Consider the following 60,910-nt stretch of genomic DNA (forward strand, 5'->3'; position numbering starts at 1 on the left):
CATAAAGGACAGTATTTTCTTGAAACCTTTGCTCACTTCTAAGCCAACTGGTGTGTTTAAAGCACACAGAGATCGAACTCTTTTCCTGCCCTGGGCATCATCCTCTTTAGGTTTAAGGGGACAGTTTTTGATATGCTTCCAAAGGCTATGCTTGTTGTAAAGCCCTTGGCAGTAAATGCAGTGAATAAATTCTTTGGCTCTTTGTCTATTTTTTGGACGGTAGCAGGCAATCATCTCCCCATGTCCTTGTCTCACCACATCTGTGTTGTGGGCAAAGTTGCCCCTTTTTCTAAGGAGGTTTAACTGGACTTGTCTTTCTTTGGAATGTTTTGGAAATGCTATTGCCTTTACAACCCCCACTTCGTTGCGATGGACAAATTCAAGGTGTCTTGCCATTTTTGAATATGGCTTAGAGCAATAAAGGCAATACTGCTTCTTGTTGTACGCCTTGCGTTCCTGCTTTGGTGATGGCATTGACTGAATAAAAGTCTTTTCACCAGACAAAGTGTTTGTCTCTTTAGATTGGCATTTCATCTTTTTTGGTGATGGTGCGGTCATAAATTGATCAGATGAACTACCTGCCTCGTTGGGAGATGTTGGATGTATCAAAGCACTTTTGACCATGTCATGTCCAGAAGAACTACCATCCGATTCATCGGAGCTGATTTTTGGTATGTAGTCAACATCGCTGTAGTCTGTGACATCGCTGTAGTCTGTGTCACAGACGGAACTTCCGGAATACTGAATGAGAGAATTTAACACTTACTCAAGGCAGTGGTTGCTGTAACATTACGTTTCATCATATTGCGGATACTATTATGCAAGCCAATTCATAATTATGCAAAAAAAAATTGCATATAAAGTATCACATGGCAAGTCACATACCTGTCTTTTTCTTGATGGCCTTAAAGAGGATATCTGGAAGAGGATGAATACAAACCAATATAAATGATATATAATTTCATATAATCTATTGTTAGTTCTACCAGTGCAATACACCCCGACCATCCCAATAATTCAGCAAATGAATCTACCCACCTCCCATGAGAGTGTCTCAGACACCTGTGATGAGTGAACCACTGGTGTTGACACAGCACAAGGTGAAGATAAGGGTGGAGCAGGCGAGGATGAGGATGATGAATGCTGCGCATAAGGCGATGAGGGCTTCACAGGCGAGGATGATGAAGGCTGCACAGGCGAGGCTGATGAAGGCTGCACAGGCGAGGCTGATGAAGGCTGCACAGGCGAGGCTGATGAAGGCTGCACAGGCCAGGCTGATGAAGGCTGCCCAGGCGAGGCTGATGAAGGCTGCCCAGGCGAGGCTGATGAAGGCTGCCCAGGTGAGGATGATGAAGGCTGCACAGGCGAGGATGATGAAGGCTGCCCAGGCCAGGCTGATGAAGGCTGCCCAGGCCAGGCTGATGAAGGCTGCCCAGGCGAGGATGATGAAGGCTGCCCAGGCGAGGCTGATGAAGGCTGCACAGGCGAGGATGATGAAGGCTGCCCAGGCGAGGATGATGAAGGCTGCCCAGGCGAGGATGATGAAGGCTGCCCAGGCGAGGATGATGAAGGCTGCCCAGGCGAGGATGATGAAGGCTGCACAGACGAGGCTGATGAAGGCTGCCCAGGCGAGGCTGATGAAGGCTGCCCAGGCGAGGATGATGAAGGCTGCCCAGGCGAGGCTGATGAAGGCTGCACAGGCGAGGCTGATGAAGGCTGCACAGGCGAGGCTGATGAAGGCTGCCCAGGCCAGGCTGATGAAGGCTGCCCAGGCGAGGCTGATGAAGGCTGCCCAGGCGAGGCTGATGAAGGCTGCCCAGGCGAGGCTGATGAAGGCTGCACAGACGAGGCTGATGAAGGCTGCACAGGCGAGGATGATGAAGGCTGCCCAGGCGAGGCTGATGAAGGCTGCACAGGCGAGGCTGATGAAGGCTGCACAGGCGAGGCTGATGAAGGCTGCCCAGGCGAGGCTGATGAAGGCTGCACAGACGAGGCTGATGAAGGCTGCCCAGGCGAGGATGATGAAGGCTGCCCAGGCGAGGCTGATGAAGGCTGCACAGGCGAGGATGATGAAGGCTGCCCAGGCGAGGCTGATGAAGGCTGCCCAGGCGAGGCTGATGAAGGCTGCCCAGGCGAGGCTGATGAAGGCTGCACAGGCGAGGATGATGAAGGCTGCCCAGGCGAGGCTGATGAAGGCTGCCCAGGCGAGGCTGATGAAGGCTGCCCAGGCGAGGCTGATGAAGGCTGCCCAGGTGAGGCTGATGAAGGCTGCACAGGCGAGGCTGATGAAGGCTGCCTAGGCGAGGATGATGAAGGCTGCCCAGGCGAGGCTGATGAAGGCTGCACAGACGAGGCTGATGAAGGCTTCACAGGCGAGGATGATGAAGGCTGCCCAGGCGAGGCTGATGAAGGCTGCACAGGCGAGGATGATGAAGGCTGCACAGGCGAGGCTGATGAAGGCTGCCCAGGCGAGGATGATGAAGGCTGCCCAGGCCAGGCTGATGAAGGCTGCCCAGGCGAGGCTGATGAAGGCTGCACAGGCGAGGATGATGAAGGCTGCCCAGGCGAGGCTGATGAAGGCTGCCCAGGCGAGGCTGATGAAGGCTGCCCAGGCGAGGCTGATGAAGGCTGCCCAGGCGAGGATGATGAAGGCTGCCCAGGCGAGGCTGATGAAGGCTGCCCAGGCGAGGCTGATGAAGGCTGCCCAGGCGAGGATGATGAAGGCTGCCCAGGCAAGGCTGATGAAGGCTGCCCAGGCGAGGCTGATGAAGGCTGCACAGGCGAGGATGATGAAGGCTGCCCAGGCGAGGCTGATGAAGGCTGCCCAGGCGAGGATGATGAAGGCTGCACAGGCGAGGATGATGAAGGCTGCACAGGCGAGGATGATGAAGGCTGCACAGGCGAGGATGATGAAGGCTGCACAGGCGAGGATGATGAAGGCTGCACAGGCGAGGATGATGAAGGTGACGTGGGAGGTGTTGATGTTGATGAGGACAGGGCAGGAGGGCATGAGGTTGATGAGGCCATTATAGAGGTGGACACAGCACAGGGTGCTGATGAAGAGGGTGCACCAGATATGGATGCGACTGAGGATGACTGTAACAGTCTTGATTGAAACCGCTTCTGCAGATATATAAAGAGATATTTAGCTTAAACAAGAATAAAATGACATTAAAAATATTGAAAACTGTGGCACCCATATAAAACAAAACAAACACACTGTAGGGGTAAACAAAAAATAAAGAAACGTGTTTTGCACACTTCAAAGCAAAGATCATTAATAAAATAAAAAACAACAAAATTGTGACAATAGTCAAATTAATAGTTACACTGGTTCAGACATTAAAACTCTGAACCAATAACTACTTAAATGATTAGTTCACTTCAGAATTAAAATTTCCTGATAATTTACTCGCCATCATCACACCATCTAAGATGTTCATGTCTTTCTTTCTTCAGTGTAAAAGAAATGAAGGTTTTTGAGGAACACACTCCAGGTGTTTCTCCATATAGTGACTTCAATGGGGTCCAACGGGGGGGCTTGTTTGTGTGATAGACATTTTGAACAATCTTTAATGACTCGTGACTACTGAGTTGTCTCAGAGAGTGATTCTTTAATTTTGTGTTGACTGCGCACACACAACATCCTATAGGTTCTGTACTGGAAACAGAAATGATTAGTTAAATCACTCGAGTCTTTGGGTCCTTCGTTCTTCCCATCAGTCCCATTGAGGCTATGCTGTCAGTACTGGAAAGATAAATGATTAGTTCACCTCTCAAGTCCTCGAAGACTCAAAATATGAACTAATCAATTCTGCATCCAGTATTGACTGCATAGCTCAATGGGGCTGCCACGTGATGAACGAATGACTTGAACCCGAAGTCGATAGACTCGAAACGTGTACGTATCCGGTACTACAGACTGCATAGCTCAATGGGGCTGCCACGTGATGAACGAATGACTTGAACCCGAAGTCGATAGACTCGAAACGTGTACGTATCCGGTACTACAGACTGCAAAGTTAAGTTTATGAGGATGTCACAGGATGAACGAACGGCTTAGATCGGGAGGTGAGGTAACTAACAGACTGCATAGCCTGAAGACCCAAATAAATTAATGAATCATTTCCGTCTCTCATAATTTGGCCTTTTCCTTGCATCGCACTTTTTTTCTTATTCTAAATGCGATCAACATTTGATGTGTTTGGGGAATTTGGCTACCATTTTAAATACATTCTACTGAAATGAACAAAAGGTTTTCGAAAAAAGATTTGTTAATTTTGATGAACGAGATTCAAAGATCCAAGTCAGTAAAATGATCCGAACGTGCCACAACTATTACACACGTGTGCTGGATGAAGTGGATATGCACCTGTAGTCAACTGGTTGCCTGTGTTGTTCATTATTTTGGGGGCGGAGCAATGAAGGGAGGTGTGTGTTTGTTTGGCTGTCGATTTTAAATATCAACAGTGTTTATCAGAAATCACTGACTGCACTTTTAACTAGCTGGCAGTAAACATCAGTAGATCGCTGCTGCATGTATGAGATGGTTACCGTTTTATTCCTTGATGTTCTTGCTTTGCCTGACAGCTTATGTGGACCCTTGCTGTTCACCTTGTCCAATTCAGGAAAGGGAAGAGAAGCTGCACAATGGGGCTAAGAAAGCAGGAAATATTTGTGAAGGACAGAAAAACTTGTTTATGTTCATTTCTCTAGCTGTCCTACACTTTAACTATCATTTCTTTCACACACATCTCTAAGCTGAAATAGTCAATAATATAATGATACAGATGTTTTAAAGTGGACCTACCGATTTCTGCGGGCCCAAACTGCTGGCTGGCTTTTTATCAGTGGATTCTGCTGATGCTTGATTTAAAGGCTTCAGAAATATGAGACCACAATCACATGGTAACTAATCAGAATGACAGTAAAAGATTATCATGAATTACTGATCAATCTCTTTAGCATTTTCTTGATAGTACCTTGACTCGCCATGGCCAATCTGAGTCTCCATAATTGTAAGTGATTTCTTCTCCTGGTAGAATGTCTCGTACAGCAAAGAGACACAGGTGAGGTTTTCTGCTCACTTCAACGGTTCTCATTTTGCAAGTAGGATTTCTGGTCTGATCGTTTACAAGTCTTCCCAAGGACAACCCGTCTTCTTTAGATGCATCCATGCTATAAAGACATCCAATTATCACTCAATACTTGTAATCTTAGTATACATGATAGAAATGTACAGTTATTTTCTATAAGTGGTTCTGAACCCCAGTCCTGGGAACCCACCGCTCTGCATATGCTGTATGTCTCGTGTTTTAATCCAGCTGATTCAGATGAGGAGTTTATCATCAGAACACGGCTCTATGAACTCAACTGAGTGTGTCTGGTGAAGGAGACATACAGAATCTGCAGAGAGGGTCTGAAAACCACTGATATATATGATAGTGTACTGCAACATCCTCTCAGCTCTCAGATAAAGCCATCTCAAATTAAAGGGATACTTCACCTCTGCGAAGATGAATATGTATTTAAAATGGGTCATTTATGTAGAAGAAATGTGAAATTATTTTTGAATTTGGAGCTTTCTACTGTAGACTGAGAAAAGCCAGAAAATGTATTTTTGGCTTATGTGGATGAAAGACAACAACTCCCAGAATGCACTTGCTTCGCTGCCCTAGGAGGCCACGCCTACCGGTAACAGAGCGCAGTAGTTAAACAACAAGTATAGGCTACTAGTGAGTTCGAAAATGTGTTTTGAGATCGCCCAAAATGTTCGGGATTCGGCTTTTGCGTTCTACAGTCACCATTCATTATGTTTACTGTGGCGAGCAGGACGAGTGAGAGCCGCGGGAGAACGACGCGAGTCATGTTTACTGTGGCGAGCAGGACGAGTGAGGGCCGCGGGAGAACGACACGAGTCATGTTTACTGTGGCGAGCAGGACGAGTGAGGGCCGCGGGAGAACGCGCGAGTCATGTTTACTGTGGCGAGCAGGACGAGTGAGGGCCGCGGGAGAACGGCACGAGTCATGTTTACTGTGGCGAGCAGGACGAGTGAGGGCCGCGGGAGAACGGCACGAGTCATGTTTACTGTGGCGAGCAGGACGAGTGAGGGCCGCGGGAGAACGGCACGAGTCATGTTTACTGTGGCGATCAGGACGAGTGAGGGCCGCGGGAGAACGGCACGAGTCATGTTTACTGTGGCGAGCAGGACGAGTGAGGGCCGCGGGAGAACGGCACGAGTCATGTTTACTGTGGCGATCAGGACGAGTGAGGGCCGCGGGAGAACGGCGCGAGTCATGTTTACTGTGGCAAGCAGGACGAGTGAGGGCCGCGGGAGAACGGCGCGAGTCATGTTTACTGTGGCGAGCAGGACGAGTGAGAGCCGCGGGAGAACGACGCGAGTCATGTTTACTGTGGCGAGCAGGACGAGTGAGGGCCGCGGGAGAACGGCGCGAGTCATGTTTACTGTGGCGAGCAGGACGAGTGAGGGCCGCGGGAGAACGACGCGAGTCATGTTTACTGTGGCGAGCAGGACGAGTGAGGGCCGCGGGAGAACGACACGAGTCATGTTTACTGTGGCGAGCAGGACGAGTGAGGGCCGGCGGGAGAACGCGCGAGTCATGTTTACTGTGGCGAGCAGGACGAGTGAGGGCCGCGGGAGAACGGCACGAGTCATGTTTACTGTGGCGAGCAGGACGAGTGAGGGCCGCGGGAGAACGACGCGAGTCATGTTTACTGTGGCGAGCAGGACGAGTGAGGGCCGCGGGAGAACGACACGAGTCATGTTTACTGTGGCGAGCAGGACGAGTGAGGGCCGCGGGAGAACGCGCGAGTCATGTTTACTGTGGCGAGCAGGACGAGTGAGGGCCGCGGGAGAACGGCACGAGTCATGTTTACTGTGGCGAGCAGGACGAGTGAGGGCCGCGGGAGAACGCACGAGTCATGTTTACTGTGGCGAGCAGGACGAGTGAGGGCCGCGGGAGAACGGCACGAGTCATGTTTACTGTGGCGAGCAGGACGAGTGAGGGCCGCGGGAGAACGGCACGAGTCATGTTTACTGTGGCGAGCAGGACGAGTGAGGGCCGCGGGAGAACGGCGCGAGTCATGTTTACTGTGGCGAGCAGGACGAGTGAGGGCCGCGGGAGAACGGCACGAGTCATGTTTACTGTGGCGAGCAGGACGAGTGAGGGCCGCGGGAGAACGGCACGAGTCATGTTTACTGTGGCGATCAGGACGAGTGAGGGCCGCGGGAGAACGGCACGAGTCATGTTTACTGTGGCGAGCAGGACGAGTGAGGGCCGCGGGAGAACGCGCGAGTCATGTTTACTGTGGCGAGCAGGACGAGTGAGGGCCGCGGGAGAACGGCACGAGTCATGTTTACTGTGGCGATCAGGACGAGTGAGGGCCGCGGGAGAACGGCGCGAGTCATGTTTACTGTGGCGAGCAGGACGAGTGAGGGCCGCGGGAGAACGACGCGAGTCATGTTTAATGTGGCGAGCAGGACGAGTGAGGGCCGCGGGAGAACGGCGCGAGTCATGTTTACTGTGGCGAGCAGGACAAGTGAGGGCCGCGGGAGAACGGCACGAGTCATGTTTACTGTGGCGAGCAGGACGAGTGAGGGCAGAGGGAGAACGGCTCGAGTCATGTTTACTGTGGCGAGCAGGACGAGTGAGGGCCGCGGGAGAACGACACGAGTCATGTTTACTGTGGCGAGCAGGACGAGTGAGGGCCGCGGGAGAACGACACGAGTCATGTTTACTGTGGCGAGCAGGACGAGTGAGGGCAGCGGGAGAACGGTGTGAGTCATGTTTACTGTGGCGAGCAGGACGAGTGAGGGCCGCGGGAGAACGACACGAGTCATGTTTACTGTGGCGAGCAGGACGAGTGAGGGCCGCGGGAGAACGACACGAGTCATGTTTACTGTGGCGAGCAGGACGAGTGAGGGCCGCGGGAGAACGACACGAGTCATGTTTACTGTGGCGAGCAGGACGAGTGAGGGCCGCGGGAGAACGACACGAGTCATGTTTACTGTGGCGAGCAGGACGAGTGAGGGCCGCGGGAGAACGACACGAGTCATGTTTACTGTGGCGAGCAGGACGAGTGAGGGCCGCGGGAGAACGGCGCGAGGCCGGTGGCGTGATTACTGATGAGCGACACCTGTGAGACGAAATTTTCTTAGCAATGTTAAAATGCACATCAACCGATCACTTGTTTAGCTTTCATGTAAACACTACATTCAGATTCACCAATCGGAATGAATTCAGTTAGATTGAAACAAAAGGTGTGCATGTAAACAATGAATGGCGACTGCAGAAAGCAAAAGCTGAATCCCGGACATCGACGGCCGGACATGTCCGGGAAAAAGAGGATGGTAACCCCTACTACTCAGCTTTCGCCACAGAACAAGAACCTGCTAGCTTAGCTTCCAGAAAAAGATGTCTGACACTATGTGTACATTGTGTGAGTGAGATCCCACCCTCTATGGGCGGGTTGAGAACATGCGGGACAGCCCCTACTACTGGCTGTAGTCTTTAGCCTCTGGCCAAAAAATCCTCCGATGACGCAAAATGACGAATTTTGCTTCATCGGAGGATTTTTTCCAGACAAAAAATACATAAATCTCTCGTCTCAGGGGGATATGAGGGTGGAAAGCATGGTAATTCGAAAATACTACAGGTTTTCTACTAATACAAAGCTTAATGCTAAATCCTGAACTATCCCTTTAACCATTTTGTTCTCTTTAGGGAATACAGAGAAAAACTCTGGTGCGGTTTGAATGAAATATGAGCATAACATGGACCAGAGACATATAAACGAACCAAAAACAGGAAGATGTGACCCTAAAAAGGACAAACTGGTCAAGCATAACAGGTTTGACGATAGAAATGCCAATCTGAACACTAAGCAGACCCGGACCAAACGAACCAAGCGAACAGAACTACAGGCATGAACACACCCTGAGTATTTTACAGTTCCAGATATTTTATCATCACTACTACATCAATCCAACAGTTCTTTACTCACCACCAATTTCTGCCATGCCACTGAAAATCAAACAGGAACGTGTTCTCAGCTTCAGTGTAGTGTTCAGTTCGAGCAAGACTCTCCTCTGAACTCAGAAGTTCACCTCTGTATTCAAGAACAAAATCCCCTCTGAAGAAAGCTCCAGTGGTGAAAACTCCACGCCCTGAAGAGGAGAAATTCATTAGCAGCAGTTTCTTTAATGTCAACTATTATTTTGATTATTACTAAAAGTTCTTAACCATATGATGTACATTATATGATGTAAAAGGGAAATTACTGTAGGAAAATAGTCAATAGCCAGGCTAATCTCAAAGTATGCTTTGCTTTTTATACTTTACATTATACTTTTAAAGGGGTCATGACATGAGACCAAATTTGCCTTGATCTTTTGGTATATAAGAGATCTATGTATTATTAAAACTTCCTGCAAGTTTAATAGCTTAAGATGCCCCCCCCCCCCCCATTATAAACGAAGCATTTATTTAATCAAGCTCTAAATACAGCTCGTTGTGGATCCATGGTACGAGGTGACGTCACGGTACGAAGTGACGTACCAGTCGTTTGCATATGACCGCCTCCAGCACAAGACAACTATGCCTCATTTCGCATCATCGCATGCGTTGTCATGCAGCGAGTGGGTCTGTTTACAAGAAGATTGCGATGCCACGCAGACGTGCTGTTCCTGGCTGCGGACAAACAACATGTTTGAATACGCCACCGAACGATCCAGGCGTCAGGGAAAGCAGTTGGATGCAGTTTATTTGCCCCGCCAAACAGGGGTGATTCTAGGATTTTATAAATGGGGGGGCCACAGGGTGGACCAAGGACCAGTCAGGGGGGCCCATGGGAAATCAGCTAGAAAATTCAACTAGAAATAAATACTTGTTTAGAAAATATTAAACACGAATTAAAAAATCTTTGCAATGCCCAGTGCCCTAATATAGATGGTATTAAATGTGGCACTGAACAAGAGCCTGAAAATCATTTTGTATTTAACATGGATTGGACCACACAGTTTTGTTCTTATAAATAAAAAAAACATCACCTAGGCATTAATTAGTCATCTAACATGCATTATTCTCAACACAAACATTGAATGTGTGTGTGAGTGTCGGTGAACGTTCTCTGCATGAAATCGGTCTCTAAAATGATTTCTTAAAGAAATCTTGGATGTCCTGTTGCGGTGTATAAATAAACAAAAACCCATTAAGTATCTAAATTACACAGTTGCATGTAGCTATGGTGTTAGTTAACATTCTCACATTTTAATGTTCACCACGGCACGACTTTTTTGGAAAAAGATTATTGTGCCTTTAGTATTTAAAACAACAGATAGAGTAATCTATTAAAAATCTATAAAAATTATCTATTTTATATTTATGTGGTCGTGCGCTGCCACGGAATCTCTATTCAGTCTGCCGAAATTACGTTAGCTGATCTAACGGTACTGGCTTGATCAGTCACACATGAAAGTAATCAGACTAACATACGGTGCAATATTTACAATGACGTGTCGAGGTATCTCTCTCTCTCTCTCCTACTGTTTTAAAAACGCGGACCTGTGATTTCGCTTTGCGAATCGCAAATCAAGCAGTGATTGACAGCGCTCTGATCCAATGGCGTTGGGCATTGTCAGGTTGACAGTAAATCTAGCCCAATGATGTTGGGGGGGCACCAGGGGGGGGTCAATCATATTCCAGGGGGGCCAGTGCCACCCCGTGCCCCCCTTCTAGACACGCCCCTGCCGCCAAAGCCTTATTTGATCGGTGAGTGATGTAGATGAGTGTGACAGGGCGCATGTTACTGAAAGAACGAGCAGAGCCCCGGCCGCGCGCGCGCCTTCAAACTGTCTTGCTCTCTCTCTCCCTCCCTCGCGCATATGCAGGGATGCAAACACATGTATGGTCCAAAAAGAGAGAGGTAATCGAAGCCCTCGCCCCGCAAATTTTCTTATAGAAAATATCCAGAAACTTACATTGCCACCAACCCCTGCCATCCCCGGCCCACCCCTATAGGCACATATAGTAAAATTAAATTCGAATAAAGTTGACAAAAAAGGTTTTATAAAAAGATAAACCTCATTCTTTTTATAAAAATGATTTAAAGGCTGAAATATACGAGTAAAAAAAGACAAATTACTTGACATGTACATTAACACTAGAACTCCCAAGGCAGTCATTTTGACTGTTTTAAAATTTTGCAATGTAATAACTTTGTTGAAATAAAACCCATGTAACTATAGGACCCTGACTTTTCCTAAATGTGTCTATATTTTATTCTATCATTGTTATTTTATTAAAATTACAAGACACAAAAGACTGAGTTTTGAGTATTTCTACCTTGAATGGTCATAACAGTCATACTGACCGTATGCATTACAGACCGTGTGTCGGTTGCTCCTTTTTCCTGCTCTTGAAGATGCATCACCGTTGACTAGCAACAATTTCTCTTGTTGTTTGTTTAGTCTATTGCAAAGCTGAAATCTAGCTTTAGCTTCGAGCTAAAACCAAATTGAAATATTGAAAAGAGAATATCAGAACAATGTCAGCAAGAAGAATGACTGCCACAGAGGCTTTAGCCATGCTTCAGAGCCTTGATGAGGCTGAGTGGTTGTTGGTTAACTAATACAATTTTACATACATCATAATTAAAATGTAGTGTTCTGATGTTTATTATTACCTATCCTAACATAACAGATCCATTTATTCTTAGATTTGATATAGCTTTTTGAAATGATATGCAAATAATGTATGAGCAGTCAGAATGACTGCTATGGCCATTATAGTAGTTATAGAATTCTGGGAGTCCTAGTGTTAATGCATATTAGCTTATATTTTATTATTAATAGTAAAATAACAGTCTGATTTTCCCGTGGCGTCTGTTGTTGCTATGCAACCATGCACTGCACTCTCCACAATGACAAAGAAGTTTTAGTAGGATTTTGACTGTACCACTTCTGCATGAGATGAGAACACTTTTTGAGAACACTTTTTAAGATGTTCTTGGGTCAAGAAAACGCTCGCTCTGTCTGGATGTGCTTAAATCCACAATAAGGACACTTTCCAGTCACACATGCTCACTTCAATAAGCCACAGAACGCAGGTTAATGTGTTTACATGCTGGGCAAATCTGGAATAAGGGGCAAAAATCTAGCGGTGTCGATTGGTTTATGCTTATGCCGTTTATGATGACCTTAGTCTGCGTTTACATGACCACACGCACTATGGGCTTATTGTGCATAATTGGGCTAAGAATGCGCAAATAAACACTGACTTTGGGTTGATGGAACCAGAAATGCAAAAATGCAACTGTTTTTGTTTTCGGGCTAATGCCTGCAGAACTCTATTCAGAAATCTTGACTGCACAATAAAAATAAATTATATATTAAATTATCAGTTTTGTAGAGTAACGTTATTACTGCTTATTCATAAATACTTGCCTTTATATTTGCTGATGAACTGCTCTTGAAGCTCAGGCTTGTCGGTTTCACAGGTAATGTGATGCTCAGCGTCCTGCAGAGGTTTCTTACGTCTTTTATTTCCCAGCATGGCGACTTACTTTCTTGAAATGACTGGGAAAAAAAAAAAAATATATATATATATATATATATATATAATGTGAATGAAATAAACAAGCATATTTAAAAAATCTTGTTGATCTTACTGGAATTGTTCACCCAAAAACATACGTAATTAACATACAATTATGTTAAGTGTTCCAATTGAACCTCATGTTGTTCCAAACACGTGTGTTTTTTCTGTTCAACACTTAAGTATATATTTATATTATATCACAGAGCTCTATTCAATGACAGCACGTGTGACCAGTCTACAACAGGAATTTAGATTAAAAAAAGGCAATGTCAATGATGCCAAAAAACATTGGTTCTTGTGTGTCTTGTGACCACAATTGACATGAATCTACTATATTGATTAGCTACAGCATACAGGATATTTTCAGTCAATAACCAGCTAGATTTATATGGACTATTTCTAATGTGCTTTTTGTCTGCTTTGGACATTGAAACACACAATAAAAATACTATAAAGTGTCTATGTACCATCATTGGGCAAAAAAAGATAAAAAAGATAAATAATAAATCTAGAAAAAAACATTCCACTGAAAAAAAGATTTTTGGGCAAATATTGTATTACATAAAATTAAAAATATATCAAATAATAATGATATAAAAATATATAATTAATATTTTAAATCACAGTTGCAATTTGACAACACTTGAGAAAAACAATGATATAGTAGGCTATCACTGACTCGTTTTTTTTTTAATTTGTAGAATCTAAAGTACTATTATATAAGAAATAACAAAATTATATTTACTGGTCAATGCCTACAGTAGGCAATATACTTTTTTCCTTATTGCAACAAATTATCAAATGAGAAACAAATAAAATACAATCGAGAAGTAAATAAAACCCTAAGCAAAAAATAATTAAACCACTAAAATAAACATACATCTTACTAACTTTCATATTTCACAATGTATTTAGTTATCATGCATTTTCAGGACAAGACTTCATCTCACCTTTCCTGCGTGGTGGAGGGTGGAGGGCTGTCGTCTGACTGTTTCGCGTCCCATTGTCACGTGTCTGCATTTCCCGGGAAAATACATCCACTGTCGCAGACGTGCGTAAATGACGTAGTTACGTATTTGGATTTCACGTTGCAATTGTGACTATTTATTTGACCGAATAGAAAACTCTCTGATGACAAGAATCTTTTTTTTTTTAATCGCAGTAGTGTTTCTTCTTCTTCTTCAAAAAAAAAAAAACTGTCGTGGATCAAGTCTTTCTAGTGGACAGAGCACATGATCACTTGTAAACGAACTCACCCGACTCGAACTAGGAACCAGTGCGCATGTCCGAACAAGCACAGGTTTAAAAGAGCAAAAAATGCAAAATGAGCAACCTAGATATCTTGAACAGACATCTTATTTTCTACTAATAGCATTTATTAATCAAAATAGTAAACTGATGTATGCAAATACACAGCAGGGCTGATATTCAAGCTGGTATAATATGTCTCTACTTTTGGAGTCTGTGTTGTTGTCAATTTATTCGAGTTAAGATGGGGGATGGGTGTGGATTATTTCGAGGCTCTAAATTAAACTTTAACAAGTACTTTAACAGCATTATCTTCTTTGTATTTCTTTCATAAATTAATGGTATTTTACATTACAGGGCGGAGAAGCTAATAGACCTTGTAAAAGTGCTTTAAAAACGCATAGCCACGACAGTTTGTGATCTTTTGAGCAGCACTTCTGCTTAGCTATCTACCTGTAACTGTCAGTCTGTTAGTTCAGCCAGAGACAAGTTCAACTCTCTGTCACTCCAGTCAGTCTCAGTGCTGTGGGGGAAGGGCGCGCGCGCGATCAGTCTCTCTCAGTGCTGTGGGGGAAGGGCGCGCGCGCGATCAGTCTCAGTGCTGTGGGGGAAGGGCGGCTGATCACAGTGTGAGCAGATCTCAGTCAGACTGACAGTCACAGGCAGAGCTAGGGTTAGGGTTAGGGTTAGTGCAGATCCAATGGCTTTTAAAATCAAATTAAGTACAAAATAATTATGTAAACAAACATTTAAACGTGTCAGCTTGATTCATGATTCTTTTAAACACTTTTTTTCTTTTGTATGACTATATGTAACTGCTCTGCCCCCCCCCCCCCCCTCTCTCTCTCTCTCTCTCTCTCTCTCTCTCTCTCTCTATCTATCTATCTATCGATTATATATATATATATATATATATATATATATATATATATATATATATATAGGCTATATATATATATATTGAGAGATAGATAGATAGAGAGAGAGAGAGTGAATGTATGCTGTAACTGCTCTCCTCTATAAACAGTTCTTATCAGTCGCTTTGGTACATTTCTTGAATCATCCTTAAGATTTGCAAACAAGGAAAGTGCATTTCGTACAAACAGCAGAACACAATAGGATTACATGACAGCATTTTGACATTCTTGTTTGTGACACAAGGCACTGATATGTTCATTGATATATATTGTACTAAGGATTTTTAACAAGTTACAGGCTTTTGATGGTTGTCAATATAACTGTATCAGTATTTTGAGAAGTAAACACTGGCTACGATTTTGATGACAATGAAAAGACTGCACATTATCTGTATGACACATAAACACATGTACCCATTATGAGACTGGACTCACAGATACACTGTTGGTCTGTTAAAAAATGACAATGCCATTGCGATGAACAGACTATTCAAACACATACTGTATATGTGTGTGTGTTACATTATGTCTCTATCAAGTATATTTATATAGCGCTTTTCACAATATAGATTGCATCAAAGCAGCTTCACAGTATCAATCAAAACATAATAACAATGTTCGTTTCTTAGTGGAAAAACATCCACGTTTGGTAGAGCTGATCAATGGTATTAATGATTGGTTAATTAATTTGAATATCCCCAACTGAGCAAGCCAAAGGCAACAGTGGCAAGGAACCGAAAAACTCCATCAAGTGACCCGATGGTGTCCTAAAACTCCATCAGGGACCCAATGGAGAAGAAAAAAACCTTGGGAGAACCCAGGCTCAGTGGGGGCCAGTTCTCCTCTGGCGTTTATGAACTAGAGGCCGGATTTACAGTAACTGCAAGGTAAAAATGTATATGAATGTCTCTAAACAGACTTTAAACGTGAACCTGTGATTAACGCTGATGGCGTTCACATGCGCATTAAGAATTGATTCTATAGTTATGTGCGTTTGAATATATGTGCGTAGGTTTGTATTTCCCTAGAAAACCATGCCTGAACAAATTACTTGTCTATAAATTTGATACATAATTTTGTTTTATTTTATCACTTCGGGGTAGGTACGCGAAACTAGATTCACAACGCTTTATCTGTAGAGTTTATTGTTTATTGTTTATTATTTAGATCCCCATTAGCTACTCCATTAAGCAGCAGCTATTCTTCCTGGGGTCTTAACAATTTTTCAACAAAATATTAACATCAAGGCTGTACAACAATGAAGACAAATACAGAAGTGCACACAACATCATTTAAGATATCTAATTAGTGGGAAAGGGATCTCTATCACGTATTTTTACTGTCTCATGTAAAATGCAAGTAGACTCCACTGTAATACAGTAAGTCTACAGCTTATGGTGAACAGTACAGTATAGTGAACACTGTCTGATTACACGCATGTTCTGTCTATAAAGACTTGAATGTTTGAGGACACACACGGTTGTTCTCCCAACATTCAGCTCAGCTTTCAACCCGCCTCGGCCATGAGGTCATGAACATGATCTACAATATTGGCCCCTATTTCTTCAGAAACCTACAATCTCTCTGTTTTACCTCTGTATCCTTCCACCACACATCCTTACTCCTCCTCTTCTTCTTCTCGGCTGTTACCCTGTTGTTCTTCCATTCTCAGAGTGTGTATGTGTTGTGCTCTGTCTATATGGCTTCCAGAGGAAGCTTCATGAGATGCACTCTGAGCGATTATAGAGAACTGGTGATCATTGATTGATCTAATGCTTTACATTCCCCTTCATTAGTGAAATTCAAAATTCACATCTGCAATTCAGGACAAAAAAAGTATAATAGAATTGTATAGAAAATATGTTTGACAGTTTATGACAACTAGTAATTTAATGCCTATATGTTTTGAGGGGTAAGACTATTCAACAGAGAACCAGTATAATACATTTTGATCAACATGACATAAGCAATTGATAATGTAAGAAACAGCAGACACTTACATTTATTGCATGAATGTACCAAAGCATTTGCAATTTGTTCAAAAGAATGATAAACTGCTTTCATGATGTGCACAAGTGACTAGATGATGTGGAGGTTGAACAAGAATTTTAGTTGTGATTTGAGAAATGCACCAAAGCGCCTTAAAAAAACGTATGTAATTAGTGTAAACATTTAATTAATATAATAATATAATATGAGAATGTTTCATGCAGCTGCTCTCCTCTATATAATATAATATAAAATAATATAATATATACTACAAAGAGAATGTTTGCTGTAACTGCTCTCCTCTTTATATAATATAAAATAATACAATGCAATATAATATAATAAGAATAATGTTTGCTGTAACTGCTCTCCTCAATATAATATAATATAATATAATATAATATAATATATAAAGAAAAAAGTTAGCTTGTTTGCTGTAGTGAATGTGTTGCTGTGGTAACTGGTAACGGAGTCCTGTCCTGCTCGTGCGGGGGGTGGGGGAGGGGCGGTGGCCACTCAGGGAAATCACTGATATTATGAGAGGAAACGGCAGAACGCAAAGTAGGAGAAAACACTTCAAACAAATAAAATCACTCATAAAAGCAAGCGATTTAGCATGTTTTCACATCTTTTGGTGGCTTGTGTGTTTTTATTAAACAAACTTGGATGAATAAATCATCACATCCATATTGACAGATTTAAACAGCTGTTCCTCCGCTTTTGGAAGAAAATATGTACTTTGTAAATTCACATGACGTAATGTCTCTGTCTCTTCCCCGCTTCAAACTCGTTCCTACATGATTAATAAACTCCTATGTAAGTTACTGTACAGCTGTATAGTCTCGGTGACGCGCAGCAGCGCGATCTTCACACACACATAACGTTACACAGAGCAGACTCCGATGCGAGAGCAAAACTGCGAGGATTAAAGTTTAATAACATGCCCATATACATCGTGAGAGCTCCTGCTGCTCAGGGTAAATTAGTCTATTTTTATTTAAATAATAATTATTGCGAATTTATCTATTATTGAATGTGGATTATCTGTCAATTCATTCATAATAATGATATCGCCTCCGCTCCGCCATTTTTGTTGATGACGTGATGGCCTCAGATTGGTCAGATCATTAAGTCCCGCTCTCATAGTGGCTTCCTGCGCTCTGATTGGTCAGAATCCCCGAAGTGTGTATCTTTTCCGGAAGTGCAGTACTCCTAGAGGGCGCTGTGTTATACACACTTTAGTGGGGGGGCATACACACTTCACATACACAAATCACTTAAAACTGATTTTTTGGGACAAGTGAGATTTTAAGTCTGGACACCATTTTAGAGTATGCTGAATGCCATTATATAGTCAAACAAATGAGGACATACAAAATGTCCTCAATTTTTGAGGTGGTCCTCAGTTTACTGGTGTGTATCCTGGTGAATGTACCCAAAAGGGACATAAACAAACACACACACACACACACACACACACACACACACACACACACACACACACACACACACACACTTTTTGCTCTATTTGGGGTTCTGTTGTTTTTTCCTAGAGAGTGATGTCAATTATTGCCACATAAAACATGGCTGTATAGCTCCAAGAACATCTGGAGCTGAGCAAAGCACTTTTAATTTTTTAACCAAAGACGTTCTTCTTGCAGAACATTTTAGAATGTGAACTTATGAATTCCAGCTCCAAAACCAAGGCAAAATGTGCCTTAGATATATAGTACTGTAGTACTATAACAAGATGGCAGATGACATGAGAGTGTCTCAGTTGTTGTAAGCAGCCCTTACACTCAGAGTTTGAGGAAGTCTCCGATATAACTTTTGTAATGATTTAATTCTCCCTGAAAACTCAAGAAAGGAAGTTGTTTTTTTGACTGTCTACCAGGGGGAAGAGGATGCTTCATTCCCAAACGTTTAGTTGTCATTTTTCAGTGGACTTTTTTTTATTTGTTCGTACATCAGTCTCATGGAAAATGTGTCAACAATTGTCTAATTTGTTTCTATCAGAAACATCACTGAAAGTCTTTGGTCAAAACTATGAAAATGTATCTAACCTGTCTTTTTTTTCCCTTTTTTTAACTATGCAGGATATTGAGCTTCATGACTTGTTCCTTAATAGAATTGTTTTGTAGGGAGTTTAATAAATATATTAAAGCTCTTCACAAATTTAACTTGATTATTTTTGACTCTTATTAAATGATCCAAATACTGTTTATACTCTTGCAGTTGAGTGCATAGCTGAGAGGGAGTGATGGGAAAACCGTTTAGCAGGAAGTACATCCAATTTTCTTGTTTCCTGTTCTCATCCACACATTTAAGACGGATTTGGTTTGTTTGGTTTAGAGATCATAGTCTTAGTTTAGTGGATTTAGGTAATATCTGTTGTATATGAGGGTCTGGTTGCCCTCCACTATGGAATGATCCATTAGCTGTTGCATTTGTTTTATTCACTCATTCTGTGATATTTGTTATTACAGAGTGAGCAGGAAAACATACACATGTGCTGCACATGTGCAGTCTATGTAATTTAGAGCTGGCGGGAGTGGTGTGTGTGGCTGTCTGTGTCTATATGAGAGGGAGACACTGAGTGAGAATGCATATTCCAGAGCAGGACACTTTCTTACATGAATTTCCTGTTTACTGCTGTTGGCCTTCATCAGCAGCTTTCAATCAACCCCCTGTCTGTTTTGTAGGCCACTCTACAGTGCAGTGACACTGGGTTTGGTTATGTACAAGTGCGTTTTTAAAGCAGGACTCACAGTTTTGTTAAATGTTATTTACGTACTAGACAGATTTGCACACAAAGTCAATGCCAAGCCATACTGCACCATGTAATTTTGTGTAAACTCTAGTTTTATGATGTTTATACTATATACACATTAACCATGTTTCAGTGAAGGATGCATACGTTTATGGTTCTGTTAAGATAGATGATTATTTCTCGAATAAACTCTCTACTTTGGTTCTTGAAGTCACTGTAAAAAAATGTTTAGGGATGCACTGATATTAAAATGATGTCAGATTCAAATAAGCTGATATAGTTATATTTATTCTATTTAGTTTATAGTCGATAATCACTGTGGTCAAGAAAAACAAGCTTAGAAGTCATTATCAACCCAACATTGCTCATAAACAAATGAGAGAGAACCCGTTATAGGGACTAAAACTAAAACAATTTGCCCTTGAGAACTATGATTTTAAGAGTCGAACATGGCATTTCCAGTATTTCTCACCCATTTCTTCTGGACACATAGTCTTATAAGCATAATTTGCTTTCTCAGAAGGAAATGTCAAAGAGACTTCAACTAAACCCTGTGTAACATCATAGCACATTCTGTGCATAATAAGCCACAGAGGATGACCATAATTCAAAATATAGGCAACGGTTCATACAGTACGTGCTAAATATATGTATCCCATGTTACACTTCACATCCTTTGAATCGCAACTGGCCATTCTGTAAAAGGATTTGAATCATTTACAGTTTCTCCACGGGCCATTACAGCCACAGGGTAGAACATTCCCCATATGATGATAAATCTATACAAGCAAAACCAATGTTTAACACAATTTCGATCTGCTCCATAGACAACAAACACAATTTTCCACAAAAACGAATACAGATGTGTCAGACGCAGCAGTAGCTCTTTATAATAAGTTTTGCCGCTAAACATCACACTATTACACCATATGTTAATGACAAAGGGACATAGTTGATAAGGAAATTAATGTTTCAGAGCTCATCTGATTAGTTAAAGCACTTCGTGAGGGAGATTTTGAGCTGCACGTGACAGAGAGATCCAAATCACCACCACATGTGTCCTGGTTTCATGAGCGAAGACTCATTCGTCATGACAATGAGGCAGAGCTGCTGTGTCCCTCTCTCTGTCTTCAGGATCTTGTCAGCTAGACTTGGAACTGACTCGTGTGTTGAGTACCAGGAAATTGAGATTAAAGCCATTGCTGTTTTCTTTTGAATCCCAGTACCATTACATTTTCCTTGCAATTAGAGGTTATTTTGCAAGTAAAGCCATGCAAACTCAATGCTGGGTTCAACGCGGGGCTGAAAATATTCATTACACAAAGTATGAACAACTACCCCAGTTGACCTGCAGGATCACATCACAATTTCTAGTGCTGACAGGTTTACTTGATCTATGAATGGTCTCTTAGTATTTTTGTCGGTGCCCCAGTGAGTTTTTAATGTGTTGACGCCGGCTCTGTTTGACATTCACAGATTCCAGCACATGGTTGGTCAATTCCACAATTCCATATGTGTCTCCCATGCCTTCCGAAACTGTGGGAAACTATGAAAAAAACACTAGGGATGTGTATCTGAACATGATTGGATGCGTTTCTTAAGGCCGGGATACACCAAGCTGATGGTTGGCCAACATCGGACTGTAGTTGAGTGTCTCTCAGCTTAGTTTTTGCACTAGAACAAATCTCATTTGTTTTTTTGTGTGTGAAGTGCTGCACAAAAACCAATGAGATTTGTGAAGGGTAAAGCATACACGTAATGCACGCACAAGCTTCCGTGTTTACCTTGTGTGATTATACAGTATGTAAATAAAAGCCTAAATTAAATCTGATCATCATATAAAGAGATGATCCTTTATGCGACTAAATCTTCACTCTGGGCGACTAAAAAATATCTATCATTAGCCATTGGCTAATAAATTGGCTAACAATATCTTAAGCACCATCAGTGCTAAGTTCAGTAGAAATGACAAAAATGCATTCATACATGGTTACCAATATATATATATATATATATATATATATAAAAATAAACAAAAAAAATTACTAGCCAATGGTGATTCTATTGCCAAGGTGTGCGTAGAGGGTTGGAGGACTTGGATTGGACCGCTGGATTGCATTTTTACGATGCCTTATTTGGGATCTTTTAAGTTTTGGTTACCTGGACTTTCAATAGAAGGACAGAAACCTCTCAAGTTTCATTAAAAATATTTTAATTTGTGTTTCGAAGATTTACCAAAGTCTTATGGGTTTGGAATGAGTGAGGGTGAGTAAATGATGACAGAATTTTCATTTTAAAGGGTTAGTTTACCCAAAAATGAAAATTATGTCATTAATGACTCACCCTCATGTCGTTCCAAGCCCGTAAGACCTCCGTTCATCTTCAGAACACAGTTTAAGATATTTTAGATTTAGTCCGAGAGCTTTCTGTCCCTCCTTTGGAAATGTATGTACGGTATACTGTCCTTGTCCAGAAAGGAAATAAAGACATCATCAAAGTAGTCCATGTGACACCAGTGGGTTAGTTAGAATGTTTTGAAGCATCGAAAATACATTTTGGTCCAAAAATAACAAAAACTACAACTTTATTCAGCATTGTATTCTCTTCCGGTTCTGTTGTCAATCCGCGTTCAGTGATGCTGATGACGTAAGACGCTGCTGACGTGTTATCTGGTGTGTCTGTGTATTCGGGTTCAAATAAATATGGCTGGGCAAAAAAATGCAAGTCTTCCTCTGTCGAAATCCTTAGACATGTTTGCGAAGATTGTTTTGTTTACAGCGTGCGTCTCCCTCAGACTGTAAACGAAGCTCGGGCGCACTGATAACAAGTCAGCAGCGTCTTACGTCATCAGCGTCACTGAACACGACTCGACAACAGAACCGGAAGACAATACAATGCTAAATAAAGTCGTAGTTTTTGTTATTTTTGGACCAAAATGTATTTTCGATGCTTCAAAACATTCTAACTAACCCGCTGATGTCGCATGGACTACTTTGATGATGTCTTTATTTCCTTTCTGGACAAGGACAGTATACCGTACATACATTTTCAATGGAGGGACAGAAAGCTCTCGGACTAAATCTAAAATATCTTAAACTGTGTTCTGAAGATGAACGGAGGTCTTACGGGCTTGGAACGACATGAGGGTGAGTCATTAATGACATAATTTTCATTTTTGGGTGAACTAACCCTTTAATAGTGAATGAATAATTTAACAATACTGTTAAATGTAATCTTTAACAAATTTCAAAATGAATATCCATTTTTATACATTAGAAGTTGTGATGCCTAAATTCACTTGTAGCTTTTAGCAGTTAATGATTTTAGTTAGTGTTTATTTTACTTTATTTAGACAAAATAATCATTTAAGATATTAAAGATATTTATGATGTAACCTTAATAGGCCTTTGGGTAAATTGTCATTGTGTCTTTGAAAAAAGCATTTGAGGAAGTGTTGCTCCGTGTGTGGCAGTGTATTGTAACTTGTGCATATGTTGGCCATAGGGAGATGTATTTAAAGATACATTTAAAGCCACACCCTCCCTTTTACTGTCAGTAGACTTGCTGAAATGGAAATACCCCCGTGTTAAAAACGCAACCAGGTTACTGTTTGTGTCTTGTTGCTTAGGAAAGTAAAGACCTTCCTGCTCCTTCTGCCACCATATGTTGTGTTTTTGTCTCGCTACTGATTTTCTCTTTACCATGTGGTTAATGGATGTCACAATCCTGTTTTGTAGCAGCCCTGGTAAAAGTGACTATGAGTCTATGGGGATGGATCTGTTTCATACAGACAAGGAAACTTACAACAGTTGGCAGTCAGTTTACTCGACAGCTCACTCAAATCCCATGGTCATTTCCTTCGGGTATTACTTAGTAAGCCATGTGTATGTCCATAAGTACACTAGCATGTGTGTCGGCCATTTGTGTTAATATCATTTGAGGCTCCTGTCAGAGTGCATTAGGGTTTCATACACTGTAGTTTTTGGTATTAACCTTGAGTTGCACCTGTGCTTATTAAATACTGTCTTACTGATGAAATAATTTTATTTTTGTTTTCTGCCTATGTGTTAGCCATAGATGTTTGTGCATCAGAGGCCAAAGGTCACGTTCAAGTGTTCCATTTTTAACAGGCTTTTCCTGGTTCATCCCAGGTGTTCAAATGTGCTTGGCCAACCCCAGAAAAGTGTGCTGTGTGGGAGGCAGTGATGAGAAAAGCACATGAAGATATTTGTATTTTATGACTTGCTACAAATGTTGCTATTCTGCACAGTCATAAACACAACAAAGTTTGCTTTAGAGCAAATCTTCAGAAAATCTCTGAATGGGATCTTCCTTCAGAGGTTTTTATTAGAAGTTTTATTCCTTTGGAAGTTTTACAGACAAAAGAGTTTCAAGCTACAGTTCAATGCTGTATTCACAGAGGTTCGCCACAGTTTTTCTTTTGAATGGCACCTCTGGGCACCACTTCAAGTGCGACTCAAGCAAAAACTTTAGGTTGTCATTTGTCACCATAAACCATTTTAGAAGTCTATAGCAATTCCAGTAAAATTTCACATGGTTGCATTTTCACTTCATGTGTTTAGTGTTTCTAAAGCATAGCGTTTGCATAGCCACTGTCATGATTTTGATTACCAGTGAATGTATGAATTGATAACGTGTCATTTAAGATTTTAGCTACTTTCAAATACTGTATGTCCAGCATTAGTTATCATACATAAAAACACAAAACCACTAAACCAATAAGTTACTTGGACGTTTTTGATATTCCTGGACTACACTTAAGCACATCCTAAAGTCCCTGAATAGTGGTCTAGTTGGTGATGGTGATTTCATGTGGCTTGTTTTGTAGGCAAATATGGGAAAGCGTGCACACTGTAAAAAATTGTATGATTAATAAGTTATGACCACATATATTTTTTACGTTTACTTTAACTCATCAAAATAAGTTGAGCAGTTTTCAGCTGTTTTTTAAAGTCAGTTTAATGTAATTTAAGTTGAAATGATTTAAACATCCAAGTTGATTGTACTTAATAATAATTTAAGGCAGCAACTTTTTTTACACTGCAGGTCAGTATGTGGCCATAGCGATGCACACTTCCTATAAGGCAAGGCCAAGGCCTGAGCAGGTGAGCAGAGGTGTACAGTATAGCCGATCCACAGGAAATAACATGCATGAAAACCAGATGGTCTTTCTGTTACCCTTACTGAATTGATTTTTCATTATTAATCTGAGAAATGTAAGCTATCTTGAGCAGCCATTTTCTTTCTGGTTCTACTTTTTTTTTTTTTCATATTTTTGGGTTTTGTATTTTCCGTAAAAGCAAACAGAGTAAATGTAACAACATGTACTTGTATAAGATCTTTTTCTTTATTATATAACATTTCCTTTTGAACTAGTTCTGATTCTGATTTACTCTGGCTTAGCTTCTTAACTTCTCTCCTTTACCTCCTCTCATGACCGTGGGTTACAGAAAAGACACATGCATATTATAATTGATCCAAATAATGTGTATTTTCAGTGCAACAGTCATCATTTTTAAATATAAACACACACACACACACACCCCATTTACAAGTTTGGGGTTGGTAAGATTTGTTTGTTTTTTAAAGATGCCTCTTATATTCACCAAAGCTGCATTTATTTAAACAGGAGAGGAAACAGTAAAAAAGTAACATTGTGAAATATTATTACAATTTAAAATGACTGTTTGTTTTTTTATTTTAATATACTTAGTTTTTATATTTTTGTGATGGCAAAGCTGAATTTTCAGCATCATTACTCCAGTCTTCAGTGTCACATGATCCTTCAGAAATCATTATAATATTCTGATTTGGTGCTCAAAAAATGTCTTATAATTCTCAATGTTAAAAACAGTTGTGCTGCTTAATATTTTTGTGGAAACAGTGATACAGTTTTTTCCGGATTCTTTGATGAATAGGAATTTCAAAAGAACAGCATTTGAAATATTACATTGTAAATGAATCTTACCGATAGTAGGTATATGCCATTGTAGATGGTACTCCTAACTCATAATCAGCATGACTTAAGTGCAATGCATTATGAAGATCCCCTGCTCAGTGTGTGGGGACTACTGAACACTACATAGAGAAATTATGTATGGCATAAGTGTGGTGTTCCTTTGAATCAAAACCTCACAAATGAAGGACTTGAACCAGTCATGCCCATGCTAACATTAGACACAAGCCACCTTATAAATCCTGACACAGCTTTCTAGGCTCCTTCAAGAACTTGGACCTCACTAGGTGATGGTTCCTAAAACAACAAAACATAGCAATTATTTATAAAAAAGGAAAGCAGATGTCCATCAACTCTACCACACTTGGCAGGTGGTAACAGGCTGAGACCTATAGAATAACAGTCCTGGGTGGAGATTCTTAAACCACCCACTGTTATTAGACTGATGGGTTAATGTTGGGACACTCCTACATACTAAATGAAAGAGTTGAGTGAAGTCTGACCACATACAGCTATGAGTACGTGTGTCACCAAGCAGAGTAAGAAACCTGCACACTGCTTTATGCTGTAGGGGGAAACTGCATATGATGGCGTCTGAAATATAGAAATAAGTCTCTGATGTTATTTTAAACAGGGTGTGTTTAACCAGACTGATGTCATTATTTCAGGACCCTCTTACCCTCAGCCATATGTTCTTGTCTCAGCCATGCTACACACCAGCAGGAGTGTGAGAGTGCATAAGTGTGCTGTCAGCCTGTCTGTCACACACCCTCTAAAGCACTTACTTCACTGACTGCAGTGCAGGTGTAAGACAGTGGGATCAATTGAAACTTTTGTAAGGTTGAAGTTTAAGTATGTTCTTGAGGATTGAAGCAAATAAACCACCTGAAACAATCACCTGGAGCTAATTTGAGATAAAAACCGTTGTCTCGTTAATAATCACTACGACAACTTTTTGTTTATATTATTTGTAGCGCTGGGCAACGATTAATTAACCTGGCCCTAGCCAGATGAATTTCGCTCCACCTAGCTTCACTCACATCCATCTGGAACCTCTTCCATTGAGAGTGATTTCTCCAACCAACTTTATGGTTTAGCCAATCAGGACGCAGGGCGGGAGTTTCATAGATGTGACGTAGTGGAGAAGCGACCGTGAGACTGTTTTGATTCAGACAACAATTGCGGCTCGCATCGAGGAAACAAGCGTTAACATTGATGCTGCTATTTCATCCGTGTTGTCCAATCTACCTAATATTGTTTCATTAAAAGAACATCAGAGAACGGCTCTTAAGGCTTTTGTTGGTGGAAACGATGTTATATAGATCAGTGCCTTCTCCCGACCGGATTCTTCAGCGTCACGGGTTGGCTTCGGTGTGAGTGGTTGAAATAGCACGTCGATAAAGATGACAGACAAGTGGCTTATCCAATCATATGCAAGGATTTTTGATAAGGCCCAGCCTTCTGAAACGCCATTTCAATGGATCGGTTCCAGATGGATGAGTGAAGCTAGGCGGAGCGAAATTCATCTGGCTAGGGCCAGGTTAACGATTAATCGCATCCAAAATAAAAGTTTGTGTTTACATAATATATACGTATGTGTGTGTGTACTGTGCATAATTATTTTGTATATATTTAACAAATATGTGCATGTATATATATTTATACGTAATTTATATTATATATAAATATAAACATTTTATATATAAATAACAATTTTTTCTTAAACATGTATGTGTGTGTATTTATATATTCAAAATAATACACTGTACACACACATACAGTATATTATGTAAACACAAACTTTTATTTTGGATGCGATTAATTGTTGCCCTGCACTAATGATTTTGCATTTGGTTTTCTTAATGATTGACAGGACTTGACATTAACTTTTTTTGCTCACCAGCCACAGTGGCTTGTGTTTTTTCCAAAGTTACTAGCCACTCAACATTTTCACTGGCCACAATTGACATCGATACCATCTGTAAAAAAACTGCCATTAATTTTTTTTAGATATACACTCACCGGCCACTTTATTAGGTACACCTGTCCAACTGCTCGTTAACACTTAATTTCTAAGCAGCCAATCACATGGCGGCAACTCAGTGCATTTAGGCATGTAGACATGGTCAAGACAATCTCCTGCAGTTCAAACCGAGCATCAGTATGGGGAAGAAAGTTGATTTGAGTGACTTTGAACGTGGCATGATTGTTGGTGCCAGAAGGGCTGGTCTGAGTATTTCAGAAACTGCTAATCTACTGGGATTTTCACGCACAACCATCTCTAGGGTTTACAGAGAATGGTCCGAAAAAGAAAAAACATCCAGTGAGCGGCAGTTCTGTGGGCGGAAATGCCTTGTTGATGCCAGAGGTCAGAGGAGAATGGCCAGACTGGTTCGAGCTGATAGAAGGGCAACAGTGACTGAAATAACCACTCGTTACAACCGAGGTATGCAGCAAAGCATTTGTGAAGCCACAACACGCACAACCTTGAGGCGGATGGGCTACAACAGCAGAAGACTCCACCGGGTACCACTCATCTCCACTACAAATAGGAAAAAGAGGCTACAATTTGCAAGAGCTCACCAAAATTGAACAGTTGAAGACTGGAAAAATGTTGCCTGGTCTGATGAGTCTCGATTTCTGTTGAGACATTCAGATGTTAGAGTCAGAATTTGGCGTAAACAGAATGAGAACATGGAACCATCATGCCTTGTTACCACTGTGCAGGCTGGTGGTGGTGGTGTAATGGTGTGGGGGATGTTTTCCTGGCACACTTTAGGCCCCTTAGTGCCAATTGGGCATCGTTTAAATGCCACGGCCTACCTGAGCATTGTTTCTGACCATGTCCATCCCTTTATGGCCACCATGTACCCATCCTCTGATGACTACTTCCACCATGTCACAAAGCTCTAATCATTTCAAATTGGTTTCTTGAACATGACAATGAGTTCACTGTACTAAAATGGCCTCCACAGTCACCAGATCTCAACCCAATAGAGCATCTTTGGGATGTGGTGGAACGGGAGATTCGCATCATGGATGTGCAGCCGACAAATCTGCGGCAACTGTGTGATGCCATCATGTCAATATGGACCAAACTCCCTGAGGAATGCTTCCAGCACCTTGTTGAATCTATGCCACGAAGAATTGAGGCAGTTCTGAAGGCAAAAGGGGGTCCAACCCGTTACTAGCATGGGGTACCTAATAAAGTGGCCGGTGAGTGTATATTATCTCATAATTTGGCAGCAAGTATATTAGCCTGCTGTCACTTTAAGGCCTGAAGCACGGACCCATTATAACATATGCATAACTGCTTACGTTCACTTAACTGACTGTTTACATGATTACTCGCCAAGACCGGCATTTTGGTATTATTTTGTGTATTTGACTGTTCAAGTGCAATAAGCAGTGAAAAGGAACTCAATTTAGTACTGCGAGCTGGTATCGTGTATCTATTCTGCTGAAAACGAGTATTGGAAGCATTTCAGATATTTCAGTATCGATATGTATTGAAAATTTTTCTTTTTGACAACACTACATTGCACTTAGTTAATTATTTCAGATGCCTTTTTTTAAAGACTACAATTGAAAAATGTATATATTATATATAAAATTCAACTCGCCTAGGAGGCTAGTATGAGTGACTGCGTTACACACCACTGTTGAAATGCACCTGCATTTGGCTGGTTGGAAGAAGTTTTTAGAATCCACAGCACAATTAAAGGCAATGGCTTGAAGACAGTACATTAAAAAAGAAAAAGAAAAGAAAATACTGATATAATTTTGATGTGGTGGTGTTCAATATGTGGAAAGTTTATTGTGAGACAATTTGTGTAGAACACTTAAAACAAGGTATTGTTACCTTGTGAATTATGAAATTATTTTCATTATTTCCCCCTTTTTTCCCCCCTTCAATTGTTGTTATTTTTTTCTTATTTTTTTTCAATATGTTTTTAATATGATCATCTAGGCACATTATATAATAAGAACAGTCATTTTTTAAAAGACTGCATGCACATATACGTGAAGGGAAAACAAAAAATATATATATACAGTAGTATATAGTAGTCAACATTTGAAGTGGCTCAAAAAAGTTAATCAAAGTTGTGCTAAGACAAGAATGGGTATCGTTCAAAATGTATGTATAACTTTGATGAAAGGTTTTGATTCACTTTAAATGTTGTCTACTGTATAATGGAAGTCTATACATTTATTTCATTGAGGGCTGTCTGTTGACAACAGGTTCATGCTGACACTGTTTGCTTTGGATGGTTGGCTTGCTTGTTCCCTAAAATCAGATCAAGCCAGACTTTGAGTTCACAAGAATGTTGAGCAAGAGCCAATGTTTTTTGCTTTAATCTTCATGTTTAGAATCTCCTTTAGTACTCAAACGTCTCGAGAATGTTCTACCTGCGGTCACAGATTATTACGGGATGTGATTTGAAAATGTAGACTAGATGAAAATAGCCAAGTGGCTTTTGTGTTTTGTGTACCTCACGACTGAGACTTCGACCCTGTGTGGCTTCCTGTTCTGGCTCTGGAGTATTTCTGGCTCTCCTCATCTCTAAACCATACTTTAAAGAGTCACCAATTTCATAACTCTAATTAAACATTACATGCCGAAAGCATACGTTTATGGAATTCTGACACAAACAACAGCATTCCTAAGCCAAGCCAGCTTTTCTAAAATTCCATTTTAGAGAATGTTTTGCTTTGTGAAAGACAAAAAAGGATACTTTATGTGAACGATTGATTTTGCTTTTAAATGTTCCTGCTGGGGAATTTAGTGTCTGAGTATGCCAAGTTAGTGGCTTTTTCCATCAGTGTCATTATGACTTTTTGTGTCTTAATTATAGGTTATTAATGATCCTCTCATAACCAAAGCAAGCTTTGAACCAGCTTCAACACAACCCATAAATATAGTTGACAGAAATGCACCGCTGCTTGATTTCTTTCCAGCCTTCGCCCACTCTCTGTTTCATGCAACTGGCCCATGCTAATCATTGAAGAAGTCCTCTGTTTATGTTTTGCATTTCTGCTGCGTTGGTCTCCAATTATTTCCAAGCCTGGCGACCTGAATGACTTGCCTGGAGTCTGAGAATCTGACCCCAGACGACTGCAGCCGGGACGGGTAGTTAGTGCAGGTGCTAATTGGCTTTGAGGGGTTATGAAGGTCCATTATCAGATGAAGTGCAATGCAGACCAAAGCCTGGTCCGAGGGTGCCGGCATGGGGGGTAAACAGGGCAATTGGGCTTTCGGTGGATAATTGAGCAAGCCCCCCACAAACTACTTAATCCTGATAGTAGTGACAAGTACATTTTAGGACAAGGTCATTCTGAGGCTTAAATGGACAGTTTTTACAGCAGTATAGCATGGACTACTCTTAATCAGTTTTAAAGACATTGCAAGGCTGAAAATGTAACAAATTATATCAAGAGTTTGTCACTTGTCATTTACATGATGCCTTTATTCTAAAACAGGATATTTTACTATATTGCCATCAACCAATCATTCAATTAATCCAGAGAACAGTACAAGATGTATAAGCTCCACATTTGTTTTTGTTTCTTTTATCTCAAACCATTTTAAAGACACTTACTATAATAACTATATTATATATATATTGTAAAAATAACTGTATTATTATTTTTAATAATAACTATTTACTCTTTAACTTTATTTAAATATTATTAAAAATATATATATATTTTTTCTTTTCTGCATTTCACTTAAAGCTGCAGTCCGTAACTTTTTGGGGTTAAAAATTATCCAAAATAATTTTTTGAGCAAGTACATAACCAGCCAGTGTTCAAAACTATCTGCTTGCCTAATAATGAAAACGGTAAGCTTGTAATAATGTTTTTAATTCCAGTGGTACTGGTGGATTTCCGCGGGAAATTTGAGCATGTCTTTGCGTCATTACGTCACATCTGTAAAGAAGGTGTCTCGGCTAGTAGGCTATATTGCGTGTGAGGATGTTGGAGGTGGAGATTTATAGCCTTTTCTCACAGCACTTGATATAATTAAACTTATCAATTTGATGGTGGATCCAGAAAGGTTCAAACGACAATCATCAGTGACAACTGGAGATTCACCCGTTGTAAAATGCAAAAGACTTTGGACTTCGGAGTGGCTACAGAAAAAAAGAGACTGCAACCGGACCCATGCGAAAACAAGGATAATATCTGAAGGGCATTAAATGTAGTCACGCAATGCTGATGTTGTTAACATTAACAATTTGAGAACAAAGTATAATTTGCACGGTTTGACGTGATATGATAAGTAGGGGTGTAACAATACACAAACCTGACGGCTTGGTCTGTCCCACGGTTTTGACTTTTCGGTTCGGTTCATTTTGGTGGGGTGGGGGTGGGGGGTGATGGGGTGGTTTTAGAAAGCTAAAATAGCTTTTTTTTAACTAAACAGTGCTTTAATGAACAAATTGTGTCCTTGTTTTTAAATTAATTCAATGACAAGTAAACGTTTCGCAAGGATAAAAAAAGTATCTGCTAATGCTGTGTAAACTATATAGGAGCCCTTACTTGCACATTACTATAATATTAAAGCTTAACAACAGAGCCTAGACTTTTAGCCTAAATTCAGTTGATATTTATTTTTAGATATAATAATAATAATCAACACTCAAATAACAAATTGTATGTAAACATGTAAACTGTACATAAGGCAGTTTTTGCATTAACATATGTTTTTACTCTAATTTGTTATTAAAATATAATAATTTACACAGTTGCTGTTATTTTCATGACAGAAAATAACAGCAACTGTGTAAATTATTATATTTTAATAACAAATTAGAGTAAAAACATATGTTAATGCAAAAACTGCCTTATGTACAGTTTACATGTTTTCATACAATTTGTTATTTGAGTGTTGATATTTATTTTTAGATATAATAATAATAATAATAATCAACACTCAAATAACAAATTGTATGAAAACATGTAAACTGTACATAAGGCAGTTTTTGCATTAACATATGTTTTTACTCTAATTTGTTATTAAAATATAATAATTTACAGTTGCTGTTATTTTCATGACAGATATTTTAAACATACATTAAATAATCAAGATATCATTAACAGGTTAAGTAAAATATAATATATAGGCTAATATAGTGCATTTATTTAGTGAAAGAGTTAGCGAACCAACAAGCTGTGGACACTGAATGACTTGCCTGAGGTAAATTATAAAGCTATGTGGAAAAACTAAGCGTTTTATTGACGTATTTCCGCTGTTGAAACACTGATTGAGTGATTACACGAGTTATGATGCCTTTCAGTAAGTATACTATATCTTTCAGCATACCTTCGGGTGCCCATTCATGTTTATTCTGTAACTGAGGAAGAGATGATCGCGTTTACTCACGCCCCGCGCTGCCACTTTAAATGAGGAGCCTAGTAGCCTACAGTGATCTGTCACGCCACATCTAAGAGCGCCAAAACAGCATTTATTGTTTGAATTTTGTGATAAAAAAAAATAGACATAATTTCAAAGACTACATCTTGCTTATTATCGAAAGTAACAAAACATGGAGCTTGCTATTATAGGGTGTTAATGGTGGTTAGGCTATTCGTTGTGTACACATAAGACATGAGGTCCATTGAGCCAGGGCTGGGCGGGGCAGCAGGGGGCGGGGCGTGTTCGGTACGCCGTGAGAGTATCGCGATACGTATCGTGGGTGGTGTAGTTCGGTTTGAATATCGTTACACCCCCAATGATAAGTGATCATTAGATTTCTAAATCACGCTGATTTAGACAATCAGCGAGATTTACTACAATGCTTTTTTTCCCTTAGTTGGTCAGAACAAAAATGGACGTTACTTACTTGTTCAGATGACATTTTCCGGTGAAAATTCTTTTGCTGGTCATACTTCCAAAAAGTAGAATCTGTGATTCCGAATGCCAGTATCCACACCGGCGCGGTGACTGACAGCTGCACATTCTCCTCAAAACACTGGATTCATCCGCGCTGTGCCGTGCCCAGGCACAACCCACGTAAAGTTGATAATTCCGCGAATAACTGCAATTGAAGATTTCGAACAGAGATAGCGACAAAGAGGAAAAACTACGGACTGCAGCTTTAAATTGACAAATTGCATGTGATGTTCCTCATTTGTAATGAATAGACTGTGGATATTAGACTGAATCAACTTACTCTTACAGCAGTGTATGAGTTCACATAAGTGTAGTGTACATATAGTGTGCGTGGTTAAAGACATATGGTCCTGTTAACAAGATCTCAGTGCTGACAACAGCCACTAAATGAGGAACATGAGGTCTGATGGATTCTTCTGATGGATTACACAGAAACTGAGGTTTTTTTTTACAGTAATTATTACTTTTATTCATCAAGGACATAATAAATTGATCTAAAAAATGACTTTATGACTTAAAGATTTCTATTTCAAATAAATTCTGTTCTTCTGAACTTCATCAAAGGGCTTGTTTACACCTGGTCACTTCATGCATTTTTGCAGATCTTATATCTATCCGATTTGTTAAAGGGGTCATGAATTGAGAAATATAATTTTCTTTTGAAATATAAAAGGTAGGGATGTTAAACTGACCCCAAACCTTTAAATGGTAGTGTGGTGTATATAATTCGGTAAACACAAGAACCATGTCTCAAGAGAGTATATTTACTTTTATTTACATATACTGTATCACATGCTGAAAGATGTTACATTACTGCCACCATCAGTCTAGGACAGTACATTCTCTTTGTTGTTCCTTCTGTTTGTTTGTGATTTATCTGTGCCGAAAAACTATTCAAGATTTATGACTATTTGCTCAGAGGATGAGAATGCATCAATCTCTGTCTATGAATATCTCATTCTTTTACTCCGCCTCATAGTGGGAAAGTTGAAGATAGGCTGAGAATTATAGCAGCTCTGTGTTGCTGGATGGGTTATTTATTTAGCAGACGGACACAGGCAGAGCACAACAGATTAAAGGGGCAGTGCACCTCAATGTGTAAATGAAAATACTCACCCTCATGTCAGTCCAAGCCTGAATGACTGTTTTTCTTGCATGCAGCACAGAATGAAATGTTTAGCTAAATATCTGAGCTGTTCTATTCAACACAATGAAAGTGAATGGGGACCAGCTCAAAAAAAAGAAAAAAAGAAAACCACCATAAAAGCATAATAACAGTGGTCCATTTGACTTATATGACTTTGAAGTCTTTGAAGGCCATAGTTTGTATGAGAAACAGACCGAAATGTAATTTATGATGTTGATTCAATGAAAATCTTGCTTGACAGCTGTGGTCACCATTCACTTTCATTGAAAAGAGCAGCTTGCACGTTCCACTATATGTTTAATTTTTGTTCCACAGAAGAAAGTAGGTTGTGCAGGTTTTAAAAGACATGAGGGTGAGTAAATGATGAATTATGTTTTGGATGAACGATCCCCCTTTAACAGGAAGAACATCACTGATTCCAGCAAGCATGCCATCTGGAGTGGAGGTTAAAGAGGAGAGTAGACCCTTGTTTGAGATGAAATAGTGTCTCCTTTTTAGCCACTACTGTACAACAGAAGGCGTTGTTTCTCTCTCAAACACCCACAGAAACGCACTTCCATTTCCACACAGTGGATTTCATCTGGCTCCCATGCGAATTTCATTGCAGATACATCTCAGATGCTGAGTCTGCTCTATTCCAAAATATAGTTTTTCACTGAATGCGCTAAAAAAGTTTATTTTTGTCTGCATTGTTCTCTAAGCTTATGATTTACTAAATAACAGATGTTTTATGTAAGCAGCTCACTCTGACATTATTTTCTTCACAGGAGAATCCACTTTTGTTGACGACCACGGGCCTCCCACACCAAGGGTAAGTTGTTTTTTTGCATTATCAAACTCTTTTTCTCTCTCGTTTCCTTCCAGTTCGAAATGTACTGTACAAAACATCCCTGTCTGCGTTTGTCCTGTTATTTTGGCCTTCCCACACTAGAGGAAAACATTTCAAGACTTGACAGTGACTGGAAGGTCACACACACACACACACAGCCACACACATTCACATTTAACAACCCCATGAAATGGTTTGACGAATGCATTTCTATTTCCTGTGTTGATGTATTTCCTAATGAAAGAGGAAGTTTGAGTGGTATATATTGAATGTTTTTCTATTAATAGCCAGTTGCTATCAGTTTAAATCACAGCCTGGCAAAACCATGCTATTTATGCTAGAAATGTCTATACGCACTTGGGTCTTGCAGTATCAGTATTGGTCAGTTTCTCTGAAAGAAAAATATTTATTATTTTGTGTGTATGTGTCGGGGCTCTCAGGGCTCTAGACTGCGACTAAATGTTTTCCTGTCGGTGCGACTGAATTTTGTGACGTTAGACCAAGTGAAACAGCGCTACGTTACCTCACAAGTTTAATTCGTCAAATAAACTGGCCTGTGTGAGTAGTAATTCAGCACTTGCGGGTAAGTTAGTTCGGTAGAATGAAATGTCTTCATTGCTTTATATCCGTGGGACTCGCGTGTGGCGCTGATATCTGTCTCTCATTAGCAATCTCGCTCTGCTTCATATCACAGTCATGTTAAAGAACATGAAATGTTTTCACTCATCCATAAACATTATTAGATCCATCAGCATGACAGCAAGTTCCATGATTCAGCTTTTTCACTGCGTCATAAACCTACGCCTTTGTTATTGTAAGAGGTTAGCGACCCCTAGCGGCGAAAAAAATTACACATTAAAGAAGATATTGAATATAATTACAGTATTTTTTAGATATGTCCTTTTTTGCATTTTTATTTATACTAAATGTGTTCAGGCTAGGCATAGAAACCATATAGTTACTTTTTGCATGACCGAGGTGCTATGCATGGTACTATGAATGGAAGACCAATTTTAATAAGAGTAAAGTTCTAACTCAATCAGAATATTTAGATTTTACCCTGTAAAATGAGTTTGTTGCATTATTATTATTATTATTATTATTTTACAAATGTAAATTTATTTTCATTAACAAAAACAGCTCAAGCTACTTTTGCTGTCAACTCTAATTACTGTCAAATGTGCATTTCCAAGAAACAAAATAAGTAATACTAAATATTATTATTATTATAATAAGTGTAATATTATTACACTAATTATTTTTAGTGCTACCAAATCAGGTGCTGGTGCCACCATCTGTAGAACTATAGAACGCCGAGCTACTGCTCCCAAATGTTAGTCTAGAGCAGGGGTCGGGAACATTTTGAGCTCAACAAAGAGCCTTTTTTATTTTTACTTTTGTACTTTTTGAAAGGGCCTACAATTTACTATTATTATTTTATTAAAAACGTATTTTTTTTTCAATAACATTTTGATAACAACTTTATATACATAACTCAAAAATAGAAAAAAATCAACAAACAATAGGTAACATGTTTCATTATGGGATTAATTGTGCATGACTTTCACTATGAGGTTCCACCTGAGCAGCAAAAAACCTCTTCGGAGTTCTGTTTGTTTGTGTTAGTCCAGTCGCTTTGAATTTTTCGATGTTCCTATGAATTCTTTCTTTTTGCCATCTCCACAAACTAGCTAGGCAGCTGCTTGTATCTGAGCACCAGAAGTTACTATGTTAACTTCTGTTCACACAGCAGTAAAATATGGTTCTGTATTTGATGACGACTCCTAAATATGGTTGTATTCACAGTTTTGTTATTTTTACGGGGTGACAACCACATTCTATCTCCTGTAGGTTTTGGAGACTCACAACCGCATTCTCTGCAAATCCCCACTGTGTGAACCGGACTGGACAACTAGTTGTCCGTCATGTCATACAGTGCAAAAGAACTGAGCTGAACTGCGCTATCACGCATCTTCTGAAAGAGTCTCCTGATCAAAACACATGTGAAGAAGATGCAGAAACCAGCGATCTCATATGAAATCATGTGCATATGTAAAATAACGCGATCACCAACATTAAACAGCATATGAATCAAAACTGTCTAATGTTACTGAATAGGGCTGGGCGATATGGCTGAAAACTGTATCACGATATCAGTGTTTCATATCGGTCGATATCGATAATTATTGATTTTTTTATGACCCATTTAAAATAAGGACCAGGAGAAAAGATATATTACATTTAAACATTTTTATTTTAAACTTAACCTTCCTCTGATTACAATCCCAAGACAGAAATGTCAACACAACCATGGAAAACTCAAATAATTAAAATGTAAACATAAGTCTAAATTCACAATCAGACCTGCAAACTCCTCAGAGTAAAAAAGGTGACAGTGGCGCGGCGGGACGTGGGTGGTGGGGGTTTGTGATCGTATGTGCCCCCTGCTTGATTTTTTTTTTTGGAGACATCACGGTTCGGTACGATTTCGGTACAATGGAGTGAAAAGCAAAACAGAAATATAGAAGGCATTTTTATAAATGTCTTAAGCCTTGTATTTTTTAAATAAGTTTTATTAATAAAGGCATAGAACCAGTTTATTTATAGTGCACTGATAATAGTTTTATATAATTGGTTTATTAATTAAACTAATAAAAAGATAGATATGAGATATGTTTGGTAATTGTACCTGAATGAATTTAAAATTAATTTGCTATATTTCAGATCAATATATTTGTTTTCCTTAATTTTAATTAACCCTAACTTTATTCTCATCAGAATTATAAATAATTGATTTCCGTATAAAATAATCTACCAACACATTTCACTTTCTTTTTTAATCAATGTGTAACTTAAAAATAAACATAGTGCTCTGTTTTGAGGACAAGAAATGAAAACCAATGCGATATGATGAATGTCCAAAAGATGGAACACACAGACTGTTTTAAAAAGGGTTGGATAAATATGTTTTGCTTTTAAAACGGTGTGTGACAGTTGTAGGTTACAGTTTGACAAGAAATACAGTGTGACAAAAGCACAATGTTGTGTTTTATTGCGAGTATAGGCCTACACAAATATAAGTAAACACTTTGCAGACTGAATGATGTCCTGTATTAACAAAATGACGGAGTATGTTTTTATGTCTCCACTGTTCGATCGCGCCCGCGTGTCTCTCTCTCTCGCGCCCGTGCCTACTCTCTCTCTCTCTCTCGCGCGCGCGCCGCACACACACACACACACACACACACACACTCCAGCATTGCAATCTTGACATCGCAGCCTGTTCATTATGCTGTGTTCACATCAAACGCGAATAGAGCGAATTATCCAATAATGTTTCGCAATTCTAGCCTGCATGGCATGCAGATGAAGGGCACTCATTTTCTGCTTATCAATCGCCGGTTACTGATGAGGAACCCAGCAGCACGAGACAACGATGGCGCAACCAAACTGACACGTTACATGATTGCCTGAGCGTGTCACTCCCTACGTTGCTAGGTTACCAGAGAGCGAGTGCCTTGATAATGCAACCAAACTTGCTTCGCAACCTGTGGTTTCTTCCGACGAAGAAAAAAAATATCGAACGTTTTATCGAACACATTTTTTATTGATATCGATCACGTGTCTATCGCGATACATATCGTTATCGTTTTATCGCCCAGCCCTATTACTGAATGAAATGTCGACCCAGAAAAAGCTATAGGTCTGTGCAAGCATTAAGGATGTTTATGGACTCGATTTACTCCATCTATGTTTTGATCGTCATTCTGAATCCAATCCAGGTGTAGTCTTTGACAAAAACGCTATTTTCTCAGCTTTTTGCTCAAAATGTTGCTTTTTTATAAAACTTACCCACATTCAAGTGTTGATAAGAAAGAATGCTTGAAGCTAGAATCAAACTTTTTTTTTTTAAAGCAGAGTTTTAAAAAAATATATATTGCATGTTCAGATATTATTCATACAACAAAATATTCTGGGGCCATGAATTTTTGTGAAAATGATCAAAAAACGCTGGCGGGGAAAGAGTTAAGGAAGTACAATTTTCTGAGTCAACAAAAGGGCAAAACAAGCAGTTGTGAAAGTAAACTTAAGTTAACACACACACTCAGGCCAGCTGACATCTTGCCTGGGCCCGGGACAAGATAATCTTAGATGGGGCCCCCCCACGATTTTTTTTATTTTTATAAAACACCATATACTTTTACCCAAAAATGAATAATAAAAACACGTTTAAATGGGTAAATTTTCTATAAATGTCTTCATTTTCTTTTCTGACATAGCCTACTGCAGTTCTTGTTAAAACACACTAGACATGCATAATCTGTGCATTTTGGGCACTTTTTGTGTGAAATCATACTTATTTTTTGTCCATCAAAAGTGTGCTTTCACTTTTAAGCATGAGCAGCGCAGCAAAAATAGACTCGGATCTGACCCATTATCTGTTCACCGATGATGACAGTGATGCATTTCAGCCGGCTTTTTATTTCTCATCTCCATAAATAGTAGTAAAGCTAATCCAAGGGCTAGAAATCAATGAATTCTTTGCTAATACTTCCTCGTCATCATGGAGAGCGCAGTTCGCACCGCTTTCTCCTTTCCACAAGCGTTTGCTCTCCCGTGGCGTCTGTCGTTGCTATGCAACAATGAACTTAGGCGCGCCTGTAAAAACGAGCGCGCCGCGTCGCTATTATGAGCTAATATCCAAAATATTTCCATATGTGGCTCTTTCCTCCTTTCTTATCAACAAGTTGATTTACAGCCACCACAGCAGCAGCACCGCCGGTCGCCATGTCTCAGCGCTTTTATGAAGAGGACGCAACTAAACGCGCTTTGGGCATGCACGCGCATCCCGGGTTTAAGAAAACCTGGTACCGTGGCGTGACGTTTAAAAAGAAATTTGTACCGACTTGGTACCGAAGTGCCGGGTCTTTGACAACACTCATAAACGTTGGCTGCGCTGTTTCTTACCTTGCTCTACGTTGACTTTACTAACGTTAGTTCCAGCTTGCTTCACCGTCACCACCTTTTTAAAAATATTTGTTTAGGACATCTCGAAGGCCTCTATTTTCTTCTTCTCTTTTCTTTTCTTTTCTGAGCCACCGGACTTGTGCTGACCGGACATTTTGAGCGTAACGTTAGCCTACTGATTTTCAAATCAAATGACAACATCATATTTCGATCAGTGGCCAAACCATTTTTGTTTGGGGGGGGGGGGGTTCTTGACCACTATTTCAAGGACAATTAGGAAGAAAGCGAATAAAAAGCTTTTATGTAAAAAAAGGCCCCTCCCTACCCTGGGCCCGGGACAACAGACCCGTTTGTCCCCCCCTGTCGGCGGGCCTGCACACACTCATGAAAACTAATCTTATCAGCACTTCCTACGAAGAGGACAACTCTGATCGTTGACACACAGATTAGAGAGAGAGAGAGAGAGAGTGAAATAGAATGAGTGGAAAGAACCAGCTTGATTTAAGAGGAGTGTCATTACACGCACTCTGCAAAAGAGGTTAAGCTCAGTGAAAGTTTCAGCTGGGTTTGCTCAGAGAATGAACGATGGGTCTGTTTCATAATAGTAGGGTTGAAGCCATCACTGTGGTCTGTCAATGGTTTTTATAGAGACTTGTTGAAAAAGGAGTCATTATATGTGTTATAGCAGGACAGTTGTTTTAAGACGAGTCTCAAAGCACTTGTTACATGTTCGAGACTTGGTTCGATTTCCCTGTAGATTTCAAATGATTTATAACTGGGATTGTATTTCAGTGTTATAATCAGTGTTTTGTGGTCAAAAATAACTCATGTAACACTCATTTCTCTGCGCTGCTATTTTCCGTTTTGGTTTTCTCTGTATTTTTTTGTCTCTGCTATGAAATGGGTTCAAATGATTCAGAGACTTTGGAATGCTGGGATGATTCATTGATCGTACTGTGTGTGATTGCACTCGCATATGACAAACGAGTCCAGAAGAGAACAGGAGAGGAGGTCCACCCATAAAAATACTCTTGTGAATTTTAACGATGGCCTTGTTCAAATGTAAATGGTACAAACTACGTTTTATTGTTTCTAACTAGAGGGATTGTTCTGTGATAAGTATGGACATTTCCTGTATTGAATATACACTCGAGAGGCCTCAATGCCTCTGTAAAATAAGTCTTTATTTACAGTTTATTCAATAACCTGCCTCCTGAGAGCAGTAACATTTGTTAAAACATTCTGATAAATATCCCCCTAGCGTATTGTGTTTTTGAGGGTTTAACAATGTTTAACAATGTCAAAGGGAAAGTTTTGTAGTACATGTTATATTTTATATAATCCAGAGATCAAGTAATAGCAATTTGGACTAGTTATATTTATATTGAATAATCTTATTATCTAAAATCCTACATAAGTCTACAAGATATATAAGATACATTTGCAAGTAAAAGTGGATGAAGATAAGAATGATAAGAAAGAGAAGACAAAAGATTTTCTTCACTGGACTGTAGACTCCTTAAAATGCTCATCTTTGACCTGAGCCACAAAGATGGACAAAGATGAGAGTGTGTGCATCAGCAGCTGTCCAAAGACAGAGATTGAAATAGAAAGAGACTCAAACATACATATTTAATTATAGTGGTCAAGCTTGATTTGATTTAGAGACAACCTATATTTGCTTTGACCTGATTTGCTTGGCTAACAGAGCTACTCAGGGTTAGGAACTTCAGAATAGCATAGTAGCATACTACTCTTTACTATTTCTTCCACTGTTTTTATTTAATTCAGCCTTTATCAACTTCTAAAGATTGCCATAATCACAAGTGAATTCAAGCAATGTTAACCTAAAATAAAAATAAATATATCTTACCATAGAGACCAGATGTGCACAAGAATGTGATTGAAATCACACACACACACACTTGTGCTTTCTATATATAAATATAATGTATATAAAATTTTACAGCTCAGAGTTAAACATTTGGAAATTATGACTTCCTGAATAAGAAAGTAATGTAATCAAAGTCCAGTTCAATGTGTGCATGTGTGTAAATCATCCCGTTTCTACCAGGACTGCTTCTGTTTACTATAAAAAAAAGATGTACCTGTCTATAAATTTTCCTATTTTCCTAGGTAATAATGTTTTGTGTGGATCTGTCTAGTTTGGTAAAGTCTTTGGTAGCTGAAACCCCCACAGTTACTAAAAGACCTCAAGCCAGCAATGATAACAACCAGTTTTAACATCTCACAGCTGTGGAAAACACTCAAACTCTGAACATACGTTTACAGATCTAACAAGAACTCAACATACTTGCACAGAAACATACTACAAAAATACTACAGCGACGTATGTTAGCTCCAGTCTCCACTAGCGTTTTCCAAATGATACCCATCCTCACTGAATTCACCTTACGGCGCATGCGTAAACACTCATAAAAGCTCACTGAGATGATACAGACGGAACAAGACTTAATAAAGTTTTTTAGTCATGCAATCCTTCTGGCAGGATCATTTTATTTAGCTAAATATCTCACAATTTACTGATGCGTCCTGGTCGCACACACTCACTCAGGCCATCCTTAAAAATATTTTGGTTTGCAGTAACAGAAAAAAAAAAAAAAAAAAAAGGGTCGGTAGGTAGGTCTATTTTTTTTTTCCAAAATTCAATGGGAAAAAAAAGGACAATTTTGGTCATGGTGATTACGTCGGTATGAATTTAAACAAATTTGCATATCATGACGCCACTGACTGTGTCTTCAACCCATGCCTTTGGGCGCACCATTGCGAATCTCATTCTGATACAGGTTATAGACAACAAACAATTTGAAATCTTTGTCAAAAAACATGTTTATTGCATTAATTCCAGCTGCATTCATTTGGGGAAAAAGAGTGGATTTTCAGAGGGAAACAAATAAAGTAAAATCACTAATCTCACCAGCGCCGCGCCGACCAATAAAACAGCGCATTTGGCACTATTCGTTTAAATTTGACCCATAAACATCTGCTACGGAATCAGTGAGCTCAAATGGCTAGGCGCATTGTAGAAACTATATTAAGTAGTCCTGACATATTATGGAATGGTCGATTTTCTTTAGTGTAATTTAGTACATTTCGGTATGGGATGTGCTGTTTTTATTGGTCAGCGCGGCGCTGGTGAGATTAGGTCGCGCAAGCAAACACTTCCTCCCTGCGCTGTCGAGTCTGTCCTGTCGCGCTCGCGCGTCTCGGTCCATTGAGCCGCACAGATTATATGTCCGCGCTGCGCGAACTCTGTAACACCGCGCCGTTTCGTCCCACTTTCGGTGTGTTTGGCTTCCCATACTTATGTGTGTTTGTCGGAGCCTGCCGTTGCTGTGTGACGCGCGTTCGCGGCGGCCATATCGTGACGAGCTGGACGCGCTCCGAGAAAAGGCTGTTAACATCTATTCCCTATTTGACCATTAAGAATTTCGAATAATGAGCGCCTAAATGTAGGCTCATACAGACGTATTTCAGAAGCAGCCGCGCCGCAGCCATCACCGAGCGCGAACCATTGACCGTGAACCATTGACCGTGAATGAAACGAAGCGAACGCACAGGCCCTAGTGTGACATGCGTAAACCAATGGTGTAAACATAATCATCATAGATGACGCCACGGGTTTTTATTTAAAAGAAAGAACGTAGCCTATGCAATTTATATTCACAATACTTACTATAATATAATTGATATTTTATTGCATTTGTATTAGTGGTTTGAAGAGTAAAAAAAAAATCTGTCGGTCTTAATGCAAGTTTACAACCGGCAAGTCGGTCGGACTAAAAGGGGAAAAAAATAAAAAATTGGGTCGGTCCTAAATTGACAGGGTCGGTCGGGTTACGGCAAACAAGAATATTTTTAAGGATGGCCTCACCATTATATGTTTGGTCTAAACGCAACTGCTCTCATGTTTTTCCGCAGGACAGCGAATGCGAGTAATTTCAGTCATCTTTGCAGTATTGTGATATGAAGAGTGCGCAAAGTAACATATTTTAGCAACTGTGTGAAAGTGAATAGCCCACAACAGGCACAATACCGGTATAAACATGAATATCTATTGGTACAATATGCGTCACATGACTAAACGTGCTTTATCGTTTTTAAATACCTCAGTTTTCACAGTCCACACTACAATGTGAAAACGGCGTTTTCAATTATATCCACATTTATATCCGAAAAATGTTTTCAAAAAGCTTCGTTTTCATTAATAAAAGTCTTGGTGTGGACTGAAGACCAAAACGGAGAGAAAGAAGTCCAAACTAAAGTATTAGTGTACAAGGCCTGTGTTTGAGCAAAAACATAGTTAATATTATGTAATTTACTCCTGTGATGGCACAGCTGAATTTTCAGCATCATTACTCCAGTGTCACATGAAATCATTATAATATGCTGATTTGGTGCAGAAAAAGAAGATGTTCTTACTATCAATGTTGAAAACAGTTGTGCTGCTTAATACTTTTCAGTATACTACTAGTAATACTACTTCAGGAATCAGGATGATTCAAAAGAACAGCATTTATTTAAAATAGAAAACTTTTTAACAATGTAAATGTCTTTACTTTGACTTTTGATCAATGTAATGCATCTTTGCTAAATAAAAGTATTTATTTATTTATTTCTTTTAATTACTGACCCCAAACTTTTGAATGTGTAGTGTAAATATGGATCTATAAAGGCTTCTGAAACAGAACAATCTAAAAATTGCAGGATGCATCTATTTTGCATTAGAGTAGGAAGGACATATATAGAAGCGTGATTATCTAAGAAGAAGAGTGAGACAGGAGTAAATGTCGAGAGAGGGAGAGAAATGGAGGAAAACAGGATGGGGGAGAAATGTCAAGGCAGCTGGGCTCAGACAAGGTCTCTTATGTGTGTGTGAGGTGAAAAGAGGGCATTCTCTCTGAACTTGAACGCATTTGTTGTTTTGGGAGAGAGCGCAGTTCAACACTATGGAGTGTGAGACTGAGAGAGACCAAATAATAAAAGGCTTGAAGGGGTCCCGAGACTCCAGAGAGGAGGAGGGGTGTGTTTACAGACTTGAATAAAAGTGAGCGTGACTGCTGTAGTGAAGTTGAAAGTCATGTCACACATTCAAACATAAACACACAGACTGCTTCTGACATAAATGTTTGTTCTCAGGAGCGTTTCTCATATTACATGCACAGAGGGGACAGATCATCTCTCCAAACCCAGTTCCATCTAGGATGCTGGCCTGCAGGGAATCCCATTCTTTTTTTACACACTGGATGTTCATCTAGGAATTAAAAAGATTCCTCTGACTCTTTCTTAAAGACTCATTCTTATGGTGGTGTGGAGTAGTGAATAAAGATCTGGGCTGGAAACTGGAAGCTTCTAGATTTTAGATCCTAAAGGGGCAAACCTGAACTATCACCATTGTGTCCTTGAGTGAAACACTTAACCCTGGCTTATTCGAGGGGCACTGTGCAGTGTGCACTAAATGTGGCTCAATTATTGAATTGAGTTACTTAAACATGCTTATTATTACTAAAGACAGTAATAGCTTTCTTAAATTTGTAGTTTGTTCTTTCTTTCTTTCTTTCTTTCTTTCTTTCTTTCTTTCTTTCTTTCTTTCTTTCTTTCTTTCTTTCTTTCTTTCTTTCTTTCTTTCTTTCTTTCTTTCTTTCTTTCTTTCTTTCTTTTACTACAGTGGTTCAGCCTTAATTTTATCCCCAAAAATAACTGTCAGTCTCTGACGTGGTTCACGTGAGCACTACGTGTGGTGTGGTGCTGACGCAGGAGCCGGACGATACTGAGCCGACGTTCTGATGTAGAACCCGGAAGCGCTGCACTGTGTTTACAACGTGAACAGCGTCAGAGACTGACATGGAAGAGAAGATATGGTTGCATAAAGTCGTCGTCTTCTTCCTAATAACTATGCATTTCAATGTCTGTGTCTCTAGGAGCTGCCATTCCCAAGTCAGGTGATCTACAACAGGGTTGGCAAGTGTGGAAGTCGGACAGTTGTCCTGCTGCTGAGGATTTTGGCAGAAAAGCACCAGTTTAACCTGGTGTCCTCTGACATCCATAACAAAACCAGACTCACAAAGCATGAGCAGGTCAGTGGATGGGTGAGTGTGTCTGAGGCAACTAATGTCTCCGAGAAGTTGTAAAGCGCGCTAATATAAAAAGCATACTGTGAAAACTTGCTGATGTGATTAAATAAAGGTGTTTGCCAAGGGAAATGCTCACTGAATGCCAGCTGCAATGAAACACATCCGAATGGCACTCATTGTGGAGAAAAACACACACTTTCTTCCTTTGCGGAGAGGAAAAGAAAATATTCTGTCATCCCGTTTGGGTAGAGTCGAGCCACCACACCTCCACACAGCTAAACTCAACCTATGAAAAGCTCAAATAAATAAGCTGATTAAATAACACTCGTATGCGTTTGTTGAGTGGGAGAGTGAAATAAAAGTGACTAACATGAAAATGAAGACTTTTCACTGGAAATCCGTCTATATCCCAGAGTACACTCATAATTCTTTCTGGACAGCATGGGACCTTCCAGAACCCTAGAATAAAATGTTTTTCTGAGTGATACATTATTCATAGGTTTTCAAATGTGTAAACTGGTTAGATGTACGGTAAATACTCAAAGCTAATATTAAATGTGTGTGTTTACAGGAGTAAGCTCAGAACACATACAGGTTTCTTTGCCATCAGAAAGACTAACTGTCCTAAAACGGTGGTGTATGTTCAGAAAGATAGGGGAAAACAGCAAATGAAAGTGATTCACAGTGTGGTATCAAATATTCTTAGAATGTTCTCTGACATTCCAAGCCTAAATGACTCTTTCTTCTGTGGAATGCAAAAGAAGATATTTTCAAAATGTCTATTTGTCCATACAATGAAACTGAAAGATATCTCTGGACCCCACCGGTCTTCGAAATATCTTCTTTTGTGTTCTGTTTGAGACTGAGATGATTTATCTTGGAATCTTACGTAAACAAATGTCCATACCTGGTTGGTGAAACTACTGCAAGAGCGAACAAGAAGGTGTGAAGGTGCCGTATGATCCAGTGGGACCGCACTCATACATAAAATACTTCCCAAATAATTGAAGCTCATTTGAACAACATTTGCTGTTTAAATAAATGTATTTATATTTATCTAGACAAAGTGTGGCTATATTTGAAGAAGCTAAAATATAAGATTGTTTTGATTTGTTTAATACTTCTGATCACTTCACAATTTCCATATTTCCACTTGTTTTATTTTATTGCTTGTATGACATTACTGGTATTCTAAAATGTGGAAATCATTTTATAATAATAATGAATGAAAGGGTGGGTCCAATCTTAACTCAATAAAATAAAATAAGGGTTTAACGTCTTGTTTTGATGTGTATCATTTATACATAAGTGAAATTTAATAACCCGATAAACCACTGACCTTGCTTGGAGAATTAACCCCTCGGCTTCGTCCATAATTAGTTCAAATTAGCATAACGTTTTTTGTGCACATTAAGTGCATTTCCAGTCCTTGTTTTCTCTGGCTGACAGCTGTGATTGTGGCTGATGACCTGTTTGTGGCGTTGGAGCATCTGCATCTGCGGGATAAGGGTCATAAAAATCTCATTTAGAGAAGAAAGTTTATTATTTGTGTGTATAAAGGGAATGTTCAGTCTGAGCTTTCAATGAGACAAGTACGAATGAACCTCCTCTCCATTAAACAATCATAATGTGATTGTGTAGAACAAGGTTTTGTTATTAAAGGGGTATTTCATATTCAAACAAATATGAAAATTCTGAAGACTCGGCTGTTAACCATCAGTGGTCATCTATTCCAGATACGTTAGTTTAAAGTTAATCTTCTTGTGCTTGACATGAGAAGTTTCAGCACAATATAGATTAAAAGTGTACTTTGTTATGAATTTTTTATTTATTTAATTGTATTATTGTTATTAATTTTATTGTGCTGCTTAATATTTTTGTGGAAACCGTGATACTTTTTCCACCAAAATTCTTTAACTGTTAAAACATTTTAGAAAAAAAGAAGAAAAAAAACCTATAATGACCTAAACTGTGTATTAGTAAGAAAAATAAAGCATTGGGTCACACTAATGTTTCTTCTGGCATATCACAATAATAATAATGTCACTATAATTTAATTAGCCTCAAAACACTAAACCACAGACTGCTTACCCAGTGTCACACAACCTGAGGTGTTACTTGTGATGTGGTTCTATCAACACCTCGTATATCATTACTTTAGCTGTACATTGCACGGCCATGTCTGTGCCCATATAAGCGTTTACAGCACAGGAAATCTCATTAAGATGATGTCACTACCTCAGGATGTTACAGAATGTGTGTTTTGGCTTTGATGCAGCGTTTGATAAAAGATTAAAGCTTAAGTGGGGCACTTGTTACAGTGTGGTAAGCTGTTTGACGGAGATGTGGGGTATAAAGAGGTTTAGATTTCGGTATGAAATCTCAATTCTGAGGGTGGTCTTTTCCAAGCCAGAAACTTCTGGAACCTATTGTCGAGTGCTGCACTCTACACATACCGTCCTGGCACACCAGACCAGCATTACGCCATCCCGCTCCTCGTATGCCGATCTGTTATAGGGATTGTTAAGTCTCCTTATGCCTGTATAGGTATGTTTGTAGAGACTGTAACATGCATTTAGAGACACATGGGCTCTATCAGAGCTGACTGGGGCCCCAGCTGGCCCTCATTAGGAAACATTAAGGTAATGAGAAGTCAGCTTCTTTCCACTGCACCACGCACCATCCACGTGAAGAATGTTACGTGGGTGTGTGGGTGTGTGTGTGTGTGTTTGTTTTTCTATTCCGGTGGGGACTTCAACCTGAATGCACACCGCCTCATGCGGACTTGTGTCACCGTGGGGACCTAAATTTATGTCCCCATGAGGAAACAAGCTTATGAGTCATACAGAATGAGGTTTTGTTTTTTATGTTAAAATGCAGAAGGTTTTCTGGGATGGTAGGTTTAGGGGTAGGGTTAGTGTAATCGGATAGAATATACAGTTTGTACAGTATAAAAACATTACGTTTATGGAGAGTCCCCACAAAGATGTGTGTGTGTGTGTGTGTGATTCTGAAATTCACTTTGAAACTACTTGCATAGCGTTTATGGTTTATTTTTTTTAAATAGATCCACCGCTGTGGCTGAAGAATTATTGTTTTATAGCCACTGAAGACAGCAGCTTTAATTAATTATGGTTAATTTGGTATATACCCTGTAATTCTATTCTATATATTATTATTATTATTATTATTATATTAATTAATTTGTTTGTAAGCATTTTATTTATTTGTTTGACAGTGTGGTAGATTTTTCCCTAAACCCAACTACGTACCTGGGTCTCGTCTACAATCGACGTCCCCTAACGTCTTCAGTCAATGTTAGTCTATACTCCAGCGAGTCTACAGTCGACTTCAGCTGAGTCTAATCCTATACTCTTACTTGCTAACTAGCTTACTTACTTCCCTAAACTGACCTGCTGCGCAGCAGTAAGAAACAGACAGACTTCAGCAAATGTCCTCTAAATGCTTTAAACACGGCCGGGAAGGAGTTCTCGACATTTCCTCTGAGAACTTCCCCCAAGAAGAAGCATTAAGCATGTCCGGGGGATCTCAGACAAATTCCATTGAGAATCCCACCAGTAAAACAGTTTTTATAGAATAGGGGTATGGCAACAATGCCATGATGCATTACATAATTTCACAACAATTTGATTGGTTCTTCATATGCAAACCCTTCTGTTACCAGGTAAAACAAACTCTGTTTCTGTGATTACTTCATGATCACAAGTTATTTCCCATATTTGTTATTTATACACTCACACAACCAAAGTCAAAGGGGTATGGCAACACAACATACAACATACAACAAAAACACAGGACAGAATGTTTTAGTACATTGTGTTTCAGAGTGTTAGAATTGTTAGCCTGTTAGGCCTAAAAGGGAAGTATTAGATGTTAATTAATAAAATGGTAAACTGTATATTAAACTAACCATCACAACAGGAAGTATATATAATTACATGTCGTGCAGCTGATGCTTCTAGTGGTTAAAATATTGTTCATTTTTTTGTGTGTGTGTGCTCTGCAATTGTAACTTGTTGCACCCACACTGCTATTTTGATTTATCATAATTTTCAGTGTTGTTGAATGAAGAGATGCTCATGAACGGTTATGTAACATGCATTTTGATCTCTGTTTATTTGTGTTGATTTTTTGCCAGGTGGATTTGATGAGAAACATTAGCACTATTCCACAGCCTTTTCTGTACACCAGACATGTTCACTTTCTCAATTTCACAAGGTAAGCAAATCAGGAATTACTTATCTGAATGTATCTGATCAGGTCCAAGATAGACGCACATTTCTTCCTGCCATTAAATTAGTTATCGATTCAGTGCTCATTCTCTTTGTTTCTTTCTTTCTCAGGTTTAGGATTGAACAGCCTGTCTACATAAACATCATCAGGGATCCCATTAACCGTTTCCTCTCCAATTACTTTTTTCGTCGTTTTGGGGACTGGAGAGGAGAGCAGAATCACTTGATCCGCACACCCCAGATGAAAGATGACGAGAGATATTTGGTCAGACTCTTTCTAAATTCTTCCTAATTTTCACCACAACCATAAATTTTGCCCCAAATATATATATTTTTAAAGTTAGTGCAAGGATACAAGAGCATGCTTGAGATGTAATGTGTGAGGAAAATATCACAGGTTGTAAAAAGTATTATATTATTTCATTGTATTTAGGATACATTGTAATGTCTACATGTGGCACGACCATTGTCGTGTCACAGCTTGAGGCTGTCTACGCTGGACAAGTCAAATCCACTGCTGCAAACCAATTTGTCCTTTGTGTCAAAGTTGTGCAAGTGCATAGAGATAGAGTACATAATAAATAGAACGGAGCATCAGTTTACTGTCAGACTCATTGTGTTGCGTGCGCCCTATCCAGTGTAGACACAGCGTTAGCAATGGTCATTATTTATTCAGAGTTTTAAAATGGAAATGCCATTTGTTCATTCAGGGGGATAAAGAGACCAAAAATAAATGCATGTATATTTACTGTTTGTGGGCAAATTAACCCCTTGAGCTACACCCTGCTTTGTAGTTAAAGAAATACCCAATTAGGCACAGAAACTCAATCCTATTAAGAAAACTTTTATATGATCTTTGTTAATCTTGTGCATCAACACTTTCTTTTTTTTGCTGGTTACTATATGGATGCAGCAGTACTGAAGTTGAGCGCAGGTTCAAACATAAACATCTGAATAGTGATGTGAAGGGCTGAATGTAGTTTAGTGTACTGCAACACATTAAGACTAGTCCGTCCTTCGGATGAGACGTTAAACCGAAGCCCCGACTCTCTGTGGTCATTAAAAATCCCATGGCACTTCTCGTAAAGAGTAGGGGTGTAACCCCGGTGTCCTGGCCACATTCCACCCATTGGCCCCTGCCAATCATGGCCTCCTAATAATCCCCATCCACTGAATTGGCTCTATCACTCTCTCTCCTCTCCACCTATAGCTGGTGTGTGGTGAGCGCACTGGCGCCGTTGTACTGTGGCTGCCGTCGCATTATCCAAGTGGATGCTGCACACTGGTGCTGGTTGAGGAGAGAACCCCTGATATGATTGTAAAGCGCTTTGGGTGTACAGTGGTACATATGAAAGCGCTATATAAATGCCTCATTCATTCATTTATTCATTCATTCATAGTAATTTAATTGACCTATTCAAACAGATAGGAGTTGTACTTATATGCACACAAGTTTACATAGAAAATAGCAGCGGACTCCATTTCCCCTTGGGAATTAATTTGTTGCACAATGAGTGTTTGTGAGAGTGGGTGCAGGAGTCTGGCTGTTTGGAAATTAGCTCAGACATTGTGAGCAGAATGTTCAGGAATTGATTAGTCATACTTGCTTTTTTAGTCAATTGCGTTGCTAAATGCTCTAACCTCTGATTTGGAAAAAAAAACTACATAAATGATGAAACTCAAGACAATCACATGAAAACTTGGCATTGCTCGAAGAATTACTTCAGTCGACTAAGGATTGTGACAGAATTATGGCTCATATCTGTTTTTCATAAAACATAAATGGCCAGTTTCCCAGACACGCATTAATCTGGAACATTAACTGGGACCTTTTCGTGATCAAGTTACTAGTCAATTCTGTCCAGGCCGCTTTCTCTGTTAATTTATGCTGTACCCGGTGAAATGAGATTAATCTATGAATATTTCTACTGAGTAGGGGTCAAGATCTGGCAGGTTAGCATGGTTCAGTTAGTAGGTTCAGTTCACAATGTACGAAACAAGATAACACCATAACAGGCAACACATTAACAACATAGGCTAGGTAAAAGGCAACTTATTTAATTTGAATATATTTGTAATGTGACACTGAAGACTTTGCTTTGCCATCACATGAATAAATTAGTTTTTAAAATATATACAAATAGAAAAGTTTTTTATATTTTCAATTTCAATTGTGATAAAATTTGATGATATATGTATTTATTTTTTGATAAATAAATGCAGTCTTGGTGAGCATAAGAGACATCTTTCAAAAACATTAAAACATCATACCAACCCCAAACTTTTGAACAATGGTGTATAAATGTATGTAACAAGTATTTACTAGTGCCAATAATGGTCATTAGTGAAGTGAAGGTTATTGACTCAAAAAGTGATATGATATATGAATATGATTCCAAGAATATGATAATAAAATCATAAAAATACCATAAAAATACAAGCCCTAAAAATACAATGCATTAAAATGCAAGCATTGTTAATGTAATGCATATTTTTTCAACAAGCTTTTTTGTTTCAAAATCATTTGCCATTATTTTTCTTCCATACAAGAGCAAAGATGACAATTCATTTAAAATGAATGGCAATACTAATGGACAGTTTTTTTTATTTGCTTTATAGATTACAAATGTTGCTCACTTTGAATAATATTAAATCCATATCACACTACATTTCTAAAAAAAAATAATTAACAAATATCTTCCACCACTAACCATTTTAATTGAATCGTTTTTATAATTTATAATCTTAAACGAGCACACGTGACAGACAGTAGAAGTTCTGTTGTTACGATAGGAATTGAACTTATCTTAGCTAATGAGAGACTACAATAAATATAATCAAACCTTCACCATAAGGAACATAACCTCTTCTTAAGATCCTCTCTCCTCCTGGAGGCCTGGTTAACCACATCTCTGTTTTTGTAGTTTAGGATTACCGTGGCTTGTGATCTATCTATCTCACACTAAACATATCTGTTTGCTTGATTTATGTGTCTGTAATAGCTGGGCACTTTGTCAAGAATGAGCATTCAGATGGTATGCTATTGACGTTTCTTTTTTGATCTTTCCTTTTGAATTTAGTTTAATTATAATAATCTATGACGTACTTGGGAATTTCCCCATAATCTGAATGGATGTGCACGCGCCCACACACATACTCAACGTCAGACAAATGCATTCACCAACACGAACACATTTGCATTACAACTGGACGCTGTAAGCTAATTTGATATTGCAGAGTCGTCCCATATGTTTGAAGCATGTGAAGTGAGTTTATAAAGTGTGTGTTAGAGGAATGGCCATGCTCACAAGGACAAGGAGGGGGGGTTAGGACTCTTTCACCTGCTGTGAGTGAAATTTTACAAGCTGGTTTCCTTTTAACACTTATGTAATGGCAAAGCGGAAAAAGGATTTTTTTATTAGAAAGTTCAAAACAGTATTTATTTGAAATAGAAATCTTTGGTAACAATGTAAATGTCTTTACTGTCACTTTTGATCAAAATGTAATGTACTTGCGCCAGCAAACTCAGTTGTTCTGAGAGGTATGCTGGCAGACCTTCAAAGCTGTAGTACTGCATGTTTACTAATGACTAAAAACATTAAAGCTGAAGTGTGTGTGTGTGTGTCATACAGTCTCACACTCTGCGTTACAAAATTCAGCCGTTAACTGAGGTATCCTAAAATTTGTTATTAAAGCTCGGCTGCAAACTCTCCCGACTAAGTACAACCTCTCCCTGTGGTTTCCAAAACACCACGAACAATTCTGCTTATTACACAGCGATAAAACAATGGAATCTATAGCGCACATAATGAACGGGTGCCCTGCGTTCAAAGGCCTTTACATCGCGCGCCACGATCGCATCGTAAACACAACAGCTCAAGAACTGCGTAAAGTTTCTGGACAAAGTGCAATACATACAAATAAGACTGTTCAAACTAGTTGGTTTTCAAATCTGAATGATAACATAAAAACCTTCTACGAAGTGTCCTCAGAGAAAATCCAAATACTCCAGACATTGTAGTTGTCAATGAACTCTCTAAAAACATTCTGATTCTGGAAGTGGGTTGTTGCTTTGATGCTTACATGGACTTGTGTTTTTCTGAGAAAATGTTAAAATAACAGTCATTAACAAATGCTTTAGCAGTGTGTGGTTACAGCTCAAAACTGATCATCCTAATCTTTGGTAGTTTAGGACATGTGCACAGATTATGCGTCAGGGGTTTGCAAATTGCTGGAATGAGTAAAAAGATCTCTAAGCAAACAGCCTGCATGTTTGGAGGAGGCGATGTCACCTCTATCCATAGTCTCTTTATTTATATATTCATGTGGTTGTTGTGACTATTGTCGATGTGTGTATTGTCATGTGAAACATAACAGGCTCTTTGTGAATATTTGGATGTTGTGTTGTTTTAATCAGTATTGGTCATTCCAAATAAAATAATCAAATGTGTGTGTGTTTGTCTGTCTTTGGCAGATTGACTTCTTGTCTCCTATTGTAACCTATCATCTCGTCAAATCTCTGCTTTGCTCAAATACAGCCAAGCATTATGAATACAGTAACCAGTATTTATTATTTTCTTTTTTTTTTAAATTTAAATGTATTATTTGCCGAAAAATGCTTTCTTTCGTGTGAGGCAGAGCATGTTGCGTGGTGACGTCCATCTGGAGGTAGTTTAGGGGTAAACTGCAATGGCTGTGCTTAGTGAAATGGCCACCTTGGGACTGAATCAAGAACACAAGGCCAAATAAGTGTGTCACCTGAGCTGAAGTGGGTCCTTCTAGAGAGAAACACTGACCGGTTTTACTGCTCGGGATGTTTGCCAGAAGCACACTAGACATTTGCTGTAACTTTTTATATGTAATTTCATATGTCCAAACAGACTTTCTTTCTTTTTATACTCTCTTTTTTCTCCACTCCACCAAACAGCATCTTTATCCTCATTGAATTGTTTTTAATTGTTTGTTTTAAATGTCTGGCTCAGCTTTAAGGCACCATTATCTCTTCAGGGCTTGAGGATGTTGTTCTTTAAGTTGCTGCGTAATTGGTGATCTGTTAGAGGATGACATTTCTGTTCCTTTTGTTCTCAGCAGACATTTACCCTTTTGACCATCTGGCTTTCTGTACTTTAATACTCATTTCCTTTTTATAAACCAAAAAGTCAACGGAAGCCCAAATGGGACATTTACTTGTTTTTGTTTTTTTTCAGCAATAGCATCTCTGCGTTCAAAGTGCATATCCATCAGAGTTGTATGTGTTTCCATTGGGAGTGAGTGGAGATGTGGATGAAAGGACATTGATGCGCTCTTGGCTTTTAGACTCTATTCAGATACACACAGAGTGAGTATTGTTAAAGGAACTGGCCCTCCTGGAGCTCCACTGCTTTGAAGGAATCGCCAGTGCATCAGCTTGATATTGTCAACAAATGAACACGTTTAGAGAGCAGTGAAAGAAAGCTAAACAACAATCTGGTTTTTGTTTGTTTTTTAGCTCTAGTTCACAATCAGTGAATTAAGTTTTAAGCAAACATCTCAATCCAACCATCGATGTTCATAATTACTGTAATTTCTTCATTGCTTATATATATATATATATATATATCATGACAAGATATCAAGCCTTTGTCTAGTCAAATGTTTGGACACATTTGACTATATTTATGTTTATCATAATCTTAAAAAGCCTTTTATCTGAAGGCGTATGCTTAAATTAATTGAATATGCTTTAACTTCATTTCAATTGTGTATAAATTCCATTCCATTGTATGTTAATGTTCAATACTGTTTAAAACCTGTGCACGTGTGTGGCAAATGGTAGAGAAGCTAAGATATAAGGCAGTTTTGATTTGATGCAAATAAAAAAAAGGAGAATTTTCATAATGGTTCTTTAATTTAGGGGTGCAATCTATCCTGGACTTATTTTTATAAATTGCATTTTAAAATCTGACCACAATTTTAATTGTTTTAGTGAAAGAAAAGAAAGCAGTGCACTGAAATATTTAGAATATGGAGTAAGTATTTTAGAATGTGAAAGTACAGAATTTGGGACAGGGACAGTAAAACAAAAAAGCCAGTTGACTGATATTTAAAAACTGAAAGTTAAAACCATCGTAAAAATTAGCAAAATTCCAAAGATATTCAAGTCTACAGTTTAATTACATAAATCATCCACCATTTTGAAGGGTTAAACAAAACCAGAGAAACTAACAGAAACATTAATATTCGAAAGTTACTCATAATTGAAAAACCTTCATACTTTTAATGGTCAGGATATGGAGATAATCCTAAAGTAAATTTCTAAAATATTCCAGACTAAACAACATGTATTGCAAACATGTTTCACCTTTAGGGGACCTTTTAATTTCCTGAATTAGGGCTTAATGAAAGGCGGAGAAATAATGTTCACATATCGACTCATGCTTGGCATGTGTAAAGGCCATTGTACGGTGAAAGATTAATGCTGAAATAACTCACGAGTATGTTTTTCTACCTGCCAGCATGAGGGCCCTTCTCTTCTAGACCCACAGCTTGCATGTGATTCCCCCACCTGGGGCTCATGAAAGGGAAGGAGTGCGTGGAGTCTGGAGCCTTGTGGCTATGTGGTCTTTACTTAACCTCTCTTGTGCACGAGTTAGAGACGAGGCTGTTAACTTGACAAATTGCCCTCTTTTCCAAGAAACTTCTACTTTTCAGCATGTAATATGTTCTCACGTAGTATCATCATTATAGCAACGTTGGCTGCATTGTTGTTTTGAGGAAAACTTCATATCGTTTTTTCCATATAATCTTTTTTTTTCTTGTCCATATTGTTCTCTGAGAACTTCAGGTATTGTAGCCTGGGAAAACCCAGACAACTTCTGGCAAATTTAGATTTGCTCTGAAAGTTAGTCTGGCAAAGAGCTCATTCAAGCCCATTTCCAATCCGCCGAAATCGAGGCACCAATCAGAAACGTTGGGGCGGTTTAATGTTTTTAATGTACATTACAAAGATGGATGCCGCCGTCGAACATCACTCGTTCGAATCAGCTATCGCGTCTGTTTTACGCGATTTGAACGTTTCCTTTTTGTTAAAAACCGAGCAAAGAACAACACTCGGAGCAACCGCTCTGCATACGTCATCTCCTTCATCGCTCTGATTGGTTTTAGGTCTATCCGCAACGTCCGTTGGTGACGCCCCTCTGGAAATGATTTGTCTATGACGCTTTGCCAGACCATAACTCAGTTGCAACTGAGAATGGTCTGGTTTTAACCAGGCTACACGTATTGTAGTCTTGATAATTAAACAAGGGCAGAGGGAGAATTGGCATCTCAGGACTTCTTTAGTCTGGTTTCTTTTTGCTAGATAAAAATGGAAATAAAATACATTGGTTTCATAGACCTCTAATGTTCCCAGTGTTAATTATAGCTTTGGGATCAAATAAAGTGATAAAACATTCTTACAGATGAGTGATTGTTTGTGTTTTGGATGTACCGTCAGTGGCGTCTCATAACTTTCAGAAGACTGTTTGGTTGCTTGTGTAAGTGGTGCCCCCTTGTGTTCACTAGAACTGATTGGTGCTACGTTGGATGGGGCTGCTACAGTATTAAAGCATATAGTCCAGTGAAAATGAGCATGTCTATGATTTATAAGCACATTTCGAATTTTTGCTCTGTTTGCCAATTTTTTGTTCAATGTGCTGCTTTCTTTTTGGCTGTAGCTCTGTCAGTCTGACTTATTTCCCCATGTCTCCACTGCAGGACATTAACGTTTGCATCATGGAGAACTACCCGGAGTGCACCAACCCACGCCTCTTTTACATTGTTCCATATTTTTGTGGACAACACCCTCAGTGCAGGTAATTATGACCCATCATTTGGGTATTAATGTTGATGAGTTAGTGTTTTATAATTCATTTATTTATGCATGTGTATCACTATATGTAAAGATTATCGAGCTAAATAGCTGTTTTGTAATCATGCAGATTTTATTACTACCCTGCACTTTCACTCACTGACTAGTTGTTCAAAACCTGCATGATTTTCTTACTTCTGCAATCTGCGAAACACAAAAAAAAGATATTTTAAAGAATGTTGGTGGTAACCAAACAGTTTGAGTTCCCTATATTGACTTCTGTTGTATGGAAAAAAAATACAATAGAAGTCAATGGGAACCGAAACTGTTTGGTTACCAAAATTCTTCAAGATTTCTTCTTTTTTGTGTTTCACTGAAGAATGAGCGTCACACAGGTTTCTGTTTTCACAGAGAATCTCTTCAGTATTTGCAAACTGAAATATTTGGATGTTTTCATGTCATTTTTCTTTGTCTGCTACAGAGAGCCTGGAGTTTGGGCTTTGGAGAGGGCCAAACAAAACGTTATAGAGAACTTCCTACTTGTTGGGATTCTGGAAGAGCTGGAGGATGTATTGCTCCTGCTGGAGAGACTCCTACCTCACTACTTTAGTGATGTCCTAAGCATCTACAAGAGTCCAAGTGTGTTTTATTCAATTGCTTTGAATTTATGTGTAAGAAATTAAATAAAAATAATTCAAATTCAAATATGAATAGAAATAAAAGAGCATTTTTAAACCTGGTGAAGTAAGGAGAAAATTCAAAACAGTATTTAAATCTTCTGAGAAGGTTTTGGAAAATTAAACTCACCTTAAAACTGATGTGCTAAATTATTTTGAATCGCATACTGTTGATTTGTCTGTGGCTCATAGTTTTGTAAATCTGATTTCTCTGCAGCATTCTGGAAGATGGGGAACCTTACAGGCACAGTGAAGAAGCACATGCCGACTATAGAGGCCCTGCAGGTGCTTTACCAAAGGATGAAGTACGAGTACGACTTTTACAACTTCATTCGTGACCAGTTCCATTTAACCAAGAAGAAGATCGGCCTCAAGTCCGCCTCCCAGAACTCAGCTCATGAACCTGACTTCCTCCGTGAGCTTGCCCTCAGGACCCAAGAACCTTTGGAAGAGGAGGAGGAGGAAGAGGAGGAGGAAGAGGAGGACATGGGGCAAGAGGATGCCAACATCTGGATGGTTCAGCCCTGAGTATTAGCCATTGAGGTGTGATGAGGAGATCTCATAAGCTTGATGTCTATGTCCAATCAGGAGGTAGAGTCAACATTCCCAGGCGAAAATTGGGTGTGTAATAGTGATCCCCGTGTTTTTAACGGGACGGCCCTTCAAGACACTCTCAAGAGGAGCACAGAAGGGTCTGAATAGTTATTTAAGGAACTAACAATTATGACGACATTTTTGTTCATGTTTATGGAATTGAGCAGTTGGTTGTGGTCATTTCCTGGTGAGATGATACACGATTGGAATTACAGGGATGTTGTTGGATTGTCAAAATGGAGGGAAGAACTAATTGTGGTATAGCAGAATATGCTGTGGAAGTTTTTAGGCACCTGGAACCTGGGTGACCTCAACCCACACTTTCACACGCAAACACATTCAGACTACGCAATAGAGGCAAGTGAAGATCACAACAAAGTGCCAAACCTGTGAAAAACGTGAAAAGGATTACTGCACGATATAGTTGTAATCAAAATAAACAACTCAAAACACCAATCAGATCTCATCACTCACTTCCTCTGGTTTTAGAAACCTGCTGCAACTCTGTGCCAGAACTTAAGTGCTAGTCTTTTTGGAAGGTTCTTTTTATATTGTGCATGTAAGGGGTTGTACAATAAATCAAACACTTTTGAATGTCTGCAAAATGTTAAATGCGGCACACTGTTCATCTAAAATGTTTAATGTGGATGTCAAACATTTTGTTCGCCTTGACAGAGTGTCATCAGTTGTGTTCAGTCGTTGCATAAAATCGGGCTCCTGAGTTCCATTTGGCACATGATGTGCTAAGCACACCTGAAGTACAGGTAATATTTCACCTCAAAATTAAAAAGCAGCTATACAAATTTGTCCTAGTCTGTATTGCTCAGCAGTGTACAATATATTGTTAGACTACTGGGATGTCAAACAATACCCAGCTAGTTACATCTAAACAATGATCAGACGGCTCATAGGAAAACAAGTTTGACAACAGGACAAAAAAAAAAAAAAAAAATGTGCACATTTGAGTTTTAAAATAGCATTTTAAACCCATATATTTCTAAATCATTATTATGCTGCTCCACAGATCAACACCTGTTCCTAGTGTGTTTTAACTAAAGAATGGTCCACTTATATTCATTACAGGTCAGACTCATGGAGCATTT

At 39.4% G+C, this 60,910-nt stretch overlaps 1 protein-coding gene across 1 annotated transcript; it reads left to right on the forward strand.

The window, feature by feature from the left end:
- Positions 1–34,990: 34,990 nt before the first annotated feature.
- usta (uronyl 2-sulfotransferase a) lies at positions 34,991–60,263 on the forward strand. The gene is made up of 8 exons (XM_056240134.1): positions 34,991–35,021; positions 35,331–35,374; positions 46,303–46,458; positions 50,615–50,694; positions 50,820–50,973; positions 58,443–58,540; positions 59,018–59,175; positions 59,431–60,263. The coding sequence occupies exons 1-8, from the start codon at positions 34,991–34,993 to the stop codon at positions 59,739–59,741; spliced, it is 1,032 nt and encodes a 343-aa protein (XP_056096109.1). The 3' UTR covers positions 59,742–60,263.
- Positions 60,264–60,910: the final 647 nt, after the last annotated feature.

The sequence above is a fragment of the Rhinichthys klamathensis genome, unplaced genomic scaffold (genome assembly GCF_029890125.1).
Source record: "Rhinichthys klamathensis goyatoka isolate OS25496 unplaced genomic scaffold, OSU_Roscu_1.1 h1tg000579l_1, whole genome shotgun sequence".
In the NCBI taxonomy this organism is placed as follows: Eukaryota; Metazoa; Chordata; class Actinopteri; order Cypriniformes; family Leuciscidae; genus Rhinichthys; species Rhinichthys klamathensis.

What these genes read in the sequence shown, in the direction of transcription:
- usta (XM_056240134.1), top strand. Translation starts at nt 34,991, where the DNA reads ATGCCATCTGGAGTGGAGGTTAAAGAGGAGA. An exon ending in AGTGGAGGTTAAAGAGGAGA is followed by an intron (nt 35,022 to 35,330) that starts GTAGACCCTTGT and finishes TTTTCTTCACAG; the next exon opens with GAGAATCCACTTTTGTTGAC. An exon ending in GACTCACAAAGCATGAGCAG is followed by an intron (nt 46,459 to 50,614) that starts GTCAGTGGATGG and finishes ATTTTTTGCCAG; the next exon opens with GTGGATTTGATGAGAAACAT.